Here is a 72,089-nt window from a genome sequence, read left to right as displayed (position 1 = left end):
TACAGAGGATCCCTGCTGCCCCCCCCATCTGTGTAACGTGTAGTTATTGGCGATAGTTAGTTAGGCGCATGCAGCTAGTGTAGCGATCAGTGTAAAGCATAGCGAAAGTATTGTTGTTTTATAAAGGCATAAATAGGCGGAGTTATCAATAGACGGCTCCTCCCATTTATGAATGTTAATTATTGATATTTGCATAAATATTGATGATTAATATTCCCCCTTTACATTGTCGAGCCAGGCCCACTGCGTGGATTTTATTTTTGGTCTTAAGGCTGAGGGTCGCTAGTACTGTGAATTAGCGGGCAGGAGAGACGCGGTCAGCGGAGTGTCTGAGCGTCTAGGACCCGATAATTCGTACAGGAGAAGCGATACTTCCCTTAGAGTACCAGAAATAAAACAAAATCTTTTGCAGAGAATCTATGATCTATCTGTGTATTAATATTTTTGTATTTGCTTTACACGGTCACCGTCGGGGGGGTAAGAGAAGAAGGATACGTCACGGAAAGAGATCCATCTTCGTTGGAGGTACATAAAAGTCCAGCTGGTCGGGAAGAAGCGATCCGGAAGAAAAGGACTTCTTTCAAGCAGCTGCAAGGGACGGGAAAGTACAGCACCAACAAGAAGATGGAGGCTCAGAAAAATGTGAGTATGAACTTCTCCACACTCCAACACTTAGCCAAACACAGCACATTTAACCCCATCCTCCCCACTACATACAAGTCAGCAGAAATGCTGTGGTCCGATTTGTTAGCACAGGCTTGTAGTTACGACAAGCTATGTGTTAACAAACGGACGGTTTTGAACAAGGCCACCAAACGGCTTCGGATGCTGGCCAAACTCGTTCATACGTTTGAGGCTAGCATCTGTAAGCCAAAGGAAGTGGCGTTGGTGTCTCAGTCAACGGAGACAATTCCTCCGGCCATTCACTGCCAGTGCTATACCAGTAATTCGGACCAGGTTTCGGCATTGCGGGCACAGCTGGCAGAGAATGTGCAGTCTACTGTTGACCGAGATGCGCAGGTGGCTAATATAGAGTCACAGTTAGGAGAGCTGCAGAGGCAGAAGGAGGAAATTGAGGCTAAGTTGACTCAGTCTTATACTGAGGTCAAGGCCTTCAAGGAGCGGACTGCCTCTACTGACGTGACGGTAGCCAAATTGAAGGCTGAGGTTGTTGTAAGGTCCCAGCTAATGTCTGGCATGCAACAGGTTATCACCAAGTTGGTGCCGGCCCTTTCTTTTTCCGTAAAGCCAGGGTCGGAATCTCCCAAAACGTTGCCCTGTGCAGGGCCACAAGGGGGGAGAGTAGTCTGTGACCGGTCTAATCATCAGGTCAAGCCAGTCCAGACTAACAGAGATTTTTCCCTGACTTTGGGAAAAAGAACTGTCGTGAAGAGTGCGTCCCTAAGGATGGAACAATTCAGGAGAAGGGAGCACGGCTGCAGTGTAGATGGACCTGGGTCATGCAGAGCAAACATCAGATGTTTTGCATGTGGTGGCCTAGGTCACATAGGGAGACACTGCAAAACAGATAGGAACATAACACACAGGACAGGAAACCAAGTCACGTGTTTCAGGTGTGGGAACAAAGGACACATTGCAAGGAATTGCCCTTGTGCAAGTAATTGCAATGTGTCCAACAGTATCAGCCAGGTAACAAATTGTGCAGTGGGGTCTAGTCAGCCTGGCCATAACGGGGTTACCTCTCGGCAGCATCACCAGCTGCTGAGGGGTCAGAGTGGCCAAGCTAGGCTAGGCAACATTTGACACCCCTGTACTATTTGTTACACAGTTTGTTCCCTGTGTATGTCCATGTTGTGTGTTTTTTTTATCTGTTTGTAAGTTTTTCTTGATGTTGATGGTGGTAGTCCTTGTCTACGGATGTGTTCTACCATGCTGATTTATGTAGTGTTGTAAGTCCCATCTGCTGACTTGTTGCATTCTGTGTCCCCTTGGAGTGGAACAGTGTTATACTGTGGATCGAGAACGTATAGGTTCGCGAGCAGATAATATCACACGGGAAATCCTTCACAAAGGATGATGTGATATTATTCTGGGCAACCAGGGTCTCAGATCGATACGGATGGCGCTGCTGTGCTCCAGGTTTTCGGTAGAGCTGTGTTACACTGTGGACTGGGGCGGACAGACAACATTGGTGTAATGTTGTGCTGCGCACTCAATTCTAGTCCGGGCAGGCGGCACAGCTCTGATAGGGATTGGACGCGGAGTGTTTGGCAGCAGAGTGTGGTCTGTGTTCTTGTGTTGTGGGGTCCTGGGGAGCCAGGGCATGACTATGCCATTGGTTCTGCGGGCCCCCACAAGATGGGATCACAGGGGGAAATCAGCCTGGGTACACATTGGTGGACAGGGATGCGGTGCCATCAATAACAAGATGGTGCTTTGTCCACAGAACTCCAGTTATCCTAACCCAGTTAGGGTGTTCAGACACCAGTGTTGGGATAACGAGGAGTCCTGTGAGATAAAGGGCAGCCCAATACCTTTCTCTACCCATGGGTCAAAGGTATTGGTGCTGGGAATTTTCACATTTAATTGCACTGTTAGGGGAGAAATTCCCCTGGGAGCGCCTGGTATTTTCTTCTGCCATAGGTGTGATTTTCATATGGAGCAGAAGAAAAACCCAGGAGATGCCACAGAAGAGACCAGCTATTCCCCCTGACACTGTTGTGAAGCTCCAGAGGATCCCACTGGATTTTGGCAACTAAGCGACCTCTGTCTAGAGGTGTTCTAGAGATGGAAGACTGCCACAATCCAGCGGGAGCATTATTTAAGGCTCTGGAGGAAGACTTGGGAGACGTTCGGGTGGAAGAACTTATTATCACTTGTTTCACCCAGTGAAACTTCTTCTGGTTCTGGTCATCGTAATCTACATATCGGAGGGTCAAGGGACTTATTGACCAAATACACCAGAACCAGACAGAACTTTACAGAACTATCCGGAGGAGGAGGCTCAGGACATAACTCAAACATTGTTCCTGTAGCCAAATATTGTATGGACACACTTTGTTTCCTATGAGGGTTTGGGATGTATAACTTGTACTACCCTGAAACCCCATAGCACATTGTATTTATTGATTTTGTTTGTCGGTTGATTGTGTACCCATGGACACTCTAGGTACAAATGTGTGACAGCCTATATTTGGCTGTACACATTTGCATCCTATAGTCGTTTCCCATTGACACAGGGGTCTGCGACCTACCTGTGTCTTTGGAGGTGTAGAGATATGCCAGGTTGCACGAGTCTCTATGGGTACACATACATATAATGATTTTGGTGGTGTTGGGAGGGATGTGACCTGTATTTTGTGTGAATGGGGATAAGGTTAGGTCACGATAGGGACAGGCATCATTAATTTGCCACCTTGAACCCTGGAACGGTGAGGTTCTTAAGGGAAGGGCTGGAGGTGTAGTGTGGCGGAGGTGTTCTCCGCAGTAGAATTTAGGTACTATGACATTACCGCTTAAGAGTTTGACCTGCCTTGTAAAGACCTATTAATCTGTCCATGGGAGAACCGCACCCATCAAGATGGAAACAGACGTTGGATAGAAGAAAGTTGGGACTGAGGTTGTGAGGGTGAACCCGCTCCAGAATTGGGGGGGGACGAAGATACCTGAAGATCGGCAGAATTACCGAGAGACTGTGGGGGTGTGGTCACTCCAAAGTGGGGGTGGCCGACACCAAGAGACTGTTACAGAAAGGTAAAGACTGTAAGGGTGAACCCACTCCAGAATTGGGGGGGGGGGGGGACGAAGATACCTGAAGATCGGCAGAATTACCGAGAGACTGTGGGGGTGTGGTCACTCCAAAGTGGGGGTGGCCGACACTAAAAGACCGTTAAAGAAAGGCCAGTTAACCGAGAGACTGTGGGTGTGTGGTATCCTAAAGATGTCAAGAAGAAGACGGTGTATCCTGTGGACGGAGGAGTAGGTTACGGTAAAGGGCAGGTCGGAGGAAGATAGATTAGGGATGTCTAAGTACCTAAAGATCAGTTGCACTACAGTTCTTCCTGAACTTCCACCAAAGATGGGGTTGAAGGGGGGCAAATATATCTCAACCCGTTCCCCCAATTTATTGTCGTATTATATAGTCCGACAACAAGGGGATTGTTGAGGAACGGTTGAGACGTATGCATATATCCATGCATGCCTGCAAACACGTGCGGGCATGTATGGTATATATATATGCATACATTAACTACCGCATCATGGGGTGATGTGCGCAGATGTGCCCAGCATCTGCGAACATCTGCCCATGGTGATCCCCAGGGGCTCATGGTGGCCCCTGTGGGAAATATGTGCCCCCTGGGAGCCGTGCCCCCTTATAATGTAGGGGCTTGTGCCCCCTTATAATGTAGGGGCTTGTGCCCCCTTATAATGTAGGGGCTTGTGCCCCCTTATAATGTAGGGGCTGGTGATGTAGGGGCTTGTGCCCCCTTATATAATAATGTGCCCCCTCTAGATATGCCTATGTCCCTAATGTTAATGTATACATGTGTATGGATGTGCCCCAAGCATCCATACGCATGTATATTATATATATTCCCCCCCCCCCCTCCTACAACTGAAACCAGGTGCATCGGTGTGAATGTGCCCCAAGCATTCGCACCGATGCAATCTGGCTAATTGCATCAGAATGACCGGACAAGGGTCCGGTCATCCTGATGGATACAAAGAGCTCAGATTCAACAGAATCTGAGCCCTTTGTTGTAATTATCCCCAGCGCCGCTGGAGATAATTACACATGATAGAAGAAGGGGAGAAGCCTCTCCTCCTTCTATTATGCGCATTCCGACAGTGCGATTACTATCGCACTGTCCGGAATGCTAGGTGCAGCAGGCGGGAGATCAAAGGCTTCTCCCGCCTGTCTGCAGCGCGTCCCCGATGTGCTGTCCGGCGCAGTGACGTCATATCACTGCGCTGGCCCACGTGGATGATGGGGGGCCAGCGCAGTGATATGACACATCACTGACTACCATAGTGATGTGATTGGGTGTCATTTCTCTGAGTTAGGATCGGGACCCCCCCCACCTGGAAGAGGAGCGCGTCCTGCACTCCGGAAGAGTCAGGATCAGGGCCCCCCATGTGGCGGCCGACCAGACCGGACCCTCCCTCCCTGAAACAGCGCGGTCCTCCCCAAGAGAGCGCAGGCAGCCACCCGGGCTGCGCTGCGCTGCGCTATTACAGAGGACCCCTGCTGCCCCCCCCAGAAGGAGGAGAGCGTGATCGGCGCTCGAGACAGCGCGGCAGTCTTCCCCCTGCTGGAGAGAATCACCCTGGACGAACGAGCAACAAAACATTAAGTATCGCCCCCTTATTTACCCCTATCCCACCAATACCCCTGGTATCTCTCTCCTATTACCCCTGGTTAACCCTTGTGACCCCCCACTGCCCCCTGACCCTATAAACCTCATAACCCCTTCCCTGCCATTACCCTAGCTTATGGACCCTGGTCCCTGATAACTCTTGAACCCCTGGGTTACCCCTACCCCTGCATCCCCTGGGTAACCCCTGCTTAAACCCTGCCACCCCCCCCCCCCTCACTGTACACTTGCAGGGTATTTAACCCTTGCATTGCTGTACAGTTCTGATATTATCCCCATTGTTAACCCTTTGTGTTTGTGGTCGGCTTACACCCCTGTAAGGCCACCGTTAACCCTCGGCGTACTCCATAGGGATAGTATAGGACTAGATGGGTGGGTTGTTAATATTACTTGTATGTGTGAACTGTATAGTTAGTTGATGGGTGGAATTGGGAATGTGTAGTGTAGTTTAGGATTGTATATTTGTAGTGCTGTGTATTGTTAGTGTATTGTGTGCGTAGTGTATTGTAAGTAATAAATACTGTGTTACTTGTAACTATCTGTGTAACGTGTAGTTATTGGCGATAGTTAGTTAGGCGCATGCAGCTAATTTAGCGACCAGTGTAAAGCATAGCGAAAGTATTGTTGTTTTATAAAGGCATAAATAGGCGGCGTTATCAATAGACGGCTCCTCCCATTTATGAATGTTAATTATTGATATTTGCATAAATATTGATGATTAATATTCCCCCTTTACAACAGCCATGCCAATAGTAGGCATGGCTGTGATGGCCTTTTGGGGCAAGTAGTATGACGCTTGTTGATTGGCTGCTGTGCAGCCTTTCAAAAAGCGCCATAAAAATTGCCGAACACCGAACCCGAATTATATATACATATTATTATTATATTATATATTATTATTATTATAAATATATATATATATATATATATATATATATATATTGGAGCACTCTATCTGCATATAAAGCTATTGTAATGTTCTGCCGTGCCAACCATTTTCTCCAGTCTCAGGAAACTTCTAGCAGCTTGAAAAATGTAGTTATAGTGACCCAAGTGCTTTAAATATTATTAGCTGATGCAAACCGCCATGTCCCCCATTAGCTGATACCAACCCCCATGTCCGACTGGACTACAAAAAAAAAGTTGTTAATTGTAGAGGGTAAAGCAACATTTTGGCTGATTGAGCCTTTTCCAAACATGAGAAATGACACCCAATCACATCACTATGGTAGTCAGTGATGTGTCCACAGGGCTGTCTTGGTCTCAGTTATGATTGTCTTTCATGCTCTGGTGACCCATCCGAGGATTACATTCATTTGATAGGCTGCCATATGTAAATCTAAATTTCTCCTGAACCTTATTGCTGCTGGTAAAATGTATTGCTATTCTAAAATTGCTTGCTGCACCTTGTCTTGACTTGCCACTTGAAACAAAGATTCAGTCTAGGTGCAGCCTGGTAACTATCGCTAACCACTGTGCTTCTGACTGCAGTTTAGACTTATTGCACACGACCGTATGGCTTTTTCAGTGTTTTCCGGTCCGTTTTTCATGGATCCATTGTTCCGTTTTTTGTTTCCGTTGTGTTTCCGTTTTTGTTCCGTTTTTCCGTATGGCATATACAGTATACAGTAATTACATAGATAAAATTGGGCTGGGCATAACATTTACAATTGATGGTTCAGCAAAAAACGGAACGGAAACGGAAGACATACGGATGCATTTACGTATGTGTTTCGGTTTTTTTGCGGACCCATTGACTTGAATGGAGCCACGGAACGTGATTTGCGGGCAATAATAGGACATGTTCTATGTTAAAACGGAACGGAAAAACGGAAATACGGAAACGGAATGCATACGGAGTACATTCAGTTTTTTTTGCGGAACCATTGAAATAAATGGTTCCGTATACGGACCGTATGCGGAACGCAAAAAACGGCCAGTAAACGGGGAAAAAAAACGGCCGTGTGCATGAGGCCTTAAGCCACACATGTAATAGGGCAATAAGTCATGGCTTCTTTTGCTCCTTTATTTCTAAATACAAACTACAAATTGGCGTGGTATTAAAAAGGTGCTCGGGCTCAGGCATGTCCTCACGTAGGACATGTTGGCTAATCTCTCAATTTTAACACCAGTTTGAGGGCTTAGTAAGACCGCAGAGTGCACCTGTCTTTGTTTTTGTTATATTATATATACTGTTTATCACATCCACACATTTGCTATCCTGTGTAGAATGTCCATTGTGGTACTTGTGGTCCGCTGCAGGCATCCTCCATTGTATGCATTTTTGCTGGGGATTGCCATCAGCAACGGACCATAAGTGCAGGATCTGCCCCCCCCCCCCCCCTAAGTTTTACATCACTTTGTAACATCCTTATAGGTTGTGCTAGTCTTTTATTTAGAGACTTGCCTCAAAACAACTTAGCTTCTCAGCAACTGATGGTAAAACTGTCACTTAGTTATTTATTGAACAAAGCTCCAGAATGACAGTTTATATTCAGCCTCTGAGAAGCTAATTCAAATGTGACAACAAGAAAAACCCCACTGTGCAAGTAAATAAAATAACATTTTTACTAACTTGGATTCTCTTTCTAGCCTCTGATATACTAATGTGCACATAATTTTAGATTTTGGGTAGAGATTCTTCTTAAGTTCCAACTAAAATGTCCTATACTTTATAAACAGTATAAGAAAGTTGTAAAAGGTTTCTGTCTCTTTGAGTTCCTGCTCATTAGAAATTGTCATCATAAATCCTTCCAGCCATCGCTAACCACCCAGTCAGGGCCGGCCTTTGGGGTGTGTGAGCTATGCGGCTGCACAGGGCGCTATGGCAACAGGGGCACCCGGCGGCCGACATAGCCACTGGCGGATCCAAGGGGGGGGCAATGGGGCAATTACACCCCCCCCCCCCCCCCGAGCTGGCAACGCGGTAGGATGCGGCGGCGGCGGCGGGGGGGCACAGGGAGATGAACGCTTCTATTGTGCGAAGCGCTCATCTCCATAGTCATCTGTATGGCCGTCCCCAGGACAGCGATACAGATGGCTGTGCTAAGGCAGGGGAGGGAGAGGCGTGTCCCTTTCCCTTCTTATGATGGCTGCCGGCCTAGTGCCTGCAGCCTATCAGAGGCTGGCACAGGCTGTTATTACTGGCACATGATGGGGGGGCTGTTATTACTGGCACATTGGGGGGGGCTGTTATTACTGGCACATGATGGGGGGGCTGTTATAACTGGCACATGATGGGGAGCTGTTATTACTGGCACAAGATGGGGGGCTGTTATTACTGGCACATGATGGGGGGCTGTTATTACTGGCACATGATGAGGAGGCTGTTATTACTGGCACATGATGAGGGGGCTGTTATTACTGGCACATGATGAGGGGGCTGCTATTACTGGCACATGATGAGGGGGCTGTTATTACTGGCACATGATGAGGGGGCTGTTATTACTGGCACATGATGAGGGGGCCGTTATTACTGGCATATAATTGGGGGCTGTTATTACTGGCACATGATTGGGGGGTTGCTCTTCTTACTGGCACATTATTGGGGGCACTATAGGGGCATCTACTGAGGCCACAAAGAAGGGGTATTTTATATGGGGTCTCTGTACAGTAGAATTTTATACTGGGACACATTATGGTGGACACTATGGGGAAGGGGGGAGAGGAGTACTATGGGGTCATCTACAGAGGCATTAAGAAGGGGGATTTTATACTTGCAAATAAAGGGGGACACTGAGGGCATCTACTGGGGCATTTTATACTGGTAAATTATGGGGGGCACTAGAAGGAAGGGGGGAGAGGAGCACTATGGGGGCACTGTATAGGGGTATTTTATACTGGCACATTATGGGGGCACTATGGGAACATTAGCTCAACTGGGGGCATTACAAAGGGGTATTTTTTGCACTGTCACATTAGAAGGAGAATTATTTCTACTGGGGGGCATTATGGTGGGCTTTATTACTCCCCCATAGTATGACCCCCTAGTTGCAGCACCAGCCTCTCCCTGCTCTGCTATCCCTCTGCCCCTACAAATCCTTATTATGAAATCTTTCTCATTAGGAGAATACACAACATCAGCTCCACCGAGCACCCCAGCCAAAGTGTTGAAGTGGTGTCCGAGATCCCCAAGGGCCAAGCCAAGTAATTGTAAGTTTTCATATGAAATACGTTTGATATACACATATAGCATACACTGTGCCACACAATATACAGTATACCTCTACACTGTGTAGTCTGTTCTATAAGCACTATTGTTTTGAGGCGGCAGACATTAAATAATCTGGAAGTGCCCCTCCCGAGACCATGCTCTGGATCCGCCACTAGACACAGCTGGCAGTCGGTCTCTTACAGCAGGCCGGCCCGAGATTGTGTGAAAAACCATTTGTTACAAAGATTGTTTTCCTCTTTGTGTACGTTTAGGTGAACCGGTGGGGGGAAGGGGGGGCGCCACAAGATTAGCTCGCACAGGGCGCCTGAACACCTAAGGCCAGCCCTGCACCCAGTCAACTACTAAGAATGACTATGACATTAGAGTGCTACCTAGAACACATTCCGATCAGTCCACCCCTGTCCAACTGTCTAGCCTCATAAGAGATGATTCCACAGCAGAAGCTTTACATACAATGTAGACCTAGAAGATTGATAAAGGGGAAGAGCCAGCCCAACAAACATTGGAGATGGTTGTTACCACTACTGTGGGAGAAGGGATACTGAACTCTGCTTGACTGAGGCTGGGGGCACCTCCATGGTCAACAGAGGCATGGCAGTTTCAATGGCATTTTTGTTCAGGTGTAGTTGAATTCAGGTGTTAACTCCTGAGTGGTTGAGACTAGGGTTCGTACCAAACTTTAGGATTTTTGGACCCTGGACCCGAACCCAAACTTTTCAGTAAAAGTTTGGGTTCGAGTTCGGTGTTCGGCAATTTAATAGCGCTTTTTGAAAGGCTGCAGAGCAGCCAATCAACAAGCCTTTTACTCTTGCGCCCTTAGAAGCCATAACAGCCATGCCTACTAATGGCATGGCTGTGATTGGCCAGTGCAACATGTGACCCAGCCTCTATATAAGCTGGAGTCACGTAGCGCTGCACGTCACTCTGCTCTGATTAGTGTAGGAATAGGATGCTGCTGCTGTGAGGGAGAGAATAGGACAGAATATTTAATCTGAAGTGCTTGTTAACTCATCAATATAGATTTTATTTTGTGGGTGCATAGCACAATCTTTTTACCCTGCCCTGAACCCAATGACACAGAAAAATAACTTTTATCCGTCTGTTAGTTAGGTGGGCGGTGGCGGCCATTTTATGCAAGTTCAGTGCACCAGCACAGCATATGTGCATTTGTGATAGTCAAATACAAGCTTGAAATACTGCTATTATATTCTGTTTTTTTTTTAAAAATCACCCATTTTTTTGCAAGACCCTACATCTGGGGCCTTTGCAGCATTTGTCAGTGTGAAATACAAGCTTGCAATACTTCAATAATTTTCTGTTTTTCAAAAACACCCATTTTTGGCAATACCCTACATCTGGGGCCTATGCTGCATTTGTTAGTGTAAAATACAAGCTTGAAATACTGCAATAATAATCAGGCTTTAAAAAAACACCCATTTTGGGCCAAATTCTAAATGTGCGGCCTTTGCTGCATCTGTCAGTGTGAGATACAAGCTTGAAATACTGCAATAATATTCTGGGTTTAAAAAACACCCATTTTTGGCAATATCCTACATCAGGGGCCTTTGCACCATTTATTAGTGTGAAATACAAGCTTGAAATACTTCACTAATTTTCTGGTTTTAAAAAACACCCATTTTTGGCAATACCCTACATCTGGGGCCTTTGCAGCATTTGTTAGTGTGAAAAACAAGCTTGAAATATTGCAATAATATTCTTGGTTTAAAAAAACACCCATTTTGGGCAAAACACTAAATTTGCGGCCTTTGCTGCATCTGTCAGTGTGAGATTCAAGCTTGAAATACTGCAATAATATTCAGAGTTTTAAAAAAAAAAAAAAATTTCTGGCAATATCCTACATCTGGGGCCTATGCTGCATTTGTTAGTATGAAAAACAAACTTGAAATATTGCAATATTTAAAAAAAAAAAACCCATTTTGGGCAAAATACTAAATTTGCAACCTTTGCTGCATCTGTCAGTGTGAAATACACGTGTTAGATACTGCTGTTATATTCTGTTATTTTAAAAAAAACACCCATTTTTGGCAAGATAATAAATTTGCGGAGAATGAGAAAAGCGTTGAATTAGGGACGTGGCCCCGGTCGTGGTGCTGCTGGTGCAGCTCCTGTTGCAGGGAGAGGACGTGGCACTTTCAGGTGCGAGTAGGCGACAGAACCTTCAGCGTTATTTGGTTGTGCCTAATGCGGCTCTACGCTGGTGAGGCCAGAACAAGTACAGGCGATAGTACAGGGTGGGCCATTTATATGGATACACCTTAATAAAATGGGAATGGTTGGTGATATTAACTTCCTGTTTGTGGCACATTAGTATATGTGAGGGGGGAAACTTTTCAAGATGGGTGGTGACCATGGCGGCCATTTTGAAGTTGGCCATTTTGAATCCAACTTTTGTTTTTTCAATAGGAAGAGGGTCATGTGACACATCAAACTTATTGGGAATTCCACAAGAAAAACAATGGTTTTAAAGTAACTTTATTCTTTCATGAGTTATTTACAAGTTTCTGACCACTTATAAAATGTGTTCAATGTGCTGCCCATTGTGTTGGATTGTCAATGCAACCCTCTTCTCCCACTCTTCACACACTGATAGCAACACCGCAGGAGAAATGCTAGCACAGGCTTCCAGTATCCGTAGTTTCAGGTGCTGCACATCTCGTATCTTCACAGCATAGACAATTGCCTTCAGATGGCCCCAAAGATAAAAGTCTAAATGGGTCACTGGATATGCGAAATTGCTACATGATGATGTGTTTCCTTCTTTATGCACTGAAGCTGGCACGTTCCCTGAGTTTTTCCAGCAAGATGGTGCACCCACCACCACATTATGGGCGTCAGGTCCGAGCATTCCTAGATGAACAGTTTCCTGGAAAGTGGATTAGTCGTCGTGGGCCAGTTGAATGGCCCCCAAGGTCTCCCGATCTGACCCCCTTAGACTTTTATCTTTGGGGTCATCTGAAGGCAATTGTCTATGCTGTAAAGATACGAGATGTGCAGCACCTGAAACTACGGATACTGTAAGCCTGTGCTAGCATTTCTCCTGCGGTGTTGCTATCAGTGTGTGAAGAGTGGGAGAAGAGGGTTGCATTGACAATCCAACACAATGGGCAGCACATTGAACACATTTTATAAGTGGTCAGAAACTTGTAAATAACTCATGAAAGAATAAAGTTACGTTATAACCAAGCACACCATTGTTTTTCTTGTGAAATTCCCAATACGTTTGATGTGTCACATGACCCTCTTCCTATTGAAAAAACAAAAGTTGGATTAAAAATGACCGACTTCAAAATAACCGCCATGGTCACCACCCATCTTGAAAAGTTTCCCCCCTCACATATACTAATGTGCCACAAACAGGAAGTTAATATCACCAACCATTCCCATTTTATTAAGGTGTATCCATATAAATGGCCCACCCTGTAGATTAGGTTGCTGACAGTGCCTCCAGGTCCTTCACATTGTCTCCCACCCAGTCTCCTGCTGAAAGATCAGAGTTGGCACCTGCAGCCGATGTCCATCAGTCTTTCACCTCACCCCCTTGCAAATCAGCCAAGCAGTCTGAGCCCCAAGTCATACAGAACTCTCTTCTGCTTTTTGAAGACTCTTCTAGCAGGGTTTCCCAGGGCCATCTATATAACCCTGCCCCAGAAGTGGAAGAGATTGATTGCACCGATGCCCAACCACCTATTTTTCAAGATGAGTACATGGGAGGACCACCGCAGGACTTTTCGGATGATGACGAAACACAGGTGCCAACTGCTGTGGCTTTCTGCAGTGTGCAGACCGACAAGGAGGGCAGGGGTGAAGACTGGGGGGAAGATGATGTGGAGGACGATGAGGTACTCTACCCCACATGGAATCAAGGTCATGCGAGTGACCTGTGTAGTTCAGAGGAAGAGGCGGGGGTCGCACAGAGCCACCAGCACAGCAGAAGAGGGAACAGGGTGCAAAAGTGGAGCGGCCGTCTCCTAGAAAGTACACCTGCTACTGCCCACCGCAGCAAGGGACCGAGCACACCAAAGCCAGCTCCAAGAAGTTCCCTGGCGTGCCAGTTCTTCAGACAATGTGCTGACGACAAGACACGAGTGGTTTGCATGCTGTGCAATCAGAGCCTGAAGCGAGGCATAAATGTTCCCAACCTGAGCACAACCTGCATGACCAGGCATCTAAGTGCAAAGCACGAGCTGCAGTGGACTAGACACCTCAAAAATCAAGAAAGGTCTCTGCCTCCTCCTGCTTCCTCTTCTGCTGCAATCTCGGCCTCTTCATCCACCTCTGGAGTGACAGTGGCACCTGCCACCCCGCAAACAGAGGATCTGCCAGCAACACCACCACCTGGGTCGCCGAGCAGCTCTACAATGTCCCACAGAAGCGTTCAGCTCTCCATCTCTCAAACACTGGGGCAGAAGAGGAAGTACCACCCCTACTCACACACGATCCCTAGCCCTGAATGCCAGCATTTCAAAATGACTGGCCTTTGAAATTCTGTCATTTTGTCTGGTGGAGACGGAGAGTTTTAAAAGCCTGTTGGCAGTGGCTGTCCCACAGTACGTCGTGCCCAGCCGCCACTACTTTTCCAGACGAGCCATCCCTTTCCCTGCACAACCAAGTGGAGGACAAAATCAGGTGTGCACTCCGCAATGCCATCTGTGGCAAGGTCCACCTAACTACAGATACGTGGACCAGTAAGCATGGTCAGGGACGTTATATCTCCCTAACAGCACACTGAGTAAATGCAGTGGCGGCTGGGCCTGAGGTGGATAGCAGTTTGGCGCATGTCCTTCCACCACCGAGGATTGCAGGGCACTTCAGTTTGCCTCCTGTTTCTTTTTCCTCCTACTCCGCATCCTCATCCTCTACCGCCTCCTCATCCGGTCAGCGTAGCACCTTCACCACCAACTTCAGCACAGCCAGGTGTAAATGACAGCAGGCAGTTTTAAAACTTATCTGTTTGGGGGACAAACCCCACACCACGCAGGAGCTGTGGATGGGCCTTGAACAACAGACCGATGAGTGGTTGGTGCCAGTGAGCCTCAAACCTGGCCTGGTGGTGTGTGATAATGGGCGAAATCTCATAGCAGCTATGGGACTAGCCGGTTTGACGCACATCCCTTGCCTGGCGCATGTGCTGAATTTGGTGGTGCAGAGGTTCCTTAAAAAATACCCTGATATGTTAGGGCTGCTGCAGAAAGTGCGGGCCATCTGTGCGCGCTTACGACATTCTCACCCTGCTGCTTGCCTGTCAGCGATGCAGCGTAACTTCAGCCTTCCCGCTCACCGCCTCATATGCGACAAGCCCACAAGGTGGAGCTCCACCTTGCACATGCTGGCCAGACTGTGCGAGCAGCAGCAGGCGATAGTGGAGTTTCAGCTGCAGCACGCACTGGCGAGTCGCTCTGCAGAACAGCACCACTTCACCACCAATGACTGGGCCTACATGCGAGACCTGTGTTCCTTGTTGCACTGTTTCGAGTACTCCACCAACATGGCCAGTGCCGATAACGCCTCTCTCAGCGTTGCTATCCCACTTCTATGCCTCCTTGAAAAAACACTTCTGGTGATGATGGAAGAGGATGTGGCACAGGAGGAGGAGGAGGAACAGGGATCATTTCATAGGGTTTCATACCAGTCATTAATAAGTTGCTCCGAGGGTGGGTTATGCACCCACAAACGCCAGGTACACAATTGTCCAGCCAGGGCACAGTACTAGAGGATGATGAGGTAGAGAGTGAGGAGGAGGACAATAGAGGAGGAGGAACCGTGTTTACAGCAGGGTGGCACCCAAACCAGCTCATGGCCATCACTGGTACGTGGCTGGGGGGGATACAGAGGACACAGACGATACACCTCCCACAGAGGACAGATTTTCGTTGCCTCTGGGCAGCCTGGCACACATGAGCGATTGCATGCTGCAGTGTCTCCTCAATGACCGCCGAGTTGCCCACATTATAACTTGTGCTGATTACTGGGTGGCCACACTGCTGGATTCCCGTTACAAGGAAAATGTACCGTCCTTAATTCCATCACTGGAACATGATCGTAAGATGCGTGAGTACAAGCGCCCGCTGGTAGACGCGCTGGTGGTGGCATTCCCACCTGATAGCGGGGGCACAGTGGAAGCACAAGGCAAAGGCAGAGGAGGAGGAAGAGGTCGCCACCCTGATTCGATGCCAAGAATGGCTGCGCATCGGAAATGTCTTGTGATGGATCGGAAAATAATTCCTGTGACTCAAGCGGAGGGTATATGGTGGTGGTTGCGGTGGTGTCTTTGGGGGTGCACACAGAAGCGAGTGAAGAGGGTGCAGATAGAGAGGATGAGGAGGGTGCAGAAGCGGAAGGCTGAGTGAGCCACTCAACAAAGTCTGGTGCGTCCTTTGACGTAATTGAACGCACCTTCTGCAACTTCCCACTTTGGCTCCGGCCTGGTGCTCCTGCCCTACCCCTACCACCCCTGCGGAAGGGCCTGCCTCTTCCTCTGCCTGTCATTTTTTAAATGACCCGGTAACAAAAGTCTCTAGAGAAGCACAGTGTATGTGGAAGAAGGCATATAACACGCTGCTTCAATATGTCGTTTTGGGGGGACACTGGTTTATCACACCAGTTATAAAAAAAAAAAAAAATCCTGGAAATGTTCTCACTGTGTGTAGCAGAGGTAACGCAGCGAAAGCGGATACATTTCTGCAGTACCCAAATACACTATTTGAAAAGTATATTTTTAGATAACACACTGCTTCAATATGTCGTTTTGGGGACCACTGGTTTATAATCACACCAGTTATAAAAAATGTTTTCCTTTGAATTTTCTAACTGTGTGTAGCAGAGGTAACGCAGTGAAAGCAGATAAATTTCTGCAGTACCCAAATACACCATTTGAAAAGTATATTCTTATATAACACCCCGCTTCAATATGTCATTTTGGGGGCCACTGGTCTATCACACCAGTTATAAAAAATTTAATTCCTTAAAATTTTCTCACTGTGTGTGAAGCGTTCCACTACGTGTGTGTGGGCACTGCTTAAAAACACTTTTTACTCTATTACAAGCTCTAGGTTGTAATGTATAACTTTGCATTTGTGTATCTGCAAAATCCCTGTTAACAAGCCTATTAAGTGAAATTTATACATCCCGCCACTAGATGGGAATAAAGTTCAGGTCCTATATATACCTAGGTTAGGCCTAGTGAGGGTGTTCAGTTGAGATCCTAGTTGAGACCAGGAGGGAGTTGAGGATCAGGATAGCTAGGAAAATGTAGTTCAGAAGAGAGCAGATCTGAGGTAGTCAGATCAGATTGGTGGGAGAGAAGATAGAGTGAAGACTTCATGACACAGATTAGTGAGTGGAGCCAACTTCGCTAGGAGGTGATACTCAGATGTGAGGCGCAGAAGAGCGTTCTCCTTCTGTAGCTGGACTGTAGACTTGCATCCCTGACCAATAGGAGAAGAGTTTGCCTCCCTGGAAAAGAAACAAGCATTCCTAGGAATTCATCGGTGATAAGAGCCATTATTGAGGGCCACAGACACCTCTGCATGGTGGAGATTTTATAGCTTCAGGCAGCCACACCAAACTTCTAAGAGACAGTTGAGTTTTCTTGTCTAAAATATTCAGCTTGTAGGGAAAGTCAAGGAATAGGATCCAACACATCTAATGGAACCAGGTACACCTAACCCACTGCTCCAAAACTAAGAAACCTAAAAAGCCTAGAAACAGTGGATTTGCAGAATTAACTCTGTACCATCTAGAGACTGCATAATTGTACTGCTGCAACCGAAAGACATCCAAAGTAAAAGTTGTGAGTTGCATCTTACCACTGTCTACCTCATTATTACTACCTATGGTTGTACCACCATTAACGGTACTGGCGTCACGACAAAAACCATCAAGGGACTCAGCCGTAACAAGCACCGTAAGCACCCCTAACATCAAGGGCACCTCAACCACCATCTTGGCTGATGCTGCCTACCACAGAGCGTGCCCCGGAGGATTTTGTGCTGTCCACCTCAACACTGTGCTGCCAGCCCAGGGAGGCTCTCTGCTAACCGTGAGTAAACTGATGAACTGTGTGTTATACTATTTGCCCCCTCATCGGTCCACCGTGCACCTCGCGTGTTGCCCCTGCGACTGGCTGGCTGCATGTGTAGCAGAGGTAACGCAGTGAAAGCAGATAAATTTCTACAGTATCCAAATCCACTATTTGAAAAGTATAGTCTTATATAACACCCTGCTTCAATATGTTGTTTTGGGGGCCACTGGTCTATAATCACACCAGTTATAATACTTTTCTCTAATTGCATTTGTCACTCTGCATTTGTAGTTGTAGTATTGTTGCAGAACCGGTCACCAGTCACAATGCTGCACTATACAAATCCACTATAATATGCTTTTTATATTAGAAAGTATATTATAAGTGTATTACACCCCTATATACTGCACACCAAACAATAGCACACCTATACCAGTCTTTAAAAGGACTTTTGTGGACCTATTAGCTAGCGATTTGTGTCACTAACACTCTAACAGTCTGTCCCTGCTCCACACAGCAACCTCTCCCTACACTGACAAAAGATAGAATGTAAAATGTCAGCCAGATCAGGTGTATTTATAAGGTAGGGGGTATGTCCATGTGCTGAAATGTCTCAATTGGATGTCCTGTACCACCTGATGGATGTGTCATGGGTCAAAGTTCTTCACAATTTCAAAGAATATGGCGCCGGCGAATATCACCATATGTTCGCATGTTTGGCGAACCGCGAACTAGCAAAGTTTGCCGCAAACCGACTTCCGGGCGAACTGCAAGGCCATCTCTAGGCATTGCCGTCACCTTGCCAAATTGCTGGTGCATCTGGGCCGGAACAACATTTACCAAGTGGCCTGTGAATGACATATATTTTCTTTAGCTACAACTGCAGTGGCTAGGTTTGGAGTGGTCCTAATGTTACGCTGGGTCCCCTGGACACTCTCAAGGTGTCACCATGTGTTGCTGCTCTCTGGATGGGATGTCAAGTCATAGTGCACCCCAATGTGAAATAAGTCCAGAGAGTCAAGATCTGCAATAAACCAGTGTGCTTCTTTACTGGAAGAATTCAGGTGCAAAACAATACAGGCAAGGCATAGGGTAGGCTTCTCCAGTCTCCTCCCTGGCAGAAGAAGGGTTTAATGCTCAGGAAAGGCTTGAGCTAGTTGTCCCACTCTCTCTTCAGAAGGCTGGTACCTTGGTCAAATGATGCAGCCCTCAGTAGTCCGGGTAGTTCTTCGCAGAGGTGCTGACCCATGGTCTGTGGCTCAGCATCCCCATCTCAGCATCTTCTTCTGAGCAGTCACGCAGACTGGCATGAGTTTCCCACTAGTCCCTAACTACAGAACACTAGGGGCTCTGACTGCTCTCCTCACATACAGTTTCTGGCTAAACTAGAACCGTATAGTTGGAGGGGTAGAGTTTAGAAGCTCAGCACAAACATTTACAAAGTTACCATTTCCATCTGTTATAGACTTACATTAGAGCTCCAATCATACCCAATGGCAATTACACAGCACATTTTCTAGACAAAAACAAGTTTCCAGACATAACAACAGAGCTAAACCAGACATTCAAAAGGTCAGTCTATCTGGTTTTGGTGGTAAAGAAGTGTGGCTTTTTCTCTCCAAAACATGCTCTTCTTCAAAGTCTATGGCAGCTGTAGTGCTGAGCGGCATAAGCAATATTCCAAAACGCAATATTTTGCAAATTTTTGGCCGAATATTAAGTCATTGTTTACTTAATTGCGAAAATCGGCAATGTAATATATTCGCAATAAACTTGCGATAAATTCATGATTTGAACACAAATATATAGCACTATATTCTAAATATTTTCAAATTTTCTAAGTGGCGATATTCGCGTTTAAAATTTGAAATTCGAATATTCATGCTCAACACTAGGCAGCTGTGGAAAATTACCACCTTCTCATTCAAACTCCCAAAAGTCTCAGTATTCATTAACCCTTTCGACAGTGCCTCACAAATACAGTTCAAATGAACAAGATATATATCACAAAATACATATAAAATGTATATACACTGCGTGCAGAATTATTAGGCAAATTAGTATTTTGACCACATCATCCTCTTTATGCATGTTGTCTTACTCAAAGCTGTATAGGCTCGAAAGCCTACTACCAATTAAGCATATTAGGTGATGTGCATCTCTGTAATGAGAAGGGGTGTGGTCTAATGACATCAACACCCTATATTAGGTGTGCATAATTATTAGGCAACTTCCTTTTCTTTGGCAAAATGGGTCAAAAGAAGGACTTGACAGGCTCAGAAAAGTCAAAAATAGTGAGATATCTTGCAGAGGGATGCAGCACTCTTAAAATTGCAAAGCTTCTGAAGCGTGATCATCGAACAATCAAGCGTTTCATTCAAAATAGTCAACAGGGTCGCAAGAAGCATGTGGAAAAACCAAGGCGCAAAATAACTGCCCATGAACTGAAAAAAGTCAAGCGTGCAGCTGCCAAGATGCCACTTGCCACAAGTTTGGCCATATTTCAGAGCTGCAACATCACTGGAGTGCCCAAAAGCACAAGGTGTGCAATACTCAGAGACATGGCCAAGGTAAGAAAGGCTGAAAGACGACCACCACTGAACAAGACACACAAGCTGAAACGTCAAGACTGGGCCAAGAAATATCTCAAGACTGATTTTTCTAAGGTTTTATGGACTGATGAAATGAGAGTGAGTCTTGATGGGCCAGATGAATGGGCCCGTGGCTGGATTGGTAAAGGGCAGAGAGCTCCAGTCCGACTCAGACGCCAGCAAGGTGGAGTACTGGTTTGGGCTGGTATCATCAAAGATGAGCTTGTGGGGCCTTTTCGGGTTGAGGATGGAGTCAAGCTCAACTCCCAGTCCTACTGCCAGTTTCTGGAAGACACCTTCTTCAAGCAGTGGTACAGGAAGAAGTCTGCATCCTTCAAGAAAAACATGATTTTCATGCAGGACAATGCTCCATCACACGCGTCCAAGTACTCCACAGCGTGGCTGGCAAGAAAGGGTATAAAAGAAGAAAATCTAATGACATGGCCTCCTTGTTCACCTGATCAGAACCCCATTGAGAACCTGTGGTCCATCATCAAATGTGAGATTTACAAGGAGGGAAAACAGTACACCTCTCTGAACAGTGTCTGGGAGGCTGTGGTTGCTGCTGCACGCAATGTTGATGGTGAACAGATCAAAACACTGACAGAATCCATGGATGGCAGGCTTTTGAGTGTCCTTGCAAAGAAAGGTGGCTATATTGGTCACTGATTTGTTTTTGTTTTGTTTTTGAATGTCAGAAATGTATATTTGTGAATGTTGAGATGTTATATTGGTTTCACTGGTAAAAATAAATAATTGAAATGGGTATATATTAGTTTTTTTTTAAGTTGCCTAATAATTATGCACAGTAATAGTCACCTGCACACACAGATATCCCCCTAAAATAGCTAAAACTAAAAACAAACTAAAAACTACTTCCAAAAATATTCAGCTTTGATATTAATGAGTTTTTTGGGTTCATTGAGAACATGGTTGTTGTTCAATAATAAAATTAATCCTCAAAAATACAACTTGCCTAATAATTCTGCACTCCCTGTATATTAACCCTTTCAAGTGAACTAAAGTAAGAAGATTATAACTTTGCATAGGGAAACAGGGGCAAAATGTCCACAAATGTCCAGACTTCAGGGCGCTACGCAACTCCATACATCAGCGCTGTCGTGAACTCTCCCAGACACCAAGAGGCCCAAGGACTGGCCCACCTTCTGCTCAATGTAGGTTTGCAGAGCTGGTACTCTCCACCTTGCGTGGGCACATATGCGACGTATCGGGTCCTCAGGGGAAACACCTGAGGCTCACGGTGGGCCGATGGGGATAGTAATTGTTTGTACTCACAGTTAGCAGAGCCTCCCTGGGCCGACAGTGCACTGGATGGAAAGACAGCACTAAATCATCCGGGGCACTCTCTATTGCAGGTAACACCAGCCAGATGGAAGTTGAGGTGCCCTTGATAGTGTAAGTGTTTAAGGTGCATTGGTGGCTGGGCCCCTGTGTTCGTGACGCCAGCACCGTAAGGTGCAAATGTTGAGTGTAGTAGTAGTAGTAATGAAGAGTCAGTGGTTGTAAAACAATTGAACATTTACTAAATCAATAGTCTCAAGGCAGATGTTACAGTCCATCGATAAAGTGCATTCATATGGCACCAGTAATGATTCAGATGTTAAGGTAATTGCAATCCTTATATCAGGTTTAGGCAATTGTCAATGGAAGGATTTTCTAATGCTGTTACTTGACAGGCAAAGACTGAGTATGTTTACTTTAAGTCCCAACTATAGCACTCAGGTACTAAATATGCTGTTTTCTACTGATCTTGAGCTATCCAATAAGGGCATTCTCCCTAGTGGTAGGTATTAGTCTTCTGCTACATTATTTGCAGGATGCACTCCTGAAGTATTCAGGTTTTTAAGTTTCCACTATATCCCGTAAGGCTTCTAGTGAATAAGGACAATTCTGCGCACTAATTATCTATTTGTGTCCCAGGACTTGGAAAGTCTAGGCTAGATTAAGCTGTAACCAGGGCCGGTGCTACTATAAGGCAGACCAAGTGTCTGCCTTAGGGCAGGGGCGTAGCTATAAATGACTGGGCCCCATAGCAAAAAAAATTTATGCCCCCCCCCCCCCCTCCCTTTAAATAATGCAGCTGTGCCTGCCAGGCTTGAGGTACAGCCGGATCTCAGCATCTTCCCTATTCACACATATACCTGCTCAAGCCTGGCAGGCGCAGCTGCATTATTTATTTATTTATTTGTGTGGTGTGGTAATGGTTAATGGCATTTTGGCGAAGAAACAGCCACCTAGGCTACTTTCACACTTGCAGCAGTGTGATACGGCGGGCAGTTCCGTCATCGGAACTGCCCGCCGGATCCGCTGATTTTGATGTGACTGAAAGCATTTGTGAGACGGATCCAGATGAGGATCCGTCTCACAAATGCATTGCAAGAACGGATCCGTCTTGTATTTATTTTCACATTTTTACCGGTCTCATAGTGATAACTCTCTGAGTATAGATAATGTAGTAGATATCACCTGCAGCCCTATGTAACAACACAGATAACACAGTACTGGCTATCTGAGTACAGAAAATGTAGTAGTGTTACCTGCAGTCCTATGTAAAACTACAGATAACACTAGAGCTGATAATGTGGTAGTGTTACCTGCAGTTCTATGTAAAAACCACAGATAACACTAGTGTAGATAACGTGGTAGTGTTACCTGCAGTCCTATGTAAAACCACAGATAACACTAGTGTAGATCATGTGGTAGTGTTACCTGCAGTCCTATGTAAAAACCACAGATAACACTAGTGTAGATAATGTGGTAGTGTTACCTGCAGTCCTATGTAAAAACCACAGATAACACTAGTGTAGATCATGTGGTAGTGTTACCTGCATCCTTAGTGTGCCTCCCTGTGCCTCTCCCATGGACTCCATGCTGGTGGCGCTGCCTCCTCTTCCATCTTCTTCTTGCCCCGCACAGAACGTCTGATGCAGCTGTGTCAAGACATAGGAACACTGTGGGCATGGTGATGGTGACACACAGGGAGAGACACACAGACACAGGTGACAGACACACACCCACACAGGGACAGGGACATACATATGGACAGACACTTATACGATGGCGAGATCGTCACAGCACCTGCTGTGTATGGGGCAGGCTCACCGCCGCAGTCCGCTCCATACATTGTCTCAGCTCAGCACCGCATAGTGAGTGGAGCACAACACTGCCTGCATGGCCTGGCTTATCATAAGCTGGGCCATGCAGGCAGCCTCCTGAGACAGCGGTGAAAACCCAGTGACAACTCAGGCTTCTTTCACATCACCTTTCAGCCTTTCCGTTCTCCTGCTCCATTTAGGACTAGGAGAACGGAAAGGACGGATTCGGCACATAACTGAGCCGAACCGATCCTAAGGACCCCATAGACTATAATGTGGTCCGTTAGGTGTTCGCTCATAAGAAGATTTTTGAAGCGGAGACAAAAGTCCTGCATGCACTACTTTTGTTTCTGCTCCAAAATCATCTTCTGAGCGGAAACCTAACAGACTTTATTATAGTCTATGGGATCCGTAGGCTCCGTTATGTTCCGAATCCGTCCTTTCCGTTCTCCTGCTCCTAAACTGAGCAGGAGAATGGAATGGCTGAACGGTGATGTGAACGAAGCCTCATATTGATCCTTTCTATACGGGCCCCCTTCTCTCTCTGTACAGGGAACACTGACAACTGTTGCGGTCCGCATCTTTTGCAGCCCTATTGAAATTACGGAGGCGGACCCAGAATTACGGTCGTGTGACTAGACCCTAAAGGTGGGTCATCAGCGATACTTGGTGGTGACAGCAGCGCTGAGTGACAGTAACTACTGACAACACCTACTAAGGACACGCTCTAAAGATTTAGCATTACAAGTACTACTTCTCCATGCTAAATCTTACAGCGTGTCCTAATTAGAAGTAAATGGGACATCATGGGAGGGGAGTGGTGCTGGCTGAGACTCACTATTTGGCTAATGGAAAAAGCTCAGTCACTGTGACATGGCTGAGCCTCAAGGGGTTAAAATGAAACAACTGGACAAAAGAAGGGAAAAAAAAGGACCTTACTAGCTTGAAGACAGGCCAGCAGCAAGCAGGACAGGAAACAACTCTGCAGGGATGGTAGAAAGGCAGGAGCAGCCACACTGGTCACCCTCTGGTGATCACAGAAGAACGTGGGGCATGTCAGGAGGACTGCAGAAGGAGGAGGCAATGATAGGGTTATTTTCCTGGGACCCGGCCCCTCCTCCTGCAAGTGTCTCTCTCTCAAGGCTCCCGAGCTCTTTTCCCTGGCTGTGTGAGGAGGCGGAGCCAGGAGGCAGCATCGCACAGTCAGTGAATGAGAGGCAGCAGCACACTGCCTGCATGGCCGGGCTTATCATAAGCCGGGACATGCAGGCAGCGACATTTGGGACCGATCATATGCAGCTGCAGGAGTGAGCTGGCACAGTGGGCCCCCCCAGGAGCAGTGGGCCCCGGCACTTGACCCACCCACACTCCAGCAGCTCACCTCGCACGCAGCTTCCTATTCTTGAAAGTGCCACTCCAAGTCTGCGACTCCGCCTCCTCCACTTCCGGCCAATCACCTCCCAGACTGCCTCTCTACCTCCGCCCTCCAGCTCCGAGTCCGACTGCCCCCTATCCGCCCCCTATCACAGCACCACGGCCGGCCCGCTGGCCACATGAATTTGATTTTTATTTTTTTAATCCTCAGTCGGCGGCGGGCCCCCAGTGGCGTAGGGCCCCATAGCCATTGCTATGGCTGCTATGGCGATCCCTACGCCACTGCCTTAGGGCACACCCTGGGGGAGGGCTGAAAAATGTGACATGGAGGGGGAGAAATGTGACATGGAGGGCTGATGTGACATAGGGGGGGTGATTTGACATGGAGGGGGAGAAATGTGACATTGGGGGCTGATGGCTGACATGGGGGGCTAATGGCTGACATGGCAGCATGATGGCTGACATGGGCGGCTGATGGATGGGGGCTGATGTCTGACATGGGGGTCTGATCTGAGGTCTGATTAACATTGGGGGTCTGATTGCTGGTCTGACCTGAGGTGTAATGGAAAATATTTTTTTCTTATTATCCTCCTCTAAAACCTAGGTGTGTCTTAGAGGGCGAAAAATATGGTCCTCAAACCAGCGATTGTCTGAAGCAGAGAGAAGATACCAGGACCACACAGAGGAGAAGCCAGCTGCTGCAGACGGGGACCAGGGCCAGGTGAGCTGCGAGGTGGGGGGCGCCAAAATGTAGCTTCGCTTCTGTTGGTAAAAATCCTTGCACCGGCCCTGGCTGTAACCCTCACTAGGCTTGCTTCATATTTAGACATAGACTTATGGTCTTGTGCTTGGCTGCTGTAGATAAATGTCCGCTGTACTTCCTTAGCCTGGCCATGACCAAGGGGTAGAAATAGAAGACTACATGGTGGACGATGCCTGCTTCTCTCCTCCATAAACACTGTACTAACTAACTTCACTTCCTCTCTACTCTCAACTAGACACAGCTATATATATGTGTTGCCAGCACCACCTAGGGGTGACTGGGTGAAGTGACAATGCCAGCCTGATAATAGAAAATACCATATAATGCAAATAAATACATTAATAAGCGGATGTTTATAGTGACCCTTTTACACACATATGTGGGACGCTGCATATGCCAACAGTTCTCTAAAATGAAAATAAAACAAGTTTACTGGCACTCTTACTTAAAAATGTTGTGAGTATGCTGCAAGGAAGGTCAGTGCTGCAATGATTTTAGAAGAAGTAAAAGAAGAATTTCTGCACTTACTCTTCAAGAGCACCTAAGTGCCAGGGACTAGAAGCAGGGTTCTACCACATCTGCTGTCCTCTAAGATGTAATAAGTATCTATATGTAACACTGTCACGCTTACCTGAACTTGTAGAGGAGAGTCCGTAAAGTTGATGTGTAGTGGTGAATACTTGATAGTTCTCCCGAACCTCCAGTACTGTAGAAGCAGTCAGGCTGTGTAGTTGGAAAACATGCCCCGGCCGGCAGCACCTTTCATATTCAAAAAAGCTTGTGCTCCTAATCAGGGCGCCCAGTGGTGGATTACAATAGGGGCGTTTGGGTCGGCAGCCGTGGACCCAGCACAGCGGGGCACGGAAGAGCATAGTTCCCTGCCCCATCGCCGATCACCACCATAGGCTTCAGACCTAGTAGGCCTGAGGCCTATGCGGTAGTGAAATCCTGGCACAGGCGGGCATGATGTCATTGCGCACCTGTGCCGGGATGCAGCCCTGCGACTGCCTCATCCCGCCTTCCTCAGCAAAAAAGCACCTGGCCCTGGACATAGGTGAGTATTTAGCTTTTCATTTTTTTTTTCCATTTTTTATTTCATGTGCCTACTTTGGGTGACATGTGGGGTAGGGACACCCAGGAGGACATATTAGTGAAGAGGCATTGAGTACATCGGGGGGAAATTACTATATTGGGGCTTCTGTATGGGGCAAATTACTAAGTAGAGGAAAATTATTATGGATGGATTACTATGTGGGGGCTGTGTGGGGGTCCACATTATTATAGGAGGGATTACTATGTGCGGGCAAATTACTATGTGGGGGCAAATTACTATATATGGCATTTTGGGGGCAAATTACTATGTGGGGGCATTGTGGGGGAAACTACTGTGTGGGGGAAATTACTATGTGGGGGCAGTGTAGGGGCAAATTACTAGGTGGGGCAGTGTGGGGAAATTACTAGGTGGGGCAGTGTGGGGAAATTACTAGGTGGGGCAATTACTATATGGGGGCAGTGTGGGGAAAATTAATATGTGGGGGAAATTACAGTGTGGGGGGAAACTACTGTGTTGAGGCAGTGTGGGGGAAATGAATATGTGTGGGCAAATTACTATATGGGGCAGTGTGGGGAAAATTACTGTGTGCGGGCAGTGTGGTGGAAATTACTATGTGGGGGGAAATTACTGTGTGGGGGCAAACTAATATATGGGGCAGTTTGGGTAAAAGTACTGTGTGGGGGAAGATTACTATGGGGGGATTACTATGTTGGGTCAATGTGGGGAAAATTACTATATGGGGCGTTGCTATTGGGGAGGCACTGTAGGGGCAATTCTATTATTTTTGGGGACACTATACAGGGATTTTTGTCTGGAGCACAATATAGGTTGTTATTATTACTGGGAGCACTCTAGGGGACATTATAGCTGCTGTGGACACTATAGAGACATTTGGGGAAATTTATCAAAGTGGTGAAAAGTAGAACTGGCTTAGTTGCCCATAGCAGCCAATCAGGTTCCACCTTTCATTTTTGACAGCTCTTTTGGAAATCCAGTTCTACTTTACACCAGTTTAATAAATTACCACAATTATGTTTCCTGGGGTCACAATTTTTTCAGCAGTATAGCACCTGGGGAATTGGGGAGCACAACGGGCACAGTATTGGGAGTGGTAGCAGGATGACACTATGGGGACACCAGGACGGGTAGGTTGATGGAAAAATTGAGAAATCTAACTGGTCTGTGTTACAAACTCTGTAGAGACAAGATGTGGGTGAACGAATTTGCCATGGCAGTCTGGGTCAAATGGAGGAGAAGAGGAAAGAGAAGGTCTACATGACAGGAGATGTCACTGGATGTAGGAGGTATGTGGTGCTGTATTCTCCTCCATGTCTTTTTTATTATAATTATATGTATTTTAAATTCGGCAACCAAATTTTTAGGACACAATTTGGGGTATTTTTTTTTTGTTTGAAGATGTCATATGGCCTAGGAAGAGACTGAGGCACTCACGAAGCACCACAGCCTCTTCATGCAAAAAAAACTAAACTAAAATGGAGAGAGGGGCCCAAGTTGGGTAGGCATCCCCGGGCCTATCATGTAGTTCATCCGCCCCTGAGAGCACCGGTGACATCACGCTAGCTTATAGCTACAGGAGCTGTTGTGGACCAAAACAGCCGGGGCACGTTTTCCAACTACACAGCCTGACTGCTTCTACTGGACTGGAGGATCGGGAGAACTAACAAGTATTCACCACTACACATCAACTTCCTGGACTCTCCTCTACAAGTTCAGGTAGGCGTGACAGTGTCACATATAGATACTTATTACATCTTAGACGACAGCAGATGTGGTAGAACCCCGCTTCTAGTCACTAGCACTTAGGTGCAGTCAGAGAGTAAGCACAGAAATTCTTCTTTTACTTATTTTAATTGTCATTGCTGCACTGACCTTCCTTGCAGCATACTCACAACATTAAGTAAGAGCACCAGTAAACTTGTTTTATTTTCATTTTAGAGAACTGTTGGCATATGCAGCATCCCACATATCTGTGCAAAAGGGACACTTTAAACATCTGCTTATTAATGTATTTATTTGCATTGTATGGTATTTTCTATTATCAGGCTGGCATTGTCATTTCACCCAGTCACCCCTAGGTGGTGCTGGCAACACATAATATATATAGCTTGGGTGTGTCTAGTTGAGAGTAGAGAGGAAGTGAAGTTAGTTAGTACAGCGTGTATGGAGGAGAGAAACAGGCATCATCCACCATGTAGTCTGCTATTTCTACCCCTTAGTCATGTGCAGAGTCAACTACATGAAAAGGGGAGGGATTGTAGTACCAGCAACTTTGCCAGGTGCACGTTCAGCTTCTGCGCCACTGGATGAGTGCACGTATACTGTTGTCTTTTAGCAATCGCCTCGGTGATCAATTGCTGTAAAAAAAAGTGACCAGGAGGAGAAGCATCAGGAGCAATAAGCGGCATTGAAGTCGATGGGAAGGAACGACAGCTTCCAGTAGGTGGAGCTCCCTGCCAGACACGAACATCGCAGCAGCCAATGATGTCCTGACTGCTGGAGTGGGGGTGCAGCCCGGTGGTAGATGAAGCATTTGTTGCATCAGGCTGTAAAACTAAATGTTTGGCATGTTTTTCCCATGCCATGTTATAGTGACACTCCATGTGTTGAGCCAGGGCTGTCAACATTAGCACCCTTGCCACGCCTCATTTTCTGCCCACACATCCTGCATATCGCCACGCTAACATCCCCCAGTGACTGTGAAATACTTCCAGACTGCCTAGTATCACATTTTTCCTCCACCTATGCATGATGCCTGCTTGCTACTGCTTTTATGAACCCACTAGCAGAAGGACCCGGCTTCGCACAGTTATATTTCATCTATTTCATTTAATATTTGTGTGTGTAGTTAAAAGATATCGACAGTATGCCCCATAACAGTGACCTCTACAGCACCCCACCATTATAACAGTGAACTCCACAGTCCCCCATCCCTTAATACTGACCCCCACCACAGTGCCCAGGCACTTTAAAATGGTACCTCCACAGCAGCCCATCCCCTTAACTTTGACCTTCATAGCGGCCCGCCCCTTTAACAGTGGGTTTCTCAGCACCCCACTCCCCTTACAGTGACCTCCACAGTGCCCGCCCCTTTAACAGTGACCTCCACAGCGGCCTGCCCCCATAAGAGTAACATCCACAGTGAACGCCTCTTTAACAGTGACCTCCACAGCGCCCTGCCCCTTTAATGCTAGGGCTACACAACGACATGTGTCGCACAACATTTTGTAACATAGTAACATAGTACATAAGGCCGAAAAAAGACATTTGTCCATCCAGTTCAGCCTGTCATCCTGCAAGTTGATCCAGAGGAAGGCAAAAAAAACCCTGTGAGGTAGAAGCCAATTTTCCCCACTTTAGGGGAATAAAAAATTCCTTCCCGACTCCAATCAGGCAATCAAAATAACTCCCTGGATCAACGACCCCTCTCTAGTAGCTATAGCCTGTAATATTATTACGCTCCAGAAATACATCCAAGCCCCTCTTGGATTCCTTTATTGTACTCACCATCACCACCTCCTCAGGCAGAGAGTTCCATAGTCTCACTGCTCTTACCGTAAAGAATCCTCTTCTGTGTTTGTGTACAAACCTTCTTTCCTCCAGACGCAGAGGATGTCCCCTCGTCACAGTCACAGTCCTGGGGACAAATAGATGATGGGATAGATCTCTGTACTGACCCCTGATATATTTATACATATTAATTAGATCTCCCCTCAGTCGTCTTTTTTCTAAAGTGAATAACCATAATTTTGATAATCTTTCAGGGTACTGTAGTTGCCCCATTCCAGTTATTACTTTAGTTGCCCTCCTCTGGACCTTCTCCAGCTCTGCTATGTCTGCCTTGTTTACAGGAGCCCAGAACTGTACACAGTACTCCATGTGTGGTCTGACTAGCGATTTGTAAAGTGGTAGGACTATGTTCTCATCACGGGCATCTATGCCCCTTTTGATGCAACCCATTATCTTATTGGCCTTGGCAGCAGCTGCCTGACACTGGTTTTTGCAGCTTAGTTTGCTGTTTATTAAAATTCCTAGATCCTTTCCATGTCAGTGTTACCGAGTGTTTTACCATTTAGTATGTACGGGTGACTTGCATTATTCCTTCCCATGTGCATAACTTTACATTTGTCAGTGTTAAACCTCATCTGCCACTTATCTGCCCAAGCCTCTAGTCTATCCAGATCCCTCTGTAGTAGTATACTGTCCTCTTCAGTGTAAATTACTTTACACAGTTTAGTGTCATCTGCGAAAATAAATACTTTACTATGCACGCCTTCTACAAGATCATTAATAAATATATTGAAGAGAATAGAGCCCAATACTGACACCTGAGGTACCCCACTAGTGACAGTGACCAAATCTGAGTGTGTACCGCCAATATTGTCTCAGCAATTTTTATAATGAAAGGCTATGGTGTCGTACTGCGACATGCAACATGCTGCGACTGCAACACGACAGTTGCAAAAAATCCATCCAAGATGTTGTCGCGTCGCAGTCACAGCATGTCACATGTCGCAGTGCAACACCATAGGCTATCAATATAAAAAAATTGTCGCACGACATTGGTGCGACATCAATGTCACGCGACACGTGTAATTGTGCCGTGCGACTTATTGTCGTGCGACACATGTTGTCGTGTAGCCCTAGCCTAAAGCTGACCTACAGCAGTGAAGAAAAATGGCTGGGTTGTTATGAAAAAATGGAGTAAAATGATGTGTATGTGGAAACTAAGGGCCTGCAAGCTTCTATTCGCTGATAAGGGACATGTGACCGTGTGTATGGCAGTTGGGATATGAAGATAAAGACTTGCAGGCTTGTATTGGCAAATGCAGATAATTTTTTGGGAATATCTCAGGAACGGTATGTCCTAGAGAGCTGTGACCCCCACACGATTTCTTTCCAGGTAGCGAAAGAGGCCTAAGCCTGGCTTCTCCAATCTCCTCCCTGGCAGAGGAAGGGTTTTATTCTCAGGAAAGGCTGGTACCTTGGTCAAATGCTGGTGGTCCAGGGTCTGTGGCACAGTATCCCCGTCTCAGTGTCTTCTGGTCACTCAATATTGTGGCAGAGTCCCCTCTTCTGAGCACTGTTACCTAACTTCAGAACACTAAGGGATCTGACTGTTCTTCTCATATACCGTTTTTGGCTGACCTAGAAACTCCAAGTAGGAGGGGTGGAGTGGAGAAACTCACCACAAACAGATACATTGTTACACATTCCTGTCTATCATAGACTTACATTAGAGCTTCAATGATACTCAAAGGCAATGACATAGCAGTTTTTCCAGACATAAACAGGTTTTCAGACATAAAAGCAGAGCTAAACCAGACAAAGATCAGTCTGTCTAGCTTTTGTGGTAATCAAATCTGTCTTTTACCCTCCAAAACATGCTATTCTTTAAACCCTATGGTAACTATAGAAAATGTAAATTTTCTCATTCAAAGTCCCAAGAGTCTCTCAGTATTAATTAACCCTTTAAACAGTGCTCTGCAAACACAATGCAAATGAACAGGATATATATCACAACATATAAAATGCAGTTACACAGTATTAAACAAAGTAAACTATTAAATAAAGTAAGAAGTTTATAACTTTGCACAGGGAAAATAGGCAAATGTCCACAAGGGTCCTGACTTCAAAGTACCCCTGCTCCAGGGTACTACAATAGGTAGTCTCCGGAATATCAGACGGTGTCCCCCTCCCTTGTTTGGCTCCAGATCTACCACTGCTTCTACCCTCACGGGCACACTGCCAGCCTCGGCCCTGATGATGATGATGATGATGCCCCTTCTTCACCCAGCTCCCACGTGCGTTCGGTTACATCATCATCAGCATATGTTTGCGAGTCACTTGTGTCATCCTTACCCATCTCTTGCAGACATCACTGACCTATTGCTACATGTTCTCTCACCCTAATGTCATAATCTGAAGTTGCACCAAAAGCTTTCCATAGCAGACCTCTCCTTCAAGTCTGTGCTGGCCTGTAATTGCTGACTCTCCTCACAAAGGTCATTGTCACTGAAAAGCGGAGCAGAGCCAACAACTACCATTACTTGGCTAATAGACAGAGCAGCAAAAGCAAGAGGCATGATCAGGATAGGTGAGGGCATAGAGGCAGTTCCTGACCACGCCAACTAAGCATGATGTCAGAGAAACCCCCCAATTCCTGGCTGTGTGTTTCCGTTGTAACTAGAGATGATTTTAAAGAGGGAGTCAACCATTCTAGTACAGCTGGATTGTTGGTAATAACATGACTGCTGGATGACAGTGGCACCTCTGGCCAGTTACTGCAACTGGTACCACCATCCCTTCTTCTGCTATTTGTGACAGATACAGCATCATTTTTGCCACTGCCCATTCCTTTGGAGGACCCAGGCAACTGTCTGTTGGTCAGAGTGTATTACAACTGTATCGCTAACAGAACATATTAGCTATGAATTTTGGTGCACTGCACAGTTATGTGCACGATGATAAATTAGAACTGCCTGTAATACTGATGGTACAGTAAGACCCCTTGCAGACAAGCGTTCCGCATTGCAGGACCCGGCCTGACCTCCCAGCACTGACGGGATTCCCATAGCATTATATTGATTTATGATACTATGTAACCCCTACAGTTATGAAATGTATTGGATAGCACTGGCAGCATTATACCAGTGTTATCCAATACATTCCAGAACTGTAAGGGTTACATAGCATCATAAATGAATATAATGCTATGTGACCCCCGGCAGCGCTGGGAGGTCAGGTCGGGAGCTGCGATGCGGACTCACTGCAGGAGGAACGCTTGTATGCAAGAGGCAAAACTCTACAGCTAACAGTTTCCCTGCACTCTCCCTCTCCAATATTGCCCTACACTCTCTGTTAACAGTTTGCAGCAACACTATCCCTAGTGCATGTGTGTCGTGTCTTGTCTCTCCCTATGCTCAGCTTACAGGAAAATGGCAGCAACCATATAAGATCAGAGATTTATAGGGCTCTGCTTAACTGTGACACCATAGGGGGATGGCTACCTGCAGATTGGCTGGCTGCACAACATTATGGGTGATCTCACATTCCTGTATCCTCTACACTTACTTTTAAATTCTAACATATGCAGCCACCATTTTAGGAAAACTGATTCGTTACCATGAAGTGCAAAGAAATTCAGATTTGTTTAGAATCAAAGTTTTCCTAAACTTTGGACTGAATTCCGCTGTGGATGCTTTGCGCTCCTTTTCTTATGCACCTTGCTATGTACCCTTACAGCATAACTGCAGAATTAAGAATAGATATTGAGTTTTGTTTGGCTGTTAACCCTTGACATGTTACTGAAAAAAATGGAAAATCTGCCAAAAAAGTTACATTTAGAAATGTCATCTCCATTTTCCTTTTATTCTTGGGCTGATAAAGTTTGTTAAATCAGTTTTAAATAACTTGAGGGGTTTATTTTCTAAAATTGGGTCATTTATGAGTGGTTTCTACTATGCAAGCTTCACAAAGTGACTTCATAACTGAACTGGTCCTTAAAAAGTGGGTTTTGGAAATTTTCTTAAATATTTTACGAATTGCTTCTAAAATTTTAAGCCTTCTAACGTCCTAAAAAATAAAATGTCATTTTTAAAATTATTCCAACATAAAGTAGACATATGGGGAATGTAAAGTAATAAATATACTGTATTAAAAGCAGAGAAATTGGCATTTTTAAAATTGAATTTTTCCAAATTTCTTGTAAATTTTGTATTTTTAAAAAAAAAAAAAAGGTGAAATATATTGACTCAAATATACAACTGTCATGAAGTACAATGTGTCATGATAAAAATAATCTCAGAATGGCTTGGATAAGTTAAAGTGTTTCAAAGTTATTACCACATAAAATGACATGTCAGATTTGTGGGCAGAAGGGTGAATACTGGCTCGGGGTTGAAGGGGTCCACCCTGTCCCCTATCCCACTGATCCAAACTATAATTCTAGGTTAAAAAAAATCCCCTTTCTGTCTCCTTTCTTTGGCATGTCCCCCATCCCACATTCCCCCATCTTTCCACGGCAAACCCCCAACTGATTTTCAACTTTAACATACTTAGGATCTCCAAGCTTGAACTGCCCCCTCCACGGCTCCATGCGTCATCCAATATATTATGCAGCTTTCAAATAAAAATCTTCATTCTAGAGAACTTTAGCATCTAACCAATCAGCCACAGCACCTGCGGAGTCAAAGAATGTTGCAGTATTTTCATAAACTACCCATAATTATGCTGGAAAAATAAGCAAGTATTTCAAACTGGCTTGTAGCAGCCTTTGTTGACTGCAGCATAACTACATAGTTTTTCCCATGGATCCTTTGAAAAATCAGGAACATTTATATCTTACTACTATTATAACACATACCTGAACTTTCCCTAACTCTTCTCATTATCATGTCTATCTTTGGAACTCAAAATTTTAGCCAATATTGCATGGCATACTTTTACCCAGGGTTACTTGGTCAGCCCCTAAGGCTTTTTACGCCATTAAATGATAATATTCTCCCCTAGAAAGCCTCTCTTGTATTGCACATAATGGCACAAGCTAAGATTCTGATGTTGACAGTATGGCTGCAAAGACTTAGGCCTCTATCATACACTTTGGTGCCATAACAACATACTCATTGTTTGGACTTGGATATATTTTTCTCAGTTTTGTGAATTTATTATTTGTAATTGTATCAGTATGATGCTAGTGAATGACTGTTGCATTTCTTGTACACTGTATACATTTCAATGGTGGTGAGAGTAAGAGCGAGGGTATGGCCTCATGATCTGGTTTCTGCAGTTTTGGAAGCCCAAATCAGGAGTTAGTCATAAAGGTAGATAAAGTGTAAAGGACAGATAAGACTTCTCTTTTTAATTCACTCCTGGTTTAGGCTTCCAAAACTGCATCCAGAAACCTGATCATGTGGCTGTACCCTTACAGTTGAACAGTTTCACATACCTTTGTTATTTTTCACTCATTGTATTCATTTATTAAACATAGAAGTTGCTATTCCCACTAGAGCTTTTCAGTGAGCAGTGAGTTTGCAGCTCATTTTCTTTCACTGATGATTAATGAATGATACAATTGTCTTAATTTCTCAAATGTTCCTATATCTATGATGGTCTATGAATTTTTGTTGGTTATTTAAGCTTAATACTAATATTGTTAACATTATTGCAACCTGAATTACCATAAGTACTGAAACACCTTTTCATTAAATTATTGTAAAATACTTAAACCAATAAGAAAAAAATAAAAATAAATAATGATAATAATTAGAGATGAGCGAATTTTAAAAAAATGTGCAATTTAAAAAAAAAATATTTAGTTTGATACGAATATATTTGCAGCAAATTTCGTTAAAAAACGTCATTTTCTGGCTGCAGAGAGCCTTTATAGTGGTGTAGAACACTTTGCCTTGCAGTAACACGCATAGGGTGTCTGCTGTGGTATTGAAATAATACTGTGACTCCGTATAAGATGCAGATGACAGGCATCACACTTAGAATCACTGCACACTTCCCTTATTTGGGCAGTCATGGGGCCAAAACTGACCAAATAACTCAAGTATGAACTCAGCCTTACAGGTCGATGTTAGTGCCAAGAAGAAGCGTACTCCTTTCACACCGTCGTCAGCTGATTCCACATAGATGTCTACAGAACCTGTTCTATTAAACGCTTATACAAGTAGAGCCCCCCGACAGTTTGTGTTGACGTCACTGATTATTTTGCCCTTCCTCTGATCTGTCAGAACAATAACCACCAAAAAACGGATCCTGTATGAGGAGCATCCGCCTTCACTCAGCATTTGGTCAGTAATCAGTCAGTATTTCTAGTGCCCAAAAAAATAGGAGTGGATCCAAAACAGAGATGACACGTGAACAGAATATTTGTATGTCTTCTGTGTTTTGTACACACTCATGCTTTTGGCTACCAAATCATAAGCCAATTCTGATGGGACCATATAGGCCTTATAGCTGCTATACAGAGATGATCCGTTGTGTGTCATTTTTCCTTCTTTATGACAGATCAGAAGAAGGGTCAAATAAATGATGATGTCAGCCAAGCCAAAAAGGTGAAATAGTGGCACAGTCATGAAGTGGGGAGGGTAAAAACAGCATGAGAAGTCCACAGTGTGGCCCTATGACATAGTGGTGAGGTGGAAGCAGCATGAGAAGACCACAGAGTGGCCCAATGACAAATTCTGGAGGCGGTGGAACCATCAGGAGGCCACAGAGTGGCACAATGACAGAGTGTTGAGGTGGCAGCAGCATAAGGAGGCCACAGAGTGGCACAATGACAGAGTGTGGAGGTGGCAGCAGCATCAGGAGAAAAATAGAATGATAAGCAGCGCTACAACTCCCCACATGGGAAAAAAGCCATTAAGAAGGGTGATGGTGCTCACAGATAGGGATCCTGGCCATGGGTCCCAGAAAGAAGTAAATAAAGTAAAATAATCTTCAGCACTCTTCCAGTGGTGAAAAAATCTGGTCTTTAATTAACCAGCAGCAAAGTAAAGCGACGTTTTGACAGTCTTCGGTCTTTGTGTGGCCTCAGCATCAGGAGGCCACAGAGTGGCAAGGTGACAGTGTGCAGCTGGCAGCAGCATCAGGAGGCCTCCGAGTAGCGAGGTGACATAGTGTGGAGGTGGCAGAAGCATGAGGAGACCAAAGAGTGGCAAGGTGACATAGTGTGGAAGTGGAAGTAGCATGAGAAGACCACAGAGTAGCAAAGTGACATAGTGTGGAGGTGGGTGGCAATACCAGTACCCGCTGAAGATAGTGGGTGAAAGGAGGAACATTTGGCATCAGATGTGTGGCATCAGGCAGGTGGCAGCATCAGAAAAGTAACCGAGGCAGGTAGCCAGAAGAAACCAGTCTCTTTTGTCAAAGTGTTGGTGTGGCACCATGGATGATCTAGTCTGATGCATCAGCCATTGGTGGGTGGAAGTCCTGGCTGATCCATGCCTGATTCATCTTGACAAAGGTGAGTCTTTTCACATTTTGGGTGGACAGGCGAGTTCTTCTTGGGGTAGCTATGGCCCCCGCCACACTAAACACCCGCTCTGATGCCACACTACTGGCAAGGCAGGACAGCTTTTCCAGGGAAAACTATGCTAGATGTGGCCACAAATCCAGTAGTCCAGTGGATCTTCAACTTGGGGTGGCAGGGTGCTGTCCAAGTATGCAACCACCTGCTGGATCAGGTTCTGCTCTATGTCTATCTGCTGCTGAGTAGTTTCTTCAGTAGGCGGGTAAAGAAAACTGCTCATCATCGACTCTAGACTTTAGTTGCTGCTGATGGAGCTGGTACTGCTCCTGCCACCCCACCCCCTCCAGAAGCCATGGCAGTGAAACGTGAGCGCAGAGTGCCCCCCCGGTCCGACTTGCCAACTGACTACATAGGATGTCTCTATAGTAGTTCTGTTTGTCCTCCCTCTCAACGGGAGGAAAAAAGGCCCCCATTTTGGACAGGTAACGATGGTCCGACAAGTGGGAGTGCCAGAAGTCATCCCTATGCCAAATGGCGACAATTCGGCTGTCATTATGCAAGCAAGAGAGCATGCATTGGGCTATTTGCGTAAGTGACTCTGAGGGACTACTTGACTCCATCTCCACTGCATACTGCCATGGTGTGTCTGGGTCCTCTGCCTCATGTTCCTCAAGACCCTGTAGCTCCTCTGCCTGATCCTGCTTCTCCTCTCCTGTCACCTGTGTAGAAAAACCACCCATTTCGCTACACATTGCTTGTGCTCCAATGTCCTCCTCCTCTTCCAGTTCAGCCCCCACAGGGCTCATGTGTCGTTGAGATATAGGCGCCACGTCTCCAGTCCCCTGACCAGCCAGATTTACCATCATCTGTTCCAGGACATGAAGCAGTGGAAAGACATCGTTCATCTCGTAGTCCTGGCGACTGACAAATAGCGTGGCCTCCTCAAAAGGGCCTGAGCAAACAGCAGGTGTCACGTATGAGCTGCCACTGGCTGACATCGAAGTTACACAAGGAAGTATTCCTGTCCGCTTGGATCATCAGGAAATCGTTGATGGTCTTTCTCTATTCATACAGTTGGCCCAACATATGGAGGGTGGAATTCCAACTGGTGGAAAAGTTGCATATTAGCCTATTTTGGGGGATGCCGTTCTGCCGCTGCAGCTCAAGGTGGGTGTGGTTTGTGGTATACGAGTGGCTGAAGTGCATGCAAAGTTTCCTGGCCATTTTTAGGATGTTTTGCAGATGGGTGGAAGACTTCAGGAACCGCTTGACAACCAGATTGAACACGAGTGCCATGCAGGGTGCATGGCTCAGCCATCCTTGACGCATCGACGATACAATGTTCTTCCCGTTGTCGGTCACCATGGTTCCGATTTTCAGTTTTTGCGGAGAAAGACAGTATTTGATTTTTTGATGAAGGACACAAAGCAGTTCCTACCCTGCGTAACTCCGTTCGCCCAAGCAAACCAGGTGCAGAACAGCCTGACACCGATGTACTCTGCACATGTGGTATGCTGGAGGGGCACTGTGAATTGTCCCTGCAGTGGAGGCTGAGGACATGGTGGAGGATGAGGAGGCAGAGGGCGACATTGTTGCTGGACCAACGGCGTGAGAACGTGGAGGCAGAAGCGGCGTCACTTGGCCAAGTTGCTGGTGTAGCTGTGAAGGAACCACATTCACCCAGTGGGCCGTAAAGGACATGTATTGTCCCTGACCGTAGATATAGCTCCACATGTCGCTGATGTGCACTTTGGCAGACACCGACAGGCTAAAGGACTGGTCCACCTTCTGTTCTACATGTGTGTGCATGGCTGGTGCTGCCTTTTTGGCAAAGAAATTAATGCTTGGGACTCTCCACCTCATCTCGGCACAAGCCATTAGTTCTCTGAAAGGTGCAAAGTTCACCACTTGGAAAGGGAGGGATTGCAGCCCCAGCAACTTTGACAGGAGCACAATCAGCTTCTGTGCCGTGGGATGAGTACACGCATACTGTTTTCTCTTGGCAATTGCTTCGGTGATCGATTGTTGATGGAATGACTGACGAGGAGTAGGAGGATGAGGAGCAGGAGCATCAGGACCAGCAGATGATGGGAAGGACAGACAGCTCCCTTTGGCTGAGATGGTGGTGCCTTGACTGCCTGAAATCGGGTGCATGCCACCTGTTGACGCAGTGGCTGGCTGGACCACCACATCGGAGCCACGGTTCTCCCAGGCCACTTTGTCGACGCTGCATATGTTGACACAGTACCGTAGTGTCAACATTGGCACCCTGGCCATGCTTCACCTTCTGCCCACAAATTCTACATATGGCCATGTTCACCTTCTGCAGTGTTTTTTTTAAGCCGTCGGAGAGTAAGTGATTTTACCCCCAACACGACGCACTGACTGATTGCTACTGCTGCTGCCTCCGTGAACCCGTGCACCGCTACTTCCCGGGCAGGTAGGCTCCACGTAAAGCGGGTGGTCTACTCCTGGCACGTTTGGCTACCGACCTCCCACTGCTGCCACCTGGCTGACTCCCAGCCACGCTAGCGACTTGCTGGCTCCGCTGCTGCCTAATGGCCAAGCTGCCACCCTCTTCTCCCGATGATGATGAAGCCTTTTCGTCACCCGGCTCCCAAGTGCGATCAGCTACATCATCATCATCGAGTACTGTCTGCACGTCACTGATGTCCTCCTCAACGGTCTCTGGGTCAGGAGCCTGACCACTCACAACACCAGCTCCCACGCCACTCTCCTCATCACTACTTTCCCGCCTACTGGAGGAAGCGGCAGATGTCTCCTCCAGATGTTAGCTGGGCAGTAGCTGCTGGCTGTCCTCTAGTAGTTCATCCTCGCTGAAAAGTGGAGCCGAGCCTACGACATATAATACTTATAGACACTCTTGGCTGGGGTGTCTGATGTCACTTGGGACAAAGTGGATGACCGAATCAACTATTCAAGAACCGCTGGGTTGCTTGTCAAGACACGACCGCTAGATGACATGGGGAGCTCAGGCCTCTCGCTGCGACTCCTGCTGCCATGCCCTCTTACTCTACTGCGATCTGTGCCTGCGCCATTAACATTTATGCCTCTGTAACTACCCTGTGCAGGGCCTGGCACTTCTCTGTCTGACATACTGTTAGATCAAATAAATAAATAAATAGGAAATTAAAACACCCCAAAAAACTCTGTAATTTTCTCACTTCAGCACACCACAGCTAATAAGCCCCTTTTTTTTTACCACTAATACACGCCAAAAAGGGCTGTCATTTTCTCACTTCACCACACAATGGCAAATAATTTTTATTGGCATTAATACACTCCAAAAAGGACTTTAAAACATATAACTGCACTGCTCTATGGCAAATAGGCCCTTATTTTTTCCACTTATACACGCCACATAAGGCTTTAGAACTGATAACTGCACCGCTGAACGGCAAATATATTTTTTCTTTTTCACTAATACACGCCACAAAAGGCTTTATAACATATAACTGCACTGCTGACCGGCAAATATATTTTTATTTTGCCATTAATGGCTTTAGAACAGATAACTGCACTGCTGAACGGTAAATATATATTTTTCTTTTTCCGCTAATACACGCCACAAAAGGCTTTAAAAAATATAGCTGCACCGCTGACCGGCAAATATATATTTTCTTTTTCCACTAATACACACCACAAAAGGCTTTAGAACATATAACTGCACCACTGAACAGCAAATATATTTTACTTTTGCCACTAATACACGACAAAAAGGGCTGTAATTTTAGCACTTTACCACACAACAGCTAATAAGCCCTTTTTCCCCCCACTAATACAAGTCTAAAAATGCTTTAGAACATATAACTGCACCGCACAAGGGCAAATAAGACATAAATATTTTCTCGTAATAAACCCTGTTAATGCCTGTTTCAAACAGCATTTGCACCCTAATAAGCACGGTTTGATGGAATTACAGAGCTGTATAAAGGCAATTTGGATCCCCAGTCAGTGCAGCAAGGTGTAATAGGATTGTTCCTATTACCCAGGCTGTAACCTCCCCTATTGAACCCTGTTCAACATAATTGCTGTAGAATGATTCCTCCCCATCCTTTCCCTACACCTTGAATAATCTTGCCCTGCAGATGTAAATAGTTTTTTTAGCACAATTAAGTTTTTTCTAACACTGTCACTAGCGCCTGCTGACGTCCCTCCCTGCACTTAATATTATGGTAAATGGCATTATCTAAGATGGCTGACGTTATCTATAGGGCTGTGACATCACAGGGCTGTATGGCTGCTGATTGGCTGCATGCATGGCATTATGGGTGATCCCGCCTTCCCAAAGTTCCTTTCTCCATGTCCTCACACGTGCAGCAGCCATTTTAAGAAAAAATTTGATTTGTTAGCACGAAGAGTGAGGAAATTCAGCTTTGGTGCGAATCAAATTTTTCCTGAAATTCGGAACGAATTCCACTTCGTCAGCTTTGATTCATTCATCTCTAGTAATAATTAGAGATGAGCAAAGTTTAGAAAAATTTGATTCGGCAACTTCTTTGAAGGTCACTAGGAGATTTGACTCGTTCCAAATGAATTTGTCACAAATTGCTACAAATCAGGTATAGAAATTGCCTTGCGGTTGTATCCCGGCGAACTTTGCTCGTTCGCGGTTTGCCGAACAGGCGAACATATGCTGATGTACACCGGCACCATATTCTTTGCATTGTGTAGAACTTTGACCCATGACTAGGGTTGGGCGAACCCGAATTGTAAAGTACGGGTTCGTACCGAACTTTAGGATTTTTGGACCCCGGACCCGAACCCAAACATTTCCGAAAAAGTTTGGGTTTGGGTTCGGTGCTTGGCGCTTTCTTGGTGCTTTTTGAAAGACTGCACAGCAGCCAATCAACAAGCGTCATACTACTTGCCCCAAGAGGCCATCACAGCCATGCCTACTAATGGCATGGCTGTGATTGGCCAGAGCAGCATGTGACCCAGCCTCTATATAAGCTTGAGTCACATAGCGCTGCATGTCACTCTGCTGTTAAAAGTGTAGGGAGAGGATGCTGCTGGACTTGTGATTTCAGGGAGAGCATAGGAGAGAATCTAACTCAGCGATCTACAGACAAATAGTTGTGTGGGTGCAGGGCACTATCGTTTTACCCTGCCCTGAGCTCATTGACCAAAAAATACTAACTTTTAGAATTCTGTTAGTTAGGTGGGCGGCGGCCATTTTATGCATGTTTAGTACACCAGCACTGCATCTGAGCTTTTGAGACATTTCAAATCACCAATTTTTGGGGGCAAACTACAACATCTGGATTAGTCAGTGTGCAATTTAAGGTAGAAATACACCCATCATTTTCTGGGGTTTTAAAAACACACAATTTTCTTTTCCCAAAAAACAGTATTTTTCAGTTCTGCAAGTGTTAAATTCAAGTTTAATATATACAGCTTTCATATTCTGTTAGCAAAAAAAGACTTTTTTGGCAATCTGCAACATCTGTATTAGTCAGTGTGCAATTTAACCACCTCCGGACCGCCTAACGCAGATTCGCGTTCCGGAGGTGGCAGCGCTGCGCACAGTCACGCATATACGCGTCATCTCGCGAGACGCGAGATTTCGCTCCAAGCCGGCCCGCGCATGCGCATCGCGGGCCGGCAAAAGTTAAAGAACAAGTTAGTCACCAGCCTGCCAGCAACGATCATTGGCTGGCAGGCTGGCGATTTTTAAAAAATCCAATCACAAGCCATATAACAGATCATATTAGTAAATATGATCTGTTATATGGCTTGTCTGCTCCTGTGCTGGTCCTTTTCGTCGGTTGGATCCAGCACAGGAGCAGACTTCACAGTGAGTAGCACCAACACTACACCTTAGCCCCAGATCACCCTCCTGCACCCCAATTAACCCTTTGATCACCCCTTTGATCGCCCCTGTCAATCACCAGTGAAAGGAAAAAAAGTGATCAGTGTAAACTGTCACTTTTTTTTTTTCACTAGTATTGGCTGTTAGGTTTTAGGGATAGTTTAGGCCCCTTGGTTAGGTAGTTAGCGTCAGTTAGCGCCCACCCCACCGCACCGCAGTCACTTTTATTCGCTGAATAGCGTATCGCTAATCAGCATTTGTACTTTTATAGTATCTGTAAGTGATCAAAACTGATCACGGTCAGATCTATAATAGTATTAGTGTCACTTTAGTTCGCCCTCCACCCAAAACGCAGTGTTTGCCCGATCAGGCCTGATCGGTCGCCCACACGTGCGTTCACCCACGCCCGCCCCACCGCAGTGACAAAAAATATATATTTTTTGATCACTGCACATTCATTTTACACGCACTGCGGCGATAAAAAAATCAGTTTTGATATTTTTTATCAACCGCAGCGGCCTCCGGTACTTCGCTAGCCTCCCCTTTGTAAGACAGGTTTGCTTTTTTTCTTGGGTAGTCTCAGGGAATACCCCTAAATTTAGTAGTCCAAAATGTCAAACAGGGGGTATTCTTCTGAAGAGGCCTACAGGATTCTGACCCAGTCGGATGAGGAGTGGGAACCCTCATCTGATGAATCTAGCGGGTCAGAATATGAACCTGTGGAAAGCAGTGGCTCTCTGACCCAAAGTTCGGACGAGGAGGTGGAGGTCCCTGGCAGCACCAGGCGTACCCGGCCCCATGTCGCTAGACCACAGGTTATGCAGGATCCGCTTCAAGAGCAGCAGAGTGGGGCTGTCGCTGCCGGATCACGTGGTGAGGCATACACCAGCAGCGCAGCCCTCCCTGGACCTAGTACCAGCACTGCCGTACAACATGGTGACGTGGCGAGCACCAGAAGGGCAGTTGAAGCTGGTACGGTGGCACGTGCACTAGTTACCCCGTCGCAGCCACCGCAAAGACAGGCCCGTAGAGCCCCTAGAATCCCTGAGGTGCTGGCAAACCCTGATTGGCAGTCACCAACTTCAGCCGCACCTGTAGTTCCCCCTTTCACCGCCCAGTCTGGAGTTCGGGTTGAGACGGCTCAAATCGGTTCGGCCCTGGGATTTTTTGAGCTGTTCTTGACTGCGGAGCTCTTGGACTTAGTCGTGGCAGAGACCAACCAGTATGCCACACAATTTATATCCGCCAACCCGGGAAGCTTTTATGCCCAGCCTTTCCGGTGGAAACCAGTCCAAGTTTCCGAAATTAAAATTTTTTTGGGCCTTCTCCTCAACATGGGCCTGACAAAAAAGCATGAATTGCGGTCATATTGGTCAACGCACCCGATTCATCACATGCCCATGTTCTCTGCTGCTATGTCCAGGGCACGATTTGAGGCCATCCTCCGTTTCCTGCATTTTAGCGACAACACCACCTCCCGTCCCAGAGGCCACCCAGCTTTTGACCGGCTCCACAAAATTCGGCCCCTCATAGACCATTTCAACCAGAAATTTGCAGATTTGTATACCCCCGAGCAAAACATCTGCGTAGACGAGTCCCTAATACATTTTACCGGGCGCCTTGGCTTCAAACAGTACATCCCAAGCAAGCGTGCCCGGTATGGGGTCAAATTGTATAAGCTCTGTGAAAGGGCCACAGGCTATACCCACAAATTTCGTGTCTATGAGGGAAAAGATCAGACCCTGGAGCCGGTCGGTTGCCCTGACTACCTGGGGAGCAGTGGGAAGACAGTCTGGGACTTGGTGTCACCCTTATTCGGCAAGGGGTACCATCTTTATGTGGACAATTTTTACACAAGTGTGGCCCTCTTTAGGCATTTGTTTCTAGAACGGATTTGCGCCTGTGGCACCGCGCGAACTAGTCGCGTGGGCTTCCCCCAACGGCTTGTAACCACCCGTCTTGCAAGGGGGCAGAGGGCTGCCTTGTGTAACGAAGAACTGCTCGCGGTGAAATGGAGAGACAAGCGTGACGTTTACATGCTCTCCTCCATTCACGCAGACACGACAATCCAAATTGAGCGAGCAACCCGTGTCATTGAAAAGCCCCTCTGTGTCCACGACTATAATGCGCTCATGGGAGGGGTGGACTTCAATGACCAGATGTTGTCTCCGTATTTAGTTTCCCGCAGAACCAGACGCTGGTATAAGAAGGTGTCTGTATATTTAATTCAATTGGCGCTGTACAATAGTTTTGTTCTCTACAGTAAGGCTGGGAGAACACGATCTTTCCTCAAATTCCAGGAAGAGATCATCGAGAACCTCCTTTACCCAGGAGGTTCCGTGGCCCCATCCCCCAGTGTAGTTAGCCGTCTACACGAGCGACATTTCCCCAGTGTCGTTCCTGGTACCTCAACCCAACCGTCACCCCGAAAAAGATGTCGTGTCTGTAGCAGGAGTGGAATAAGGCGTGACACCCGCTATTTCTGTCCTGACTGTGCTGACCACCCTGCCCTATGCTATGGAGAGTGTTTCCGGAAGTACCACACACAGGTACACCTAGCATAGGGATTGCATCTCACAGGACAGGCACACAGGGCTATTAGGGCCCTTTTACTCTCAGCTGCTGCAAACCTCTCCTTTCACCTGGGATAAAGTGCATAACGTACTTCGCCACATCTTTGGGCGATTTGCGCTTTGCACATTGTCCCATGGGGAAGGAGAGGTTTGTTCTATAAAGGTAAAAAAAACTAAACAAAAAAAAAATTACCGGTAAGTAAAAAAGTTAAAAAAGTTTAAAAAAGTTAATATGTTCTGTTCTAAAGTTAATAAAGTTATTGCTTTGCGGCCTGGTTTTTTCTTTTTTGTTTTGTTTTTTTTACCTTCCAGGTGGACCAACCGATCGACCAGCTGCAGCACTGATGTGCATTCGGACAGAAGCATTGTGCTGCTGTCAGATTACACGCAAGTCGGTGTATGCGGCGCTGCAAGACGAGATTTCTCCTCTGCAGTAAAAGATATGTTTGCCGAGGCATATGAGCTGAGGAGGTGGCGGTGTTCATATACTTTGGCAAACACTTTGTATATATAAAAAAAAAAATCCCGGCAATGATTTATTCATCCACATCGATTGATGTGAATGGAGAAATCTGGTTTGCCAGGGCATACGAGCTGAAGTGGGTATGGATGTTGGGCGGAGCTCCTATGTCCTGGCAGACGCCTTTCCCCTCCTTTTTCTTTTTTTGGCAGAGATTTTTTCATCCACATTGATCGATGCGAATGAAGAAATCTGTGCCGTTCATTTTTTTCTTTCAGCCCAGAGGCTGAACGGAAAAAAAAAATCTCATTACCCGTATGCTCAATATAAGGAGAATAGCAGAAACTCCTAATGCTGGGCATACATGTAATGATTGCGGAGACCCTCAAATGCCAGGGCAGTACAAACACCCCACAAATAACACCATTTTGGAAAGAAGACACCCCAAGGTATTTGCTGAGGGGCATATTGAGTCCATGAAAGATTGAAATTTTTGTCCCAAGTTAGCGGAAAGGGAGACTTTGTGAGAACAAAATCCAAAAAATCAATTTCCGCTAACTTGTGCCAAAATTTTTTTTTTTCAATGAACTCGCCATGCCCCTCATTGAATACCTTGGGGTGTCTTCTTTCCAAAATGGGGTCACATGTGGGGTATTTATACTGCCCTGGCATTTTAGGGGCCCCAAAGCGTGAGAAGAAGTCTGGTATCCAAATGTCTAAAAATGCCCTCCTAAAAGGAATTTGGGCACCTTTGCCCACCTAGGCTGCAAAAAAGTGTCACACATGTGGTATCTCCGTATTCAGCAGAAGTTGGGGAATATGTTTTGGGGTGTCATTTTACATATACCCATGCTGGGTGAGATAAATATCTTGGTCAAATGCCAACTTTGTATAAAAAAATGGGAAAAGTTGTCTTTTGCCAAGATATTTCTCTCACCCAGCATGGGTATATGTAAAATGACACCCCAAAACACATTCCTTACCTTCTTCTGAGTACGGAGATACCAGATGTGTGACACTTTTTTGCAGCCTAGCTGGGCAAAGGGGCCCACATTCCAAAGAGCACCTTTCAGATTTCACAGGTCATTTACCTATTTACCAGACATTAGGGCCCCTGGAAAATGCCAGGGCAGTATAACTGCCCCACAAGTGACCCCATTTTGGAAAGAAGACACCCCAAGGTATTCCGTGAGGGGCATGGCAAGTTCCTAGAATTTTTTATTTTTTGTCACAAGTTAGTGGAAAATGATGATTTTTTTTTTTTTTTTTTTTTTTCATACAAAGTCTCCTATTCCACTAACTTGTGACAAAAAAAAAAAATTTCCATGAACTCACTATGCCCATCAGCGAATACCTTGGGGTCTCTTCTTTCCAAAATGGGGTCACTTGTGGGGTAGTTATACTGCCCTGGCATTCTAGGGGCCCAAATGTGTGGTAAGGAGTTTGAAATCAAATTCAGTAAAAAATGACCTGTGAAATCCAAAAGGTGCTCTTTGGAATATGGGCCCCTTTGCCCACCTAGGCTGCAAAAAAGTGTCACACATCTGGTATCTCCGTACTCAGGAGAAGGTGGGGAATGTGTTTTGGGGTGTCATTTTATATATACCCATGCTGGGTGAGAGAAATATCTTGGCAAAAGACAACTTTTCCCATTTTTTTATACAAAGTTGTCATTTGACCAAGATATTTATCTCACCCAGCATGGGTATATGTAAAAAGACACCCCAAAACACATTCCTCAACTTCTCCTGAGTACGGGGATACCAGATGTGTGACACTTTTTTGCAGCCTAGGTGGGCAAAGGGGCCCATATTCCAAAGAGCACCTTTCGGATTTCACTCGTCATTTTTTACTGAATTTGATTTCAAACTCTTTACCACACATTTGGGCCCCTAGAATGCCAGGGCAGTATAACTACCCCACAAGTGACCCCATTTTGGAAAGAAGAGACCCCAAGGTATTCGCTGATGGGCATAGTGAGTTCATGGAAGTTTTTATTTTTTGTCACAAGTTAGTGGAATATGAGACTTTGTATGAAAAAAAAAAAAAAAAAAAAATCATCATTTTCCACTAACTTGTGACAAAAAATAAAAAATTCTAGGAACTCGCCATGCCCCTCACGGAATAGCTTGGGGTGTCTTCTTTCCAAAATGGGGTCACTTGTGGGGTAGTTATACTGCCCTGGCATTCTAGGGGCCCAAATGTGTGGTAAGGAGTTAGAAATCAAATTCTGTAAAAAATGATGAGTGAAATCCGAAAGGTGCTCTTTGGAATATGGGCCCCTTTGCCCACCTAGGCTGCAAAAAAGTGTCACACATCTGGTATCTCCGTACTCAGGAGAAGGTGGGGAATGTGTTTTGGGGTGTCATTTTATATATACCCATGCTGGGTGAGAGAAATATCTTGGCAAAAGACAACTTTTCCCATTTTTTTATACAAAGTTGTCATTTGACCAAGATATTTATCTCACCCAGCATGGGTATATGTAAAAAGACACCCCAAAACACATTCCTCAACTTCTCCTGAGTACGGGGATACCAGATGTGTGACACTTTTTTGCAGCCTAGGTGGGCAAAGGGGCCCATATTCCAAAGAGCACCTTTCGGATTTCACTCGTCATTTTTTACTGAATTTGATTTCAAACTCTTTACCACACATTTGGGCCCCTAGAATGCCAGGGCAGTATAACTACCCCACAAGTGACCCCATTTTGGAAAGAAGAGACCCCAAGGTATTCGCTGATGGGCATAGTGAGTTCATAGAACTTTTTATTTTTTGTCACAAGTTAGTGGAATATGAGACTTTGTAAGAAAAAAAAAAAAAAAAAAAAAATCATCATTTTCCGCTAACTTGTGACAAAAAATAAAAAGTTCTATGAACTCACTATGCCCATCAGCGAATACCTTAGGGTGTGTACTTTCAGAAATGGGGTCATTTGTGGGGTGTTTGTACTGTCTGGGCATTGTAGAACCTCAGGAAACATGACAGGTGCTCAGAAAGTCAGAGCTGCTTCAAAAAGCGGAAATTCACATTTTTGTACCATAGTTTGTAAACGCTATAACTTTTACCCAAACCATTTTTTTTTTACCCAAACATTTTTTTTTTATCAAAGACATGTAGAACTATAAATTTAGAGCAAAATTTCTATATGGATGTCGTTTTTTCGATTAATAACAAAAAAAGTAAAAATGTCAGCAGCAATGAAATACCACCAAATGAAAGCTCTATTAGTGAGAAGAAAAGGAGGTAAAATTCATTTGGGTGGTAAGTTGCATGACCGAGCAATAAACGGTGAAAGTAGTGTAGGTCAGAAGTGTAAAAAGTGGCCTGGTCTTTCAGGGTGTTTAAGCACTGGGGGCTGAGGTGGTTAAGGTAGAATTACACTCATAATTTTCTGGGGTTTGAAAAAAACACTCTTGACAAAAAACACTATTTTCAGGCCTTGCAGCATCAGCACGTGTGAAATTACAGGCTTATATACTGCTGTCAAATTCAGTTTTTAAACAAATACTCATTTGGGCACAAAAAATTTAGTTGGCAGCCTTTGATGCAGATGTCATTGTGAGATACACCCTTAATACATTTGGGTTACATTCAGAGATTTTAAATACAGCCATTTGGTGCACCAATATTGAATTTAGGCCTACACTGGTTCAGGCCCTGTGAGATACCCCCTCTACATACAGGGGTTTGAATTAGACATTTGAAATACAGCCATTTGAAATACAGCCTTTTTGTGCAAAGATATATTTACTTCAGGCCTACACTGGTTCAGGCCCTGTGAGATACCACCTCTACATACAGGGGTTTGAATTAGGCATTTGAAATACAAATATAACAAAATAATGGCAAAGACAGGTGCACTCTGTGGTCTTACTAAACCCTCAAACTGATTTTAAAATTGAGAGATTAGCCAACATGTCCTATGGTGTAGGAAATGTCTGAGCCCGAGCACCGCGCCAAGGTTTCTCAAATAGATCGGGAGCTAACACTCACCTACCTGGGCCATGTGGGCAAAACCAGGAGCCAGTGGGCAAATTACAGGAGCATGACTCACAAACAACTCACCAGTTACCTCCAGTTACCTCCAGCATGTAACCATTTCCACTCAAGACTGGCTGATATGGCTCAGGCCTCACAGGTGCACCTAAATGTAGCCTGTAGATGGAAAGCAGTCACATTTAAATTGGAGTTTATACACCTCCAGGCATCTCTATATATACACAAACTGAAAATAATGGTGTGTATTAAACAAGCAGGAAGTGCTCAATATGTGCATATATATACAGGGGAGCAAATCCTGCACTTGTGGCATGTTGCTAATGACGATCCCCAGCAAAAATGCATACAGTGGAGGATGCCCGCAGCGAACCACAAGTACCACAATAGACATCCTACACAAGATAGCAATTATGTGGATGTGATAATCAATATAACAATATAACAAAATAATAGCAAAGACAGGTGAAATACAGCCATTTGAAATACAGCCATTTTGTGCAAAGATATATTTCCTTCAGGCCTACAGAGGTTCAGGCCCTTTGAGATACTCCCTCTACATACAGGGGTTTGAATTAGGCATTTGAAATACAGCCATTTGAAATACAGCCATTTGAAATACAGCCATTTTGTGCAATGAAATCTTTAATTGAGGTCTAGTCTGTTGTTCTTTTCTACTATTAATTAAACACCCACTTAGGGCAAGATCGTAGATTAAAAAAAATATGAGGAGAGCTTCAAATAAGGGACGTGGCCCAGGTCGTGGTGCTGCTGGTGGAGCTCCTGTTGCAGGGAGAGGACGTGGTCGATCTGTGCCAGCTACACGCACAAGTGAAACCCCTTCCTCAGGTGCGAGTTGGCGACAAAAACTGCAGCGGTATTTGGTCGGGCCTAATGCTGCTCTACGAATGGTGAGGCCTGAACAAGTACAGGCGATAGTAGATTGGGTTGCTGACAGTGGATCCAGTTCCTTCACATTGTCTCCCACCCAGTCTCCTGCTGAAAGAGCACAGTTGGCACCTGCAGCCGATGTCCATCAGTCTTTCACCTCACCCCCTTGCAAATCAGCCAAGCAGTCTGAGCCCCAAGTCATGCAGCAGTTTCTTCTGCTTTTTGATGACTCTGTTAGCAGGGTTTCCCAGGGCCATCCACCTAGCCCTGCCCCAGAAGTGGAAGAGATTGAGTGGACCGATGCCCATCCACTTATTTTTCAAGATGAGTACATGGGAGGACCATCGCAGCACGTCTCGGATGATGACGAAACACAGGTGCCAACTGCTAGGGCATTCGAAAGTGTGCAGACCGACAAGGAAGTCAGGGGTGAAGACTGGGTGGAAGATGATGTGGAGGACGATGAGGTCCTCGACCCCACATGGAATCAAGGTCATGCGAGTGACCGATGTAGTTCGGAGGAAGAGGCGGTGGTCGCACAGAGCCACCAGCACAGCAGAAGAGGGAGCTGGGCGCAAAAGCGGAGCGGCCGTCCTCTAGACAGTACGCCTCCTACTGCCCACCGCAGCAAGGGACCAAGGACACCAAAGCCAACTCCAAGGAGTTCCCTGGCGTGGCAGTTCTTCAGACAATGTGCTGACGACAAGACACGAGTGGTTTGCACGCTGTGCAATCAGAGCCTGAAGCGAGGCATAAACGTTCTCAACCTAAGCACAATCTGCATGACCAGGCATTTAAGTGCAAAGCACGAGCTGCAGTGGAGTAAACACCTCAAAAACCAAGAAAGGTCTCTGCCTCCTCCTGATTCCTCTTCTGCTGCAGTCGCGGCTTCTCTTCATCCATCTCTGGAGTGACCGTGCCACCTGGCACCCCACAAACAGAGGATCTGCCAGCAACACCAAAACCTCGGTCACCAAGCATCTCCACAATGTCACACGGAAGCGTTCAGCTCTCCATATCCCAAACGCTGGAGAGGAAGAGGAAGTACCCCCTGCCCACCCACGATCCCTAGCCCTAAATGCCAGCATTTCTAAATTACTTGCCTTTGAAATGCTGTCATTCCGCCGTGGAGACGGATAGTTTTAAATGCCTTATGGCGGTGGCTGTCCCACAGTACGTCGTGCCCAGCCGCCACTACTTTTCAAGGCGAGCCATCCCTTCCCTTCACAACCAAGTAGGCGACAAAATCAGGTGTGCACTGCGCAACGCCATCTGTGGCAAGGTGCACCTGACTACGGATACGTGGACCAGTAAGCACGGTCAGGGCCGTTATATCTCCATAACAGCACACTGGGTAAATGCAGTGGCGGCTGGGCATGAGGCGGATAGCAGTTTGACGCATGTCCTTCCACCACCGAGGATTGCAAGGTGCTTCAGTTTGCCTACTGTTGCTTCCACTTCCTACTCTGCTTCCTCATCCTCTACCAGCTCCTCATCCGGTCAGCGTAACACCTTCACTGCCAACTTCAGCACAGCCAGGGGTAAACGACAGCAGGCAGTTTTAAAACTTATCTGTTTGGGGGACAAACCCCACACTGCGCAGGAGCTATAGACGGGCCTTGAACAACAGACCGATGAGTGGTTTGTGCCAGTCAGCCTCAAGCCCGGCCTGGTGGTGTGCGATAATGGGCGAAATCTCGTAGCAGCTCTGGGACTAGCCGGTTTGACGCACATCCCTTGCCTGGTGCATGTGCTGATTTTGGTAGTGCAGAGATTCCTTAAAAATTACCCTGACATGTCAGAGCTGCTGCATAAAGTGCAGGCCGTCTGTGCGCGCTTTCGGCGTTCTCACCCTGCTGCTGCTCGCCTGTCAGCGCTGCAGCGTAACTTCGGCCTTCCCACTCACCGCCTCATATGCGACGTGCCCACAAGGTGGAACTCCACCTTGCACATGCTGGCCAGACTGTGCGAGCAGCAGCAGGCGATAGTGGAGTTTCAGCTGCAGCACGCATGAGTGAGTCGCTCGGCGGAACAGCACCACTTTACCACCAGTTTCTGGGCATCCATGCGAGACCTGTGTTCCTTGTTGCGCTGTTTCGAGTACTCCACCAACATCGCCAGTGCCGATAACGCCTTTCTCAGCGTTACTATCCCACTTCTATGCCTCCTTGAAAAAACGCTCCTGGCGATGATGGAAGAGGATGTGGTACAGGAGGAGGAGGAGGAAGAGGGATCATTTTTCGTAGATTTTCCCGGCCAGTCATTCCCAAGTGGCTCCGAGGGTGGGTTCCTGCACCCACAAACCCAAGGTACACAATTGTCCAGCCAGGGCAAAGTTCTGGAGGATGAGGAGTTGGAGGATGAGGAGGAACCATGTTCACAGCAGGGTGGCACCCAGACCAGCTCATGGCCATCACTGGTGCATGGATGGGGAAATACAGAGGACACAGACGATACACCTCCCACAGAGAACAGCTTTTCGTTGCCTCTGGGCAGCCTGGCACACATGAGCGATTACATGCTGCAGTGTCTCCGCAACGACCGCCGAGTTGCCCACATTCTAACTTGTGCTGATTACTGGGTGGCCACGCTGCTGCATCACTGCTACAAGGACAACGTACCATCCTTATCCACCTCAGCCCCCCTAGCTTAAACCCCCTTAATGACCAGACCACTTTTTACAATTCTGCACTACACTACTTTCACGGTTTATTGCTCGGTCATACAACTTACCACCCAAATGAATTTTACCTCCTTTTCTTCTCACTAATAGAGCTTTCATCTGGTGGTATTTCATTGCTGCTGACATTTTAACTTTTTTTTATATTAATCAAAATTGACCGAAATTTTTGCAAAAAAATGTCATTTTTCACTTTCAGTTGTAAAATTTTTCAAATAAAACTACATTTCTATATAAATTTTTCTCTAAATTTATTGTTCTACATGTCTTTGATAAAAAAAAATGCCATAAGTGCATATTTATTGGTTTGCGCAAAAGTTATAGCGTTTACAAACTATGGTACAAAAATGTGAATTTCCGCATTTTGAAGCAGCTCTGACTTTCTGAGCACCGGTCATGTTTCATGAGGTTCTACAATGCCCAGACAGTAGAAACACCCCACAAATGACCCCATTTCGGAAAGTAGACACCCTAAGGTATTCGCTTATGGGCATAGTGAGTTCATGGAAGTTTTATTTTTTGTCACAAGTTAGCGGAAAATGATTTTTATTTTTTTTAAATATTTTTTCTTACAAAGTCTCATATTCCACTAACTTGTGACAAAAAAATAAAATTTTACATGAACTCGCCATGCCCCTCACGATTACCTTGGGTGTCTTCTTTCTAAAATGGGGTCACTTTTTGGGTATTTATACTACCCTGGCATTTTAGGGGACCTAAAGCGTGAGAAGTAGTTTGGAATCCAAATGCGTAAAAAATGCCCTGTGAAATCGTAAAGATACTCATTGGAATTTGGGCCCCTTTGCGCACCTAGGCTGCAAAAAGTGTCACACATGTGCTATCGCCGTACTCAGGAGAAGTAGGGCAATGTGTTTTGGGGTGTCATTTTACATATACCCATGCTGGGTGAGAGAAATATCTCGGCAAAAGACAACTTTTCCCATTTTTTTTATACAAAGTTGGCATTTGACCGAGATATTTATCTCACCCAGCATGGGTATATGTAAAATGACACCCCAAAACACATTTACCAACTTCTCCTGAGTACGGCAATACCACATGTGTGACACTTTTTTGCAGCCTAGGTGGGCAAAGGGGCCCACATTACAAAGAGCACCTTTAGGATTTCACAGGGCATTTTTTACACATTTTGATTTCAAACTACTTCTCACACATTAGGGCCCCTAAAATGCCAGGGCAGTATAACTACCCCACAAGTGACCCCATTTTGGAAAGAAGACACCCCAAGGTATTTCGTGATGGGCTTAGTGAGTTCATGGAAGTTTTTATTTTTTGTCACAAGTTAGTGGAATATGAGACTTTGTAAGGAAAATAAATAAATAAAAAAATCATCATTTTCCGCTAACTTGTGACAAAAAATAAAAAGTTCTATGAACTCACTATGCCCATCAGCGAATACCTTAGGGTGTCTACTTTCCGAAATGGGGTTATTTGTGGGGTTTTTCTACTGTCTGGGCATTGTGGAACCTCAGGAAACATGACAGGTGCTCAGAAAGTCAGAGCTGCTTCAAAAAGCGGAAATTCACATTTTTGTACCATAGTTTGTAAACGCTATAACTTTTACCTAAACCATTTTTTTTTTTTACCCAAACATTTTTTTTTTATCAAAGACATGTAGAACAATAAATTTTGAGAAAAATTTATATATAGATGTCGTTTTTTTTAAAAAAGTTTTACAACTAAAAGTGAAAAATGTCATTTTTTGGCAAAAATTTCGTTAAATTTTGATTAATAACAAAAAAAGTAAGTGTCAGCAGCAATGAAATACCACCAAATGAAAGCTCTATTAGTGAGAGGAAAAGGAGGTAAAATTAATTTGGGTGGTAAGTTGCATGACCGAGCAATAAACAGTGAAAGTAGTGTAGTGCAGAAGTGTAAAAAGTGGTCTGGTCATTAAGGGTGTTTAAGCTAGGGGAGCTAAGGTGGTTAAATGTGCACCACTGTTACACCAGATATGAGTTGCACTGGTGTGACACTGTGCCCTGGCAGGCCCTGAAACGCACACGCGTGAAGGCAACTGACTGCTATTATTTTACATTCAAAATTGTAGTTTTTTTTTTAAATGTACACTACTGTTACACCAGATATGAGTTGCACTGGTGTGACACTGTGCCCTTGCAGGCCCTGAAACGCACACGCGTGAAGGAAAATGACTGCTATTATTTCAGTCCAAAAAGTGTTGTTTTTTTTAAATGCAAGCTATTGTGACACCAGATATGAGTGGTGGCACTGGGCAAGTGGGCACAGTATACGCTGTGAGCCTGACACACACGCTGGCAAGCAGGCAACTGCAATTAGATTACACAGAAAAAAAAAAAAAAAAAGCAGACTGATGTTCTAGCCCTAAAAAGGTCTTTTTGGGGTGCTGTCCTTACAGCAGAGATCAGATGAGTCCTTCAGGACTGTAGTGGACACTGAATACACTGGCCTAGCTATTGATTTCCCTATTAAATCAGCAGCAGCTACACTGTCCCTCCTCTCACTATGAATGCAGTTTCCGAATGAATCTAAAATGGATGCTGTCCAGGAGGTGGGAGGGTCTGGGAGGGAGGGTCTGCTGCTGATTGGCTGGAATGTGTCTGCTGACTGTGAGGCACAGGGTAAAAGTTTACTCAATGATGACGAATAGGGGGCGGACCGAACATCGCATATGTTCCCCCGCCGCGGTGAACGCGAACAAGCTATGTTCGCCGGGAACTATTTGCCGGCGAACTATTCAGGACATCTCTATTGCTGGGTGACAAGTTTAACATCCTGAAGTATGTCACTAAACTTCTATTTCCCCGCTGCATCATGTCAGGTGCATATGTATTGTCATCTTGTGTAATATAACACTGCATTCATTATTGTATGTATTTTCCAGGCCTGTTTGATATACCATGCTGTAATTTCTATGTACACCAGCAGGTGGCAGCAATATGTTCAGCAGACCATTGCCAGTTTAGTATTGCTAGATTGGAATAGTTCATTCCAGTCTAGGACCCCCCTCTTTGAGGAGGAGTGGAATGTTCCCACATCCTACCTCATGGGGAGGAAAGGAAGTTTAGTGAGTGTGTACCAGCCCCCTGCTTGGGGAAGGCTGTGTTGGTAGGAGCTCCCAGAAACAGGGATCCCAACCTAGGATCCAGCCTCGGCTGAGGCCCAGGATCACTCTTCCCAGCCTGAGTCATCTACCTCAGCTGGTGACAAAGCAGGCAGCACCTCCAAGACTACAGATCTCCAGGAAAACAACCATCCCCTGGGAGCAGTCCTGTGAGCACTTGTCCAGAAACCAGGAGAAGCCAAATACCTCCTCAGCTAGTCAGGCCCATACCAAGCAGAAGACAGAGCAGAAGATAGATACCAGCCAGATTCTCTAGGCATATGACAAGAAACAGAATATATATTAATTCCTGCCACATATTGCCAATACCTGCTGGGACCCAAGACTATTGCTGTACTTGTATGGATTCAAGCTTCATTAAGTAAAGAGGAGTTGGATTATATTTCCTGTCTGGATTGCATTCATTCCTCAATTACTCCTACTGACGACACTCAATTTTATTGCAAGTGAGCCAGGATTCAGGAGTCCAGCCGTACCAAGGTAGGAGACACCGTTGACAAAATACCTACTACACAGAGACATTATCCCCCTCTGGCATTCCTCACCTCGTACGTGAGTTATAACATCTTAAAGGGCCCTGTTACAGTACCTGTGCAAGCTGCAATTGGCGTCACAAACTACTCATAGACTTATATGCACATATCCTGACCCACTGCATCATTGGCCACCATACCCGTGTCCTGCTCATTGCACAAGAACCCCCTTTTGCTGTGAATGTACCCCTGCAGTGCCTTGGTGACAGGGACCTAAATCTCTCAAAATCCTCTGTTCTATTGCTGGGTGACAAGATCCCCCTTTTGCCGTGAATGAACCCCTGCTGTGCCTGGGTGACAGGGTCTAAATCTCTAAAAATCCTCTGTTCTATTGCTGGGTGAAATGAACCCCCTTTTGCCGTGAATGAACCCCAGCTCTGCATTGCTAACCGTGAACTAAATTTAGTGAAAACAACTGTTACTTATCGAAAGATTCGCGACTACAAGCGCACTCTGCTGATGGCATTCCCACCTGACAGCGGGGGCACAGTGGAAGCACAAGGCGAAGGCAGAGGAGGAGGAAGAGGTCGCCAACGCAGCTGGGGCACCGCAGCACCTGAGAAGGCAGGGTTAGCATGGCCAAAATGTGGAAAAGCTTTGTCAGCCTTGGAGGTGCTGACCTGCCCTGCAGCCAGTGTATAGTGTGAACGTGTGTTTAGCACGGCAGAGAGCATTATCACAGGCCGCAGCCAATGTGGACAAGCTTACGTTTATTAAAATGCACCAGGCATGGATCCCACAGGACTTGTCCGTACCTTGTGCAGAATAGACATTTATACCAGCCTCAACCATCCATTCTTGTACTCAAGTGAACTTATTATTTTTTTTATTTTGTTATATGTCCCAATATTTTGTGGGATACCAAAATAAAAAAAAACACATCAGTGTTGGCTACCTATTCCTCCTTCACCGCCGCTTCCACCTACATCGCCACGTCAACCTACACTGCGCATCCACCCATCCACCGCCTCCTCAACCTCCTACTCCTAGATCTAGATTGTTATTTTTAATTTTTCTGTATTTTATGTTATTGTAAGTCATTTTCCTATCCACATTTGTTTGCAGAACAGTTGCCATGCTCTTAAGCACATTTTGATGCCTTTTGCAGCCCTCTAGCCCTTTCCAGGACTATTTTAGAGCCATTTTAGTGCCCAAAAGTTCGGGTCTCCATTGACATTGGGTTCAAGTTCGGGTCCCAAACCCGAACTTTATTTTCAAGTTCGGCCTAACTCGTCGAACCCGAACATCTAGGTGTCCGCTCAACTCTACCCATGACACATCCATCAGGTGGGACAGGACAGCCAATTGAGACATTTCAGCACATGGACACACCCCCTACCCTATAAATAAACACGATCTGGCAGCCATTTTACATTCTGTTTTTTGCCAGTGTAGGGAGAGGTTGCTGTGTGGAGCAGGGACAGACTGTTAGGGACACTAAACGCTAGCTAATAGGGCCACAAAAGTCCGTTTATGGACTGGTATAGGTGTGCTATCGATAGGTGTGACATACAGAGGGGTGTCATATACTTATAATATACTTTCTAACATAGAAAGTATATAATAGTGTATTTGTATTGTGCAGCAGTTGTGTGCTGTTCTGCTGAGATACTGGCAGCTAAATAGAGGGACAAACGCTATTGGAGTAACTAATTGCAACTGGTGTGAAATACCTGTTGCCCCCCAAAAAACTGATTAAGGGGATGTGATATACCTGCTTCCACAAAATATTGATTGATGGGTGTGATACACCAGCTTACACCAAATATTGATTGATTGAGGCCAGCGATACACCAGCTATTGATTTAAGGATTTTGATATACCAGCTTCCAGCAAATACTTATTATTGGGTTCTATATAACTGTTTCCACAAAATACTGATAGAGGGTATTGATATACCGGCTTCCACAAAATACTGATTGAGGGGTGTTATACACCGGCTGACACCAAATATTGATTGAGGCCTGCGATACACCAGCTTCCAGCAAATACTTATTATTGGGTTCTATATAACTGTTTCCACAAAATACTGATACAGGGTATTGATATACCAGCTTCCACCAAATATTGATTGAGGCATGCGATACACCAGCTTCCACCAAATATTGATTAAGCGGTTTGATTTACTAGCTTCCAGCAAATACTCATTATTGGGTTCTATATACCTGTTTCCACAAAATACTGATAGAGGGTATTGATAATACTGGCTTCTACCAAATATTAATTAGTGTTGAGCGAAAATATTCGCATTATAAATTTTTGGGGATTATGGGAATATTTAGAATATAGTGCTATATATTCGTAATGACGAATATTCTTTTTTATTTTATTTTTTTAACACAGTACACATCAGGTGATCATCCCTCCCTTCTTCTAGCTTGTGGGCCAGTGAGAAGGCTTTGTCACAGTTTAGCAACATACCTATCAACCAATAGAAAAGATCCCTCCCCCTTACTATATAAGAACCTCCCTAGCAGCTATTTTCTAAAGTTTATTGCAGTTATGAAAGAGACAGCAGTTTTATTGCTGTGCTCTGTGCTTTGTTGTATTACATTAGACACTTAACTTATATATATAATTCAGATAGTTTGGGGGAGATAGTCAGTGTAGGTTAGATTGATCTATAGTGTAGCTGATAGGTTCCAGTGCAGGCTGTGGAGTGGGCGTGGATTAGTGCGACCTAGAGTCAGGGTTTTTAAGTCCATCTTTTGAGGGTGGCCTGAATGGCCATCCTACCGGCCCCTGAACTATGACCTCCACAGCACTCTGCTCCCTTAACAGTGTCATGCACAGCGCCCTGCCCCTTTAAAGCTGACCTACAGCAGTGAAGAAAAATGGCTGGGTTGTTATGGAAACCTGGTGTAAAACTGTGCATATGTGGAGACTAAAGGCCTGTGAGCTTCTATTGGCTGATAAGGGTCATGTGACCAGGCTTCTATTGTCTAATACATTTTTTTGGGGGGGGATTTCTCACGCAGGGATGTCCTTTCGAACAGCTCACTCTCAGACAGCAGCACTGTGCTGTTAAATTGTGAGCTGCAGGGATAAATTCATTGATCCTCCCACTCCTGCAGCTGACAGAAGTTGATTTTTACCTTCGTTTTTTCAATCCCTGTTGGCTGCGGAGTGGGAGGGGGCGTAACCTAACAAGATTGGGGCCTATCTTAGCAGGGCCTGGGGGTGGGGTTTTTAAGTCTGTCTTTTGAGGGTGGCCTGAATGACACCCTACCTGTCCCCTGAACTGTGACCTCCATAGCACCATGCTCCCTTAACAGTGTCATCCACAGAGCCCTGCCCAATTAAAGCTGATCTACAGCAGTGAAGAAAAATGGCTGGGTTGTTTTGGAAACCTGGTGTAAAACTGTGTGTATGTGGAGACTAATGGCCTGAGAGCTTCTATTGGCTGACAAGGGACATGTGACCGTGTGTATGACAGTGGGGCTGTGAACAGAAAGACCTGACCCCACAAGATTTCTTTCCAGGTAGCAAGGGATGTGTATACCAAGTTTTGTTGAAATCGATGGTTGTGTTTTTGAGTGATCGCGGAACTTACATACATACACACATACATATATACGTCCTTCTTATATATATATATATATATATATATATATATATATACCGTATAGATAATTAGTAAATAGAAAATATGTTTCATGTTTATGAGCTATCAAATGAATTTGACATGTAATTAAGACAATCTCTTTGAATAGGTTTTCTATACTTTCCTAGATAATTTTTCTAACTCTTCTATTTCATTTTACTGCTACATCACACAGTCACAGCAGCCCTGCTACAGTGACTTCGCTAAAGAAAGCATATATTTATACAGTAGAGAAGCATTGAGGGAATTGGGCAGAGTAGGAAAGAAATAATGTAAGTTCATAGTAGAGTGAAATTTAGATGGGCACTTTCTTGATTTTTTCCTCTTCTACAAGATCATGTTTTTATTTTATTCAAGCCAGGGTAAGAGCAGTATGAATACAGTACACGACCTCCAGGACTAATGGTGACAGAGTTATATTTATTATGCTCATTGCTGTTTTTCACCCACGTACAATTACACTATGGAAGTAAATGCAAGACCCTAAAAGCTGCAAAAAAACTTACGTTTTTTGCTAAATCATACACCTTAGATGCTTACTTACCTCAAGGAATCAAATTATATTACTACTAGCAGAAGGACCCGGCTTTGCACGGTTATATTTCATCTATTGCATTTAATGTTTGTGTGTAGTTAAAAGATATCGACAGTATCCCCCATAACAGTGACCTCTACAGCACCCCACCCCTTTAACAGTGAACTCCACAGTCCCCCATCCCTTAATACTGACCCCCACCACAGTGCCCAGGCACTTTAAAATGGGACCTCCACAGCAGCCCATCCCCTTAACTTTGACCTTCAGACCAGCCCGCCCCTTTAACAGTGAGTTTCAAAGCACTCCACTCCCCCGACAGTGACCTCCTCAGGGGCCTGCCCCCTTAACCGTGACCTCCAGAGTATCCTGCTGCCTTAACAGTGACCTTCACAGCAGTTTCCCCTTTAATAGTGCCCTCTGCTCCCTTAAAAATGACCTACACAGTGTCCACCCCTTTAACTGTGACTTCCACAGCGGCCTGCCCCCTTAACAGTAACATCCACAGTAAACACCACTTTAACAGTGACCTCTACAGTGCCTGCCCCTTTAATGCTAGGGCTACACAACGACATGTGTCCTGCAACATTTTGTCTCAGCAATTTTTATAATGATAGTTTATGGTGTAGCACTGCGACATGGGACATGCTGCGACTGCAACACGACAGTTGCAAAAAATCCATCCAAATTATCGCTGGACATTGGTACGACATCAATGTTGTGCAACACATGTAGCAGTGTAGTTGTGCCCAATGTGTCATGTCACTTATTTTCGCGCGACACATGTCATCGTGTAGCCCGAGCCTAAAGCTGTCCTACAGCAGTGAAGAAAAATGGCTGGGTTGTTTTGGAAACCTGGAGTAAAACTGTGTGTATGTGGAGACTAAGGGCCTGCAAGCTTCTATTGGCTGATAAGGGACATGTGACCGTGTGTATGGCAGTTGGAATATGAAGAGAAAGACTTGCAGGCCTGTATTGGCTAATGCAGGTCATTTTTGGGGAATATCTCAGTAACGGTACGTCCTAGAGAGCTGTGACCCCCACAAGATTTCTTTCCAGGTAGCAAGGGATGTGTATACCAAGTTTCGTTGAAATCGATGGTTGCGTTTTTGAGTAATCGCGGAACATACATACACACATATACTGTGTGTGTATATATATATATATATATATATATATATATATATATATACACATACAGTACAGACCAAAAGTTTGGACACACCTTCTCATTCAAAGAGTTTTCTTTATTTTCATGACTATGGAAATTGTAGATTCACACTGAAGGCATCAAAACTATGAATTAACACATGTGGAATTATATACATAGCAAACAAGTGTGAAACAACTGAAAATATGTCATATTCTAGGTTCTTCAAAGTAGCCACCTTTTGCTTTGATTACTGCTTTGCACACTCTTGGCATTCTCTTGATGAGCTTCAAGAGGTAGTCCCCTGAAATGGTTTTCACTTCACAGGTGTGCCCTGTCAAGTTTAATAAGTGGGATTTCTTGCCTTATAAATGGGGTTGGGACCATCAGTGGCGTTGAGGAGAAGTCAGGTGGATACACAGCTGATAGTCCTACTGAATAGACTGTTTGAATTTGTATTATGGCAAGAAAAAAGCAGCTAAGTAAAGAAAAACGAGTGGCCATCATTACTTTAAGAAATGAAGGTCAGTCAGTCAGCCGAAAAATTGGGAAAACTTTGAAAGTAAGGGCTATTTGACCATGAAGGAGAGTGATGGGGTGCTGCGCCAGATGACCTGGCCTCCACAGTCACCGGACCTGAACCCAATCGAGATGGTTTGGGGTGAGCTGGACCGCAGAGTGAAGGCAAAAGGGCCAACAAGTGCTAAGCATCTCTGGGAACTCCTTCAAGACTGTTGGAAGACCATTTCAAGGGACTACCTCTTGAAGCTCATCAAGAGAATGCCAAGAGTGTGCAAAGCAGTAATGAAAGCAAAAGGTGGGTACTTTGAAGAACCTAGAATATGACATATTTTCAGTTGTTTCACACTTGTTTGTTATGTATATAATTCCACATGTGTTAATTCCTAGTTTTGATGCCTTCATAGTCATGAAAATAAAGAAAACTCTTTGAATGAGAAGGTGTGTCCAAACTTTTGGTCTGTACTGTATATACGACCTTCTTTATTTTTATATATATATATATATATATATATATATATATATATATATATGGCTAAGGGGAATGTTTAACATTCAAGTGCTCACATCACGAATCATAAACAAAGCTATAGCTAAAAATTAGCAACATGATGGGGGAATTCAGACGTACTTATAACATACCTAATTTATTTGATTAAAACAAATACTGTTTACACATTTACATTTTGGGTACTAATGTTTCCTCCAGGGCATACATTGCAAATAAAACGATTCAATCCAGTGAGCTTGTAAGAAAGCTACTTACTAATTCTTTGCATTTAGCATTTGAATTTCTAAAAGTAAATGAAAATGTATTAATCAGCCTCTACAGCATAGCAATTCAAAGCAACATAAGACATTTGTTCATCAAAATAATGTTAACTGTTCTGTGCATTGTATTCCCCTTATGAGATAACATAATCTGTGCTTGACTTCCAATATTGAATAATATTAAAATCTTTGGAAGCTGTTACATTCTGGAAACGAAAACTACAAAATAAACAAGCATAACATTAATTTCCACTGAAAGAGGTTGTGTCACAAAACATATTCTACCTTTTTCAAACCAGCACTTGGATCTTAAAGGGAACCTGTCACCTGGATTTTGTGTATAGAGCTGAGGACATGGGTTGCTAGATGGCTGCTAGCACATCCACAATACCCAGTCCCCACAGCTCTGTGTGCTTTTATTGTGTAAAAAAAACGATTTGATACATATGCAAATTAACCTGAGATGAGTCAGAGCTTGAAAATATGACTCTTCTCTGGTCACACAAGTAAGATATGACTCTTTTATATTAATTTGCATATGTATCAAATCGGTTTTTTTTACACAATAAAAGCACACAGAGCTATGGGGACTGGGTATTGTGGATGTGCTAACGGCCATCTAGAAACCCATGTCCTCAGCTCTATACACAAAATCCAGGTGACAGGTTCCCTTTAATACTATTGTAAGTGCATGTAAGTAGTATAGCCAGAGAGCTATTCAATAAAATGTATGTGTATAGCACCATCTGATTTTTCTTTTCCAAATTTTTTGTCCTTCTCACTGAGCTGGTCAAATGTGCTTAGTTTAAATTTTCAACTGCCACTAGCCGTATGTTTTTTTTTAAAGCTGTGGCAGTTACAGGGTGATAGCTGCAGCAGAAAGGACATGGCCCCTGAGCTGCCAGGCTGAAGATAATCTAGCAGAGCAATGAGAACAGTGAATGTGGAGATCTCTGGAACCATGTGTGGTACAGGGCTGGTTTTAGGTTTGTTAAAAAGGTATTCCCATGTACTATATGATCTCTGATTTTCATTATATACATCAATCATGGTATAAAAGTAAATACTAAAGCTCTATACCAATTTTTTTTTCTCATCATAGTAAATTATAGTTTAACTAGACAGTAAGCCCAATACAATAACGGGCGCTAGAACAGTAGTACATGTACATTAGTATAAACAGTCTATATTAAATGGCAAGGGAACTTGACCACATTGTATGGCTGAGACTGCTGGCACTGTGACTGGTGGCTGTGGCTGGTAGCACTGACTGATGGCTGAGATGGCTGGCACTGACTGGTGGTGCTGAGATTGCAGGCACTGTGGCTGGTGGCACTAAGTGATGGCTGAGACGGCTGGCACTTACTGGTGGCTGAGACTGCTGGCACTGTTACTGGAGGCTGTGGCTGGTGGCACTGACGGCTGAGACGGCTGGCACTGACTGCTGTCTGAGACTGCTTGCACTGTGATGGATGTGGCTGAGACTGCTGGGACTGACTGGTGGCTGTAGCTGAGACTGCTGGTTGCAGCTGGTGGCTGAGACTGCTTGCACTGACTGATGCTGTGGCTCTGACTGGTGCGTGTGGCTGGTGGCACTGACTGCTGGCTGTGGCTGAGAGTGCTGCCTGTGGCTGGTGGCTGAGACTGCTGGCTATGACTGAGACCGCTGGCACTGAGTGCTGGCTGTGGTTGAGATTTCTGGCACTGACTTGTGGCTGAAACTGCTGGTTGTAGCTTGTGGCTGATACTGCTGGCACTGAGTGCTGGCTGTCGCTGAAACTGCTGACTGGTGGCTGAGACTGCTGGCACTGACTGGTGGCTGAGACTGCTGGCACTGTACTGGTGGCTGAAACTGCTGGCACTGACTGGTGGCTGGCACTGACTGCTGGCTGGAACTGTGGCTGATGATTGAGATGGCTGGCACTGACTTGTGGCTATGACTGCTGGCACTGACTGGTGGCTGAGATTGTTGGCTGGTGGTCAAGACTGTTGGCTTGTGGCTGAGACTGCTGGCACTGAGTGCTGGCTGTGGTTGAGATTTCTGGCACTGACTTGTGGCTGAAACTGTTGGTTGTAGCTTGTGGCTGATACTGCTGGCACTGAGTGCTGGCTGTCGCTGAAACTGCTGACTGGTGGCTGAGACTGCAGGCACTGACTGGTGGCTGAGACTGCTGGCACTGTACTGGTGGCTGAGACTGCTGGCACTGACTGGTGGCTGGCACTGACTGCTGGCTGGAACTGTGGCTGATGATTGAGATGGCTGGCACTGACTTGTGGCTATGACTGCTGGCACTGACTGGTGGCTGAGATTGTTGGCTGGTGGTCAAGACTGTTGGCTTGTGGCTATGACTGCTGGCACTGACTGGTGGCTGAGATTGTTGGCTGGTGGTCAAGACTGTTGGCTTGTGGCTGAGACTGCTGGCACTGAGTGCCGGCTCTGGCTGAGACTGCCGGCACTGACTGGTGGCTGAGACTGCCGGCACTGACTGGTGGCTGAGACTGCCGGCACTGACTGGTGGCTGAGACTGCCGGCACTGACTGGTGGCTGAGACTGCCGGCACTGACTGGTGGCTGAGACTGCCGGCACTGACTGGTGGCTGAGACTGCCGGCACTGACTGGTGGCTGAGACTGCCGGCACTGACTGGTGGCTGAGACTGCCGGCACTGACTGGTGGCTGAGACTGCCGGCACTGACTGGTGGCTGAGACTGCCGGCACTGACTGGTGGCTGAGACTGCCGGCACTGACTGGTGGCTGAGACTGCTGGCACTGAGTGCTGGCTCTGGCTGACACTGCTGGCACTGACTGGTGGCTGAGACTGCCGGCACTGACTGGTGGCTGAGACTGCCGGCACTGACTGGTGGCTGAGACTGCCGGCACTGACTGGTGGCTGAGACTGCCGGCACTGACTGGTGGCTGAGACTGCCGGCACTGACTGGTGGCTGAGACTGCCGGCACTGACTGGTGGCTGAGACTGCCGGCACTGACTGGTGGCTGAGACTGCCGGCACTGACTGGTGGCTGAGACTGCCGGCACTGACTGGTGGCTGAGACTGCCGGCACTGACTGGTGGCTGAGACTGCCGGCACTGACTGGTGGCTGAGACTGCCGGCACTGACTGGTGGCTGAGACTGCCGGCACTGACTGGTGGCTGAGACTGCCGGCACTGACTGGTGGCTGAGACTGCCGGCACTGACTGGTGGCTGAGACCGCCGGCACTGACTGGTGGCACTGAGACTGGTGGCTGATACTGCTGACACTGTGACTGGTGGCTGTGGCTGGTGGCACTGACTGATGACTGAGATGGATGGCACTGACTGGTGGTGCTGGGACTGCTGGCAGTGGCTGCTGTCTGTGCCTGAGAGTGCTGAGACTGTGCAGCTGTGTGATGCAGGGACAGTAATAGCGGCGGTCCGACGTGGAGAGCACACCATAACCTGCAATTGGACGGTGATTGGCCGGTGCGCAGATGTGGGTGGGGCGGGCGGCGTGTGGAGCGCTGTGTGATTGGTCGCCGCGCAGTGCGCACTGGTGTTACTATTAAATTTTGTTTTAGAGCTAAATGAGTGGGCAGAAGATTAGGGATTTTTCGATCTTTACCTTTAAATGCCCATCAAAAGGAAATCTGCGGATATTTTGTTATATGGTTGAGACAAATGCTTATAGAAAGAATTCTGATATGATTTAGACCTACTTAGCCCAATTTAGGAGACTGTGAGGCAGCTTTATACAAATGGTGCAAATGAAAAACTGGTTGAGTTGTCCATAGAAACCAATTAGATTCCATTTAGCATAGCTCATTTAGAAAACAAAAGGATCAATCTGATTGGTTGCAATAGGGGACTAAGCCAGTTTTCCCTTGCACCCGTTTGGATAAATTTTCATATATGTCCCATGTGTTGGTAAACCAGAAAACTGCAAATTATGCCTTGTGTGCAAAAATACTGGCATTTTGCTATTTAGTCTACATTGGCCACTTTAACAAAATAAGTTACAGCCATATTATTTGACACTGTCGAAATAATTTGTCATTTTGTCATCTTATCCTATCATAATATTTTTGTTTTATCTGTTAGTAGGTCAAAGCTGCGGAACATTTCCACAATGTAGATAGCTCCCTTATACAGAAAAGACAATTGATTCTACATTGGCATGCAAAAGTTTGGTCAATTTCTGTTCCTGTGTACAGTTAAGCAAATTGAAAATGAAATGATCTCCAAAATACATAATGTTAAAGATGAAACACAATTTTCCAAATTTTAAGCAATATTAGTGTATTTTTGTTTTGTACAATTTTAGAGTGAAAGAAGGAAAGGAGTACCTTACAAATGTATGAGAACCCAAGGAGATTTTCCCTCTCAAACAGTGATGGCCAGCCCGAACACATGCGGGCTGTTATCTTGACTCACAAGTCCGGTGATGCACAGGTAAGCCCTTTTCTGTGCCGCGAGCCAGTCTGAAACAAATGCGGTCACCGGGAGCAGGCAGTTCCAAGAACAGCCCGATGAAGGCCCCCGGCGGCTGTTCTCGGAACTGCCTGCTCCCGGTGACCGTATTTGATTTCAGACCGGCTCACGACACAGGCACAGGTAAGGGCTTACCTGTGCATCACCGGACTTGTGAGTCAAGATGACAGCCCGCATGTGTTCTCTGGCGAACACTGCAAACTGGCCATCACTGCTCTCAAATACAGTAACTTTGACCGAGGTCTCACATCTTAAATAGCCTATTTAGGTTAAGGCTTGCTCACAGTCATAGTTAAAAAATGCCAGGTGATGCAAATTTCAAACATTTATAAATACTTCTCTATCCTTGTTGCAATAACCAGCATCCAAGGGTCTTCTAAGCAGCTGCCTAAGGCCCCTTTCACAAGGGCGAGAATTCCGCGTGGGTGCAATGCGTGAGTTGAACACATTGCACCCACACTGAATCCGGACCCATTCACTTCAATGGCACATGAGCGGTGATTTTTACGCATCACTTGTGGGTTGCGTGAAAAATCGCAGCAAGCTCTATATTGTGCATTTTTCGTGCAACGCAGGCCCCATAGAAGTGAATGGGGCTGCGTGAAAATCGCAAGCATCCGCAAGCAAGTGCGGATGCGGTGCAATTTTCACGCATGGTTGCTAGGAGACGATCGGGATGAGGACCCGATCTTTATTATTTTCCCTTATAACATGGTTATAAGGGAAAATAATAGCATTCTTAATACAGAATGCATAGTAAATTAGGGATGGACCATGTGATGAGCGCAGTGACGTCACCTTTTTCTCCCAGGTTCTCAAAGAAGAAGAAAAAAGACAAGCCGGGCTGAGCAAACAAGTGGATGAGGTGAGTTTATTTTTTTTTTTTTAACCCCTCCATCCCTAATTTACTTAGCATTCTTTATTAATAATGCTATTATCTTTCCCTTATAACCATGTTATAAGGGAAAATATTAAAGTCTACAGAATACCTAACCCGAACTTCAGTGAAGAAGTCCGGGTTTGGCTCTGGGTACCACATTCATTTTTTTTCTCATGAGCGTGCAAAATGCATTGCACTCGCGCGGAAAAAAAACAGAAGAACGCAACTCAATCGCATACAAAACTCACCCCACTAGCAGGAAAAGTCTCACGATTTTCCCGCCACGCACCCGCATCCTATCCGGCCCTCACACGCAACGCCTGTGTGAAAGAGGCCTAACACTCTAAAAATTAAAATGGTTGAGGCCCACAAAGCAGGAGAAGACTATAAGAAGATAGCAAAGCGTTTTCAAGATTTCTCAGTTTAACACGTAATTAAGAAATTGCAATTACCAGGAACAATGGAGGTCAAAAGTAGTCTGAAAGACCAAGAAAAATTACAGAGACAGTTGCTCATAGGATTGCTAGAAAAGTCCTCCACTGCATAATAGAAACAGAACGGATCCATTTTGCAGCCTATAGGCTTTTATTATAACTGAATGCCTCTAAAGGCATTCCGTTATGCATTCCATCATAGAATTGCGCTATGGTATGTGGTAACGGAATCCATAACGCAATTTGCTTTTAACTAACAATGAAGTGTGAACAAATTTCATAAGCGGAAATTTGCTCATCTCTAGTTAAAATACAAAAGGAATGCGTTATCTTTCACTTTATGCCTTTTGGAGATCATTTCATCTTCAACTTGCTTACCTGTTCACAGTAACAGTAATTTTGACCAGGTATGAACAAGCATTTGCATGCCACTGTACATGAATTTATACCAAATTCCCCAAAAGGGTATTTTGGCTAAGCAAAAACTCTAATTAGTCTCACAAGAATCACTCAAAGTGGTGGCGATCATTTTACAGATCAGAGAAAAAAGCATCTGCCACCAAATAAGGCTATCTTTTAATTAAAAAAAATAATCTGACAGTGCAGCGTGTTTTTAAACAGGTTGTTTGTGGGGTTGAGCGAACCCGAACTGTAAAGTTCGGGTTCATACCGTACTTTAGGATTTTTGGACCCCGGACCCAAACATTTCAGAAAAAGTTTGGGTTCGGTGTTTGGCGATTTCTTGGCGCTTTTTGAAAGGCCGTAGAGCAGCCAATCAACAAATGTTTAACTCTGTGCCCTTAGAAGCCATCACAGCCATGCCTAGTAATGGCATGGCTGTGATTGGCCAGTACAGCATGTGACCCAGCATCTATATAAGCTGGAGTCACGTAGTGCTGCATGTCACTCAGCTGTGCTTAGTGTAGGGATAGGATGCTGCTGGTGTGAGGGAGAGAATAGGAAAGGAACTTTAATCAGAACTGCAATTGAACTCAGCGATCTACATAAATGTAGATGTGAGGGTGCAGTGCACAATCTTTTTACCCTACCCTGAGCCCAGTGACTTTATCCATCAGTTAGGTGGGCGGCGGCGGCCATTTTATGCAAGCTCAGTGCACAGGCACTGCATCTGTGCTTTTGTGACATTGAAATCCAAGCTTGAAATACTGCAATAATAATCTGGATTAAAAAAAACACCCATTTTTGGCAATACCCTCCATCTTTGGCTCTGCCACATTAGTCAGTGTGCAATTTAAGCTAGAAATACAGCTATAATTTTCTGGGTTTTAAAAAACACCCTTTTTGGGCAAAATACTCAATTTTACAGCACTTGCTGCATCTGTACGTGTGAAATTCAAGCGTTATATAGTGCTGTCATATTCTGTTAGTAAAAAAAAAAAACACCCATTTTGGGCAAAGTACTTAATATTGCAGTCTTTTCTGCATCTGTTATTGTTAAAACAAGCTTTAAATACTTCAATAATTTTCTGGGTTTTACAAAACATAATTTTTTTTTAATTACACTCCATCTGGTGCCTCTGCTGCATTAGTGTCACGGCTGAGGATGGGGGAAACCCTCAGCCGTGCGATGCCAGAAGATGTTAATGGCTGCTCGGCCAGGATGACAGAAATAGGGAGCAGGTCACCTCCTAGAGCTTCCCTAATCTGACCCTGACTCCTAGCTACATGAGCTGACCTTGAAGGTAGGAGGGCTCATGCTCAGGAACCTCGGATCCCTACTGACCCTCCGCCGATCCCTGAGCTAGGAACTGGGTAGACAGCCCGTTCCTCCTGGACACGGAGGAACAGGAGTCTCACTGGCTGCTAGGAAAAGGGATACAAAAACAGACCTATGGATATGGCAGGTGAACTGCACTAGTTCCACCTACCTGCCACAGCCTTGCTGATTGGATCCCTGTGCTGACACGCTGACGTTCACACCATACTTAAAAGGACACAGCCAACACACATACAGACAGGAACCCAGATCCATAGCTGCATTAAATAACAGAAGGAAAACAACATCGACTAAACATCACATAACATTAGCTATGACCACAAGGGTGGCCCTCACTGGCAGATGGTGTAAGGTATGAGGATGACTCCAGCAGACCATGGCTGAAGTACCCCCTCTGACTACTGCTCTCAGCAGAGGCTATATAGGCCCAAGTAGCCACACCCACACATACACACC

The 72,089-nt window shown here is 45.5% G+C and overlaps 1 long non-coding RNA gene across 1 annotated transcript; it reads left to right on the top strand.

Moving 5' to 3' along the window:
• The first annotated feature begins 18,883 nt into the window (after positions 1–18,883).
• On the top strand, positions 18,884–31,713 carry LOC120993519. The gene is made up of 3 exons (XR_005777292.1): positions 18,884–18,949; positions 26,041–26,044; positions 31,633–31,713. It is a non-coding gene; the product is annotated as an uncharacterized LOC120993519 (long non-coding RNA).
• Positions 31,714–72,089: the final 40,376 nt, after the last annotated feature.

The sequence above is a fragment of the Bufo bufo genome, chromosome 3, assembly GCF_905171765.1.
Source record: "Bufo bufo chromosome 3, aBufBuf1.1, whole genome shotgun sequence".
NCBI classification, from domain to species: Eukaryota; Metazoa; Chordata; class Amphibia; order Anura; family Bufonidae; genus Bufo; species Bufo bufo.
Note: the sequence above shows the minus strand (reverse complement) of the source record. Positions and strands in the feature narration are given on the sequence as shown.